Source organism: Herpailurus yagouaroundi, unplaced genomic scaffold (assembly GCF_014898765.1).
Source record: "Herpailurus yagouaroundi ecotype Mexico unplaced genomic scaffold, PumYag 160, whole genome shotgun sequence".
Lineage (NCBI taxonomy): Eukaryota > Metazoa > Chordata > Mammalia > Carnivora > Felidae > Herpailurus > Herpailurus yagouaroundi.
Window position 1 is genome coordinate 35,736,523 of NW_024412401.1, and position 72,089 is coordinate 35,808,611.

Here is a 72,089-nt window from a genome sequence, read left to right on the forward strand (position 1 = left end):
CTGTCTTATCTGTGCTTCTCTGACTGTGCTTCTCTGACTCAGCATAATACCTTCCAGTTCCATCCACATTGCTGTGAATGGCATGATTTCATTCTTTCTCATTGCCAAGTAGTATTCTATTGTATATATAAACCACATCTTCTTTATCTATTCATCAGTTGATGGACATGTAGTCTCTTTCCATAATTTGGCTATTGGTGAAAGTGCTGCTATAAACATTGCGGTACATGTGCCCCTATGCATCAGCACTCCTGTATCCCTTGGGCAAATTCCTAGCAGTGCTATTGCTGGGTCATAGGGTAGATCTATTTCTAATTTTTTGAGACACTGTTTTCCAGAGTGGCTGCATCAGTTTGCCTTCCTACCAAAAGTGCAAGAGGGTTCCCATTTCTCCACATCCTCGCCAGCATCTATAGTTTCCTGATTTGTTCACTTTAGCCACTCTGACCAGTGTGAGATGGTATCTCAGTGTAGTTTTGATTTGTATTTCCCTGATGATGAGTGACGTTGAACATCTTTTCATGTGTCTGTCGGCCATCTGGATGTCTTCTTTGAAAAAGTGTCTATTCATGTCTTGTGACCATTTCTTCACTGGATTATTTGTTTTTTGGGTGTTGAGTTGTGTAAGTTATAGATTTTGGATACTAGCCCTTTTTCCGATATGTCATTTGCAAATATCTTTTCCCATTCTGTCAGTTGCCTTTTAGTTTTGTGATTGTTTCCTTTGCAGTGCAGAAGCATTTTATCTTGAACATCCCAGTAGTTCATTTTTGCTTTTAATTCCCTTGCCTTTGGAGATGTGTCGAGTAAGAAATTGCTGTGGCTGAGGTCAAAGAGGTTGTTGCCTGCTTTCTCCTCTAGAGTTTTGATGGTTTCCTGTCTCATATTTAGGTCTTTCATCCATTATGAGTTTAATTTTGTGTATAGTATAAGAAGGTGGTCTAGTTTCATTCTTCTGCCTGTTGCTGTCCAGTTCTCCCAGCACCATTTGCAAAGAGACTGTATTTTTTCCACTGGATGCTCTTTCCTGCTTTGTCAAACATTAGTTGGCCATACATTTGTGAATCCAGTTCTGGGTTCTGTATTCTATTTCATTGGTCTATGTGTCTGTTTTTGTGCCAATACCATACTGTCTTGATGATTACAGCTTTGTAGTAGAGGCTAAAGTCCAGGATTGTGGTGCCTCCTGCTTTGGTTTTCTTTTTCAATATTACTTTGGCTATTTGGGGTCTTTGGTGGTTCCATACAAATTTTAGGATTGTTTTTTCTAGCTTTGAGAAGAATGCTGGTGCAATTTTGATTGGGATTGCATTGAATGTGTTGATTGCTTTGGCTAGTATTGACATTTTTTTTAAAATTTTTTTTTTTAACATTTATTTACTTTTGAGACAGAGAGAGACAGAGCATGAACGGGGGAGGGTCAGAGAGAGAGGGAGACACAGAATCGGAAACAGGCTCCAGGCTCTGAGCAGTCAGCACAGAGCCCGACGCAGGGCTCGAACTCACAGACTGCGAGATCATGACCTGAGCCGAAGTCAGCCGCTTAACCCACTGAGCCACCCAGGCGCCCCTAGTATTGACATTTTAACAATATTCTTTCTTCCAATCCATAAGCATGGAATTGTTTTCCATTTCTTTGTGTCTTCTTCAATTTCCTTCATAAGCTTTCTATAGTTTTCAGCATACAGATCTTTTCCATCTTTGGTTAAGTTTATTCCTAGGTATTTAATGGTTCTTGGTGCAATTGTAAATGGGATCGGTTTCTTTATTTCTTTCTGTTGCTTCATATTGGTGTATAAAAATGCAACCGATTTCTGTACATTGATTTTGTACCCTGAGACTTTGCTGGATTCATGTATCAGTTCTAGGAGTCTTTTCATGGAGTCTTTTGGGTTTTCCATGTAGAGTATCATGTCTGTGAAAAGTGAAAGTTTGACTTCTTTGCCAATTTTGATGCCTTTTATTTCATTTTGTTGTCTGATTGCTGATGCTAGAACTTCCAACACTATGTTAAACAACAGTAGTGAGAGTGGACATCCCTGTCGTGTTCCTGATCTCAGGGGGAAAGCTGTCCGTTTTTCCCCATTGAGGATGATATTAGCTGTGGGCTTTTCATATATGGCTTTTATGATGTTCAAGTATGTTCCTTCTATCCCGACTTTCTTGAAGGTTTTTATTAAGAAGGAATGTTGTATTTTGTCAAATGCTTTTTCTGCATCTATTGACAGGATCATATGGTTCTTATCCTTTCTTTTATTAATGTGATGTATCATGTTGATTGATTTGCAAATACTGAACCAGCCCTGCAGCTCAGGAATGAATCCCACTTGATCATGGTGAATAATTATTTTTACATGTTGTTGAATTAGATTTGCTAGTAACTTGTTGAGAATTTTTGCATCTGTGTTCATCCAGGATATTGGTCTGTAGTTCTCCTTTTTTGTGGGGTCTCTATCTGGTTGAAGAATCAAGGTAATGGTGGCTTCACAGAATGCGTCTGGAAGTTTTCCTTCCATTTCTATTTTTTGGAACAGGTTGAGAAGGATAGATATTAACTCTGCTTTAAATGTCTGGTAGAATTCCCCAGGGAAGCCATCCAGTCCAGGACTCTTTTTTATTGGGAGATTTTTGATAACTGATTCAATTTTTCCACTAGTTATGGGTCTGTTCAAATTTTCTATTTCTTCCCATTTGAGTTTTGGTAGTGTGTGGGTGTCTAGGAATTTGTCCATTTGTTCCAAGTTGTCCTGTTTGTGGCGTATAATTTTTCACAGTATTCTCTGATAATTGCTTATATTTCTGAGGGATTGGTTGTGATAAATCCATTTTCACTCGTGATTTTATCTATTTGTGTCTTCTCTCTTCTTTTTGAGAAGTCTGGTTAAGGGTTTATCAATTTTGTGTATTTTTTCAAAAAACAAACTCAGTTTCATTGATCTGTTCTACTGGGGTTTTTTCTTATTCTATATTGTTTATTTCTGCTCTAATGTTTATTATTTCTCTTCTTCTGCTGGGTTTGGGGTTTCTTTGTTGTTCTGCTTCTAGTTCCTTTAGGTGTGCTGTTAGATTTTCTATTTGGGATTTTTCTTGTTTCTTGAGATAGGCCTGGATTGCAATGTATTGTCCTCTTAGGACTACCTTTGCTGTATCACAAAGGATTTGGATTGTTGTGTTTTCATTTTCGTGTGTTTCCATATATTTTTTAATTTTTTCTTTAATTACCTGGTTGACCCATTCGTTCTTTAGTAAGATGTTCTTTAACCTCCATGCATTTGGAGGGTTTCTAAACTTTTTCCTGTAGTTGATTTCAAGTTTCATAGCATTTTGACCTGAACATGTGCATGTTGTTTTATATTTATTGCGGGCTGTTTTGTGAACCAGTATGTGTTCTATCTTGGAGAATGTTCCATGTGCATTTGAGAAGAATGTGTATTCTGCTGCTTTTGGATGAAAAGTTCTAAATATATCTGTCAAGTCCATCTGGTCCATTGTATCATTCAGGGCCCTTGTTTCTTTAGTGATCCTATGTCTAGATGATCTATCCATTGTTGTAAGTGGGGTATTAAAGTCCCCAGACTTTAATAAGTCTCACAGACCATAAGATCATGACCTGAGCTGAAGTCGGACGTTCAGCCAACTGAGCCACCCAGGCACCCCATCAAGTTAATATTTCAAAAACTTTCTGGCATATAACTTATGTTGTGTTCAAAAAATTAGAGTCTCAGCCTGTCTTTGTCTCTTTCTTTCAATAAACTACCAAGTTTGTTTACACACACACATGCACACACGCACACAGCCTAGGTGAATGTTTTAACATTATAAACTTTAATACATAAATTGACTTGAGTCTATCTAAAAAGAAAGCAACTTTAGGGGCACCTGGCTGGCTCAGCTGGTGGAGCATGCAACTCTTTATCTCAGGGTCATGAGTTTAAGACCCACTTTGGGAGTAGAGATTACTTAAAAAAAAACAAAGTCTAAAGAGTATAAATAAAAAAAACATTTTAATTAAAAGAATAAAAGGAAAGCAATTTTAAAAATATTTTGAAAAAGAAAATAGTTGACATTTACATGAGACATATTTGGAAATCTTTTATTTAGCTTCCTTTAAGAATAAACATTAGTGCTTCAACCTAGCACAGTAGCACACTATGGACTAAAACAAAACCAAATATGAGTTTTGAAAAGAAAAATTAGTATAAGTAAATCATTTTAATCATTTGAATAAGTTAGCAAAACAGCTGAGAATGAAATAATGAACTCTAGTGAACTCCAGGCACTCCCCTGGACCACACCCAGACATACAAACACACTATACGTGTGGACTGTCAGGATCAGGCCCTGAACTGAGAATTTACCTAGAACCTTTGTGCGTTTGAAGGCTATTCACAGCAATATAGTATCTTAGGATTTGTTCCTACCCATTTCATGGGTAACAAAACCAATGTAAGTTAAGCACCTGAGTTAAATAAGTAGATAAGGCATTTTTCTAACTAATTGCAAAACATGCTGAGGGGGAGAAAAAAACAAATGAATTAAATTACTTCTTTTGGCACTAGCACCACAAATTCCAGATCAATTGATTTTAACTTTGTTTTTGAAACTTCAAATTTACCCAGTTTCTGGAGGATCACCTTTTTTTTTTTTAATGTTATTTTTAAAAAGTTTTTTATAGGGCTGAAAATTCACAGTATACCTGTCTTTTAAAAATAACAACACATTAACTGTAGGGAACTGAATTGTGATTTTTTAAATGTTTATATGAAAGATTCTTTATAATAATGACAAAGATGGAAAATAACGTCCCATGCTGACATAAAAGTCATGCATTGACTCTGTCAAGGAGAATATAGGGGTTGGAGCAGGTCTTCAGGTTGTAATTAGGCAAACTAACCTGTAGTTACTCTCTGCAATTCTGTGATCTAATTATGTAATATGAAGGAGGGGTTATGTTAAATAATGTGTATTTTTTTCCACAAAGAAAAAATATTTTTAAAGTATTTAAAAAGTTGAAAGGAGAGAAGGAGAAAGTTTAACAATTTTTCCGGTGACTTCTCTCAACATAGATTATTTATTCATTCGTTCAACAAATATTTGAGTGCCTAGAAGGAGCAAAGCCCTGGGATCTGATGACAAACTAGATTATCTCACTCATTCAGACACTTACAATATGTACATATACATATGGTGGAGTACTCATTAGTTTTTAAAAGATAGATTTTATTTTCTGGAGCAGTTTTAGGTTTACAGCCAAACTGAGCAGAAATTATAGACAGTTCTCATATGCACTCTGCCTCAACACATGCACAGCACCCCTACCCCCAACAACATCCTCACCAGAGTGGTGCCTTTGTTACAGTTGATGAACTTCCACTGACAATGTCACTACCCAAAGTCCACAGCTTATATTAGAATTCACTCTTGGTGTTGTAAATTCTATGGGTTTTGACAAATGTATAATACATGTACCCACCATTTTAGTATTAGTGTTTCTTTATTTATGTTGAGGGAGAGTGCAAGTGGGAGAGGGGCAGAGGGAGAGGGAGAGAGAGAGAATCCCAAGCAGGATCTGCATTGCCGGTGCAGAGCCCTACATGGAGCTCAATCACACAAACAATGAGACCATGACCTGAGCCAAAATCCAGAGTCAGACGCTTAACCAACTGAGCCACCCAGGCACCCCAACAAAGTATTGTACAGATTAGTTTCATTGCCCTTAAAATCCTCTGTGATCACCTATTCATGTCTCTCTCCCATGACAACCACAACCACTGATCTTTTTACTGTCTCTAGGTTTGCCTTTCCTAGAATGCCATATAAGTGAAAAGATTGTCTTCTTTCACTTAGTAATATACATTTAATCTTCCTTCCTGTCTTTCATGAAGGCTTGATAGCACATTTCTTCTTGGTGCTGAGTAATATTCCATTGTTTGGGTGTACCACATTGTATCCACTCATCTGCTGAATAACATGGTTGCTTCCAAGTTTTGTTAGTTATGATTAAGTTGTTAGAAACATCTGTGTGCAGGTTTTTGTGTGTACATGTTTTCAACTCATTTGGATAAATATCAAGGATGCTATTGCTGGATCATATGGTTAGGAGTATGTTTAGTTCTGTAAGTAACTGCCAAACTGTCTTCCAAAGTGACTGTACCACTCATAATTTTAAAAGAATAAATAACAAAAATTTTCTACTTGGTTCTCATCAACCCCTTTGTAAAATAGAAAAATGGCCATATTTTTCACCATAAAAACAATAATGCTCATTATAGGAAATCAACAATATAAAAAGGCAGGTAAAAAAAATCAACACATTTCATTCTTCAAAGATAAATAATTGTCTGGTATTTCTTTCAGTGTTTTTTCTGTGCATAGCCTTTCAAGTGTCACATTTTATTTATTTTTTAAAAATTTTTTTTCAACGTTTTTAATTTATTTTCGGGACAGAGAGAGACAGAGCATGAACGGGGGAGGGGCAGAGAGAGAGGGAGACACAGAATCGGAAACAGGCTCCAGGCTCCGAGCCATCAGCCCAGAGCCCGACGCGGGGCTCGAACTCATGGACCGCGAGATCGTGACCTGGCTGAAGTCGGACGCTTAACCGACTGCGCCACCCAGGCGCCCCTCAAGTGTCACATTTTAAACTTGATTTATCTAGAATCTCACCAAAGATGATGTTTCTTAGACACAACCCAAATTAGGTATCCTGATTGTTGAAAATGTAACTTTAAAAAATGTAACATGAAGCTTTATATATAGGCATATAGGGCATTATGTAACTAAGAGTATTAACTTACCAAAGATAAATTTTGTTTCTATGAAGTAATTTTATGTATGTACCTGTATTCTCCCAGCCTTCTGCCCTATCTTTTCGGGGACATGGGGCCAGAATTAATACAATTTTATTTAAGTTTCAGTTTAGAGTCAGCTATAAATATTTTGGTTTGGGTTTGGCTCAAGCCAAAAATGTGTTGTAACTACTTGGTTTGAACCAGATATTTGGAATTATTTTCTTGTTAAGGTTTTATAAACTAAAGTTTCTAGGGCCATTAAATGATAGTTAATTTTGGATTTTGTTTGCCTCTGAAAACACTGCTCCTCAAAACACTGCTCCTCAAAATTTATTAGTGTGAATTCTAATATATACAAATGGTACTCGATTATCTCTGGAGAGAATCAGAAGCCCTGGCCTTCATGAAATCGGTTTTCTAAAAGAGAAGAGTGCCCATTAGATAACCAAAAAAAGTGTTAACTGCTAAAAGTGAGATCAGTGGACAGGGTCTTTGCTAGACTCCTATGCTGCTGTGCTACATGGAAGAAATGCACACTTTTATAGTATCTATAGAATGTTAGGATTATATATTCTAACTTTAGGGTTACATATTCATGCATATTCATTTTGGAATATGTGGTCCTAACAGATACTGTAGAATGGTTTGTACAAGACCAACCGAAACTAGGCTCAAGTACAATATTGCTGCTTCTGGCTCTGCACTCAAAGTGTGGGGCCTGCTTGGGATTCTCTCTCCCTCTCTCTCTGCCCCTCCCCTGCTTGCACACGCGCACACGTGTGCACATACACTCTCTCTCTGTAAATAAACTTAAAATTTTTTTCCATTTGTAGTTATTTTGCTAGTAGTGTACCATCCCACTATAACTTTAATTCATCAACCAATAACTCTGAACAATAGAAGTTTCCTGTGTAAGCATTGTTCTTTCTCACCGACTTTACCCCAGTAAAACACAAAGTATAGTAAATGCAGATTGGTTCTCAGTACAGACATTAATTTAAACTCTTCTCTGATTGTAATTTATCACTTAATTGTAGATTAAGGTAGTTCATTTACTCAATATCAGCTATAATAAATAGCAATGATAAAATAACCAACTTCTTTTCAAAATTGAATGCAATTCTGAAATCTCAAGGGAGGTCATGGATTATTTTAAAGGAAATCACTTGAAATAATAAACACTGTCTAAACATAAAACAATCAAGAAACAATATAAACTCATCTAGGCTAAAGAAACAAACAGGAACATTTAATACTAGATTAAAACATCTCCCTGGACAGATTTAAAATGAAGATAAATGCTAAATTGCCTTACAATCCATAGTGCCACTGTTTAACATTTTAGAGCAGTGCTATCCACATGCGTAATTTAAAATTTTCTGGTAACTAGCTATATTTTAAAAGTAAAACAACAAAAACAGTAAAATCAATAATTTTTAATTTAACCCAATATATCAAAATATAGCTTCACGATGTAATCAATAATTGTAACCAAAATTGGTTAATGAGGTGGTCTTCGACATCGGCGTATGGTTTAGACGCACAGCACGTCTCAATTTCTACCAACCACATTTTAAGCGCTCAATAGCCACATATGGCTACCGTATTGGACAGTAGTCTTAGGGGACTTCCATACTAACTGATTCCTTATATTTGTGAATGTGAGAATTTCTTTTACGTTACATTCTCTACGGTGCTTAGAGATATGTGAGGCGTACGATTATTTTGCTCTCCGGTCGGTTGTGATCCAAGACAACACAGCATTAAAAGCATTGAGAAAGAAAGGCAATGGGACACCCGTGCGTCCAGGAGCATGGCCTGGAGGAGGGCCTAAGCCTCTCTGAGCGGTGCCCGGCGGAGAAGCTGCAGATACAGCGTTGGAAACTGGATTTCGAGACAACCCGAGCGGCTGCCTGGAACTCCGTGTCTTTCTCTGGGGCGCCCCCGAACACTGCAGCCGGACAGAGGGCAAGCAGCCTCTGAGCCGGACACACGGTCACGCGCCGCCACCGCCGGGGGAGGCCGGCCCCGGGGCTGCAGGGCTGGCCGCCCGGGGCGCCGCCGCCCGACGCCGAGGGGTAGGCGCCGGCGGAGACAGGAGCCCGGGGAGAGAAGGCGGGCTCGCGTCCAGCAGAAGCCTCGCGGGGGCGCGCTCTCGAAGGTGACGGTGACGCAGCGGGCGCGAGGGCGGCAAGGTGGGCGGGGAGCAGCGGCGCGCACCGCCCCTCGGAGAGGCGGGCGCCACGGTTCCGGAGGGCGGGGGCGAGGCGGGGCGCGCCGGGGAGTCGGATCGCTGGCCGCCGGTTTCGATTAGTGCACGGAGCTGCGGCGGCGGAGCAGGGTGCGGAGCTGCGCGGCCCGGGGTCCCGCGGCGAGGCGGCGGGGCGTTGGCATCTGGGGCGCAGGCGCTCAAGGACCGGCCGGCGGCCGTGAGGGTGTGGAGAGGCGAGCCGGAGCGTGGGGGCCACTGCCGCTCTGACCACGGAGCCCGGCCACCGCAGCGCCCGCAGCCGCGAGCGCGCCCAGGGCAGCGAGGGAACGAGTGCGCGCGGGCGGGGCGCGCAGGCCCTGCCCGCCCCTTCCGTCCCCACCCCCCTCCGCCCCTTCCTCTCCCCACCTTCCTCTCCCCTCCAGCGCCCCCGCGCCGGGCGCCCACCCTGTCCTCCGGCGGGAGCGCGGTCCGCGCCGGCGGCCGGAGCGGGCCGGGCCGGGCCGGGGGATGGCGCTGCTGGACCTGGCCCTGGAGGGAATGGCCGTCTTCGGGTTCGTCCTCTTCTTGGTGCTGTGGCTGATGCATTTCATGGCCATCATCTACACGTGAGTGAGGGGCAGCAGGAGAAGCCCTTGGCGCGGGGGTCAGGGCCTCCGGGTGGGAGAGTGGGAGGCATTGCGCTTTGGAGAGGATTGGGCTCGGGTGGGAGTGGAGAAAGCTAATTCTCAGACTGTTACTCCATTCCCTCTCACCTTGGACCAGCTGGGGCGGGGGTCCTTGAGGGGGGAAAGTGGTGAGTGAGGGGGTTTGCTGGGCTGCGGGCGACTGCACGGCCTGGGGAAAGGAGACTATGATCTTTCTATGTGTCGGCGGAACGTTGCTTGCTTGGTTTCATTGTGTTGGGGCTTCGTTTGATTTTTCATCTGGGCCAAATATAGTGTGTTGTTGTGCTGTAGTTGTTTTTTCGACCTGGACGACATTTCTGTTATGATGATGATCATTTTCACTCTTCTGGGAGCTGTACACAGCTACCCGGAGACCTCCCTGTGGATTTTTCTTCTTCCTGGATGCCTTTAGATAGGTGTGGAGCACCTGTCCACCTTGAAAAATATCCACCAAACCTCCTGGCTGACGTTACAGCCTAGAGTCACGTCAGCTTGTGTATTTCATTGTAGTTTTCTTTCCTTTTTTCCATTTCCTTACATATAGTCTTATTTAAATTTATCTCCCCCCTCCCGACCTTTTTCATTATTAATTTAACAACTACATCTTGAGTCCTTACTAGATGCCATTCACTGGGGACACAGTGGTGAGCAGGACAACATTCCTGTCCTCATAGAGCTTACATTCTGGAAAGGAGAGGCAGATAATAATTCAAATAGGGTTATTTCACATAGTGATAAAGTCTGAATGATATAAAATAGGGTAGTGGGATGAATAATGATAGAATAATGAGTAATGAATAATGATAGAATAATAATAAACATTCACTTGTTTAAATGTCTTTAAAATGAAATCTGCCTTCCTAAAGAAAGGAAAGCATTACAGAGAGCACATTGCTGATACAGATTCACTGGCATTTTAGCCTGAAAAAAACATGATTATGCATAGTAATCTTTATCACCAACTAGAAGAGGGCGTGTGTCAATAGAGGAGATGGGAAGACTTTTTTCTTTAATGTTTATTTATTTATTTTTGAGAGAGCACAAGCGGGGGAGGGGCAGAGAGAGAGAGAGAGAGGGAGAGAGAGAATCCCAATCAGGTTCTGGGCTGTCAGTGCAGAGCTGGATGCAGGGCTCTATCCCGAGAGCTGTGAGATCATGACCTGAGCTGAAATCAAGAGTCAGATCCTTAACCTACTGAGCCACCCTGAGATGGGAGGACTTTTAAGAAATTTGTTACTCACCACCCCCCCCCCACCCCGCTTTTTACTCTAGAAAAAAATGTGCTTTTCCTTTTGGAAATTTTGCATTTTATCAGGATAGGGTGGCATTTCCTGGTACTGGAAAAAGGTGGTACATTGTAGAAAACATACTCCAAAGATATTTATTTGGAGGTGAAAAAAACATGCCGCTTGGATACTGCTGATCTCAGTTTTTGTAGTTTGTAGCTGATGTCACTGAACACTTTCTGGAGTTCATTTTAAATATATATGAGTTCTTAAAAAGCAATGTTGTTACTATTTTCCAATCATAAAAATTTTAAAAATGCTAACTATGTAAGAAATTTAGACAGTACAGAGAGGAATAAAGAAAAGTTACACACACCAGAACTTCACCTTGTCAGCCTTTTGTGGCTGTCCTTCCAATTGTGTGTGTGTGTAGAGAGAAAGAAAGAAGGAACGGGGTGGGGATTGACATTATAATTATTGTTCTGTAGCCTGCTTTTAAAATTTATCTATTTAGTAAAATGCTTTCTGGGAGCTCCTTTTTTACAAGGCACTTTTCTAGGTGCTGGAAATAAGGTTGAAGAACAAGACATCCAGGCTTTGCCCAACCTGCTCACATGGGGTTTCCATGTAAAATGTCATGACCACTTTTTTCCTATTTTAATAAATATCATCTCTGCATCCTTTTAAATAGATTTATGGCATTTTCGTTTATGAGGTACTAATATGTATTCATTGATGGGCATTTAGGTTTCCGATTATCAACATTACAAACAACCCTGTGATGAATTCATATGTGTACATCTTTGAGAGGATTTCCTTAGTTTAGGTTCCTGAAAGGAATTATTGGGCCAGGAGCACATTTTAAACTTTGCTACATATTGCCCTATAGGAAGGTTGTATCTATTCGGAGTCCTGGTAACATTGTATTTTGGTCCTCATTTCCCCCTTGCATTTTATCGTGCTCCTCACTGTTTTCTGTTTTTTATTTTCATTCCTTTAATTACTAGTTCTATTGAACATTTTTCATATATTGGTATGCTAGTTACATTTAGTTGTAAATTACATACTCATAATCCTTTGTGCTGCAATCTATTGCTGTATTCTTTTTTTTTTAATTTAAAAAAATTTTTTTTAACGTTTATTTATTTTTGAGACAGAGAGAGACAGAGCATGAAGGGGGGAGGGGCAGAGAGAGAAGGAGACACAGAATCGGAAGCAGGCTCCAGGCTCTGAGCCATCAGCCCAGAGCCCGACGCGGGGCTCGAACTCACGGACCACCAGATGGTGACCTGACTGAAGTCGGACGCTTAACCGACTGCGCCACCCAGGCGCCCCTGTATTAATCTTTTTGATACGAAGATTGTTTTTCTGTGATAGGTTGCATTTTTTTTCCCCCCATCTTTTTTTTTTTTTTTTTTTTGGTCTTTCAACTTTGTACATACGTTTATTTTATTTTTTTTGTGTGTGTGTTTTTTTTTTGTGTGTTTTTTTTTTGTGTGTTTTTTTTGTGTGTGTGTGTTTTTTTTTTGTGTGTGTGTTTTTTTTGTGTTTTTTTTTTTTTTTTGTACATACGTTTAACGTGGAGGAAAGTATGTGCACCTGTGTTTTGGATTGTCAGGGCCTTTTTTTTCTTTTTTTAATGTTTCTGACTTGTGTAATTTTATAGCTATTCCTCCAATTATTATATGGTTAATATCCGTTTTCTTTTAGTAATTTGAATTCTTTCCTTTTTTTTTTTTTTTTTTACATTTTATCATGTAATGTACTCATTATTTTAGTTTGTGATATGATGAGATCTAGAGACTTAATTTTAGGTTCACCTAAATATTTAGCCACTTGTCCCAAAATCACTAATTGAATTATTATTTGATTATACCACAGTTTTGAAATACTGTCTTTATTATAGACTAAAATTCTTCTGTATTCTTGCATGTTTCAAGATTCCCAGTGCTGTTTCATCGATCTATTCTTGTACTAGTATCTGCTATTTTTTTAAGATTTTTTTAATTTTTATTTTTATTTTATTTTATTTATTAAAAAAAAATTTTTTTTTTCAACGTTTTTATTTATTTTTGGGACAGAGAGAGACAGAGCATGAATGGGGGAGGGGCAGAGAGAGAGGGAGACACAGAATCGGAAACAGGCTCCAGGCTCCGAGCCATCAGGCCAGAGCCCGACGTGGGGCTCGAACTCACGGAGCGCGAGATCGTGACCTGGCTGAAGTCGGACGCTTAACCGACTGCGCCACCCAGGCGCCCCTAATTTTTATTTTTAAGTAATCTCTACACCCAGTGAGGGGCTCGAACTCACAGCCCCAAGATCGAGAGTGAAATGCTCCACTCGCTGAGCCAGCCAGGCACCCCTCCACTGTTTTAATTAATGAAGTTTTATTACCTCATTACTGGTGAGGAAAGCCCCTTATTCTTTTGCAAACTTTATTGGATTTTATGCATTTTTACTTAAAGATATACTTTAAGATTTTTTTCCCAAGCCCTAAGTAACCTTGTTATTCAATTGGAATGATTAAAATATTATTTTTAATTGGAAGTATTAAATTTGCAGCTCAATTTGGAGAAAATTGACTTCTTTCAAGATAGGAGTATGATATATCCCCTTCCCTCTATAATATATACATAATGATAAAATCGCACTTTTTTAATTAAAACAAACATGAGAAATGTAGCTTAATATTCCAAGTAACCCATGGTGTTAGACTTAAGACAAGTCTACAATTGTTGTAAGTTATTTATTTTGTGCTTAATGATACACAGTAAAGTTTTCTTTAAATACTTTCAGTTAGTGCATTTAGCTTCATTAAAATACCATAGAGAGGCTTTGTATTTATTTTCTCATGCCCTACATAGTTACCTTTGTGACTTCCAGTAACAGGATCCTGAAAATAGAATGAAAAAAATGCAATTAGTTTATAACATTATAATGAATAGTTCATTCATTAAAGGAATTTTAAGAATACCTTTTTGAAATGAGTAACTCAACATAGAGCAAATAGTCAACAGCTTAATTTCTTTTTTTTAAACAGTTCTTTTTTTTAAAGTTTATTTATTAATTTTGAGAGAGAGAGAGAATCCCAAGCAGGCTCCATGCTGTCAGAGCAGAGCCAGAAGTGGGGCTCAAATTCACAAACTGAGATCATCATCTGAGTCAGAATCCAGAATCTTAATCCAGATGCTTAACCGACTGAGCCACCCAGGCAACTGCTTAATTTCTGTATAAATTAAATCTTACCTCCCCCCCTTTTTTTTTTTTTTGCTAAGTTCTTTCTTCTGGTGCCACCTTCAGAATTACTTACTGATTTGATTTGATCCCTTTCTTATTGTAATAAGGATACTTCCTGGTTTGAATTGTTTTCAAGCAAAGCACTAAGGTTTGTTCCCCTACCCCTTTTTCTACCGTACTTAGTAAAATTGCAAACTTAATATCAACATTTTGACAAGGAAAGCTAAAGAACATTGGCAACAATATTTTGGTTAAGATGTGCTAATATTCTGTATTTTATTGAATAATATGTTTTCTGAATGCATGTTCTGTGTCCTCTAGAATCCTTTTTGAAACAAGGTAAAGTATACATATTAAAATAAGCAGATATTGAGACTCTTCTAAAATGTGTGTGCTCATTGGGGCGCCTGGGTGGCTCAGTCGGTTGTGCGTCCGACTTCAGCTCAGGTCATGATCCCATGGTTCGTGGGTTCGCGCCCTGCATTGAGCTTTGTGCAGACAGCTCAAAGCCTGGAACCTGCTTCTGATTCTGTGTCTCCCTCTCTCTCTGCCCCTCCCCTGCTCACGCACTGTCTCTGTCTCTCAAAAATAAATAAATGTAAAAAAAAAAATTTACAAAATTTGTGTGCTAGCAACTGATGGAAATGGATCCTATTTCAAAAACTTATATGGCTCTGCTTGTCACATTAAAGAGGTTAATTATGGACACCTAATTGTCAAAAACATTTAAGTCATACAGATACTATAGGAAAATGGCTGAGAAAAGCTATAAAACTTTTAAAAAACCAACTGTTTCTTTTTTTAAATCAAATACAATGTGCAATGGTATCTAGTTAATTTAGATTCAGTGTTCTATTGAATTGTGTCTTCTTAGAGACAGAGCGAAGTATTAAAAAAATGGAGCTCAGGCTGGCTCAGTCTGTAGAGCCTGTGATTCTTGATGTGAGGGCCATGAGTTCAAACCCCACATTGGGTGTAAGATTACTAAAAAAAGGGTAAATAAACAACAACAAAAAAATAGAGATCAGTGTGATTAATACAGTGAGCAATTCTTGCTCAGATTATTTAAGATTTCACAGATGTCTTACAATTCTTATAAGCCTGCAATTTAACATAATTGAGATAATTTGTAAACTAGAGAGCCATTCTTTTTAATATTTCAAAATGATCTCTGTTCACTGGTGTCTCTATCAGTATACTACTGCTTTGCTCTTTTCCAATTTTAATATTGAACTGATACTTAGTCATTTCATGATATATTCTAGATGGCACACGTTTCCGGGATTACTGCCTATAATGCTCAAGATAAAATTCAGATTAGAGCACTGAAAATCAGGGCTCTTATTCCCAAGACTTTTTTTTTCCCTAAGTGATCTTTATGAGTTTTTCCTTTTTTGAGATCTAATGTGGTTTGATAGCTTGGGGGCTGCGATGAAATCTTTTAAAAAGTCTTGGGGCGCCTGGGTGGCGCAGTCGGTTAGGCTTCCGACTTCAGCCAGGTCACGGTCTCGCGGTCCGTGAGTTCGAGCCCCGCGTCGGGCTCTGGGCTGATGGCTCGGAGCCTGGAGCCTGCTTCCGATTCTGTGTCTCCCTCTCTCTCTGCCCCTCCCCCGTTCATGCTCTGTCTCTCTCTGTCCCAAAAATAAATAAACGTGGAAAAAAAAAATTAAAAAAAAAGAAAAGAAATCTTTTAAAAAGTCTGGAAGCAGCCATTTTCTTCTCTTTTTAGCCCTTGGGAGCCATATTGCTGGATGACAAGGGTATCTGAGCGAGGCACCTTGCCTTTTTTCCTCTATCTCCCTTCTTTTTCTCTTCTCTCCCCCCTGCATTCCCATTTTCCCTCTGCTTGGATTATCTTTTTTTTTTTTTTTTTTTTTTTTTTTTGTCCTCTGTATGTAATGTCCTAATGATTAGTGCTAGGCTTTATCGTTTAATTGACTGGAGGTGCCAGGCTAGTGTAGAAATACTCCTTGTATCTGTAAATATTAACTGCCCTCTAGTAAAGCAGAGGTCTTTTCCCTGGAGGTTTCCTTCCAGTTCATTCTACTTTTTTCTAACCTATTTAGCACAACAACTTCTATACCTGCTGCGTAGTTTTTGAATGGAATTTAAATACTCGTTGTATCAGGATGTCTGTGGTAAACCACCTGTCAGAAATGAATTGTTTTTAATGTAAATTTTAGCACTTTAAATGTTATTTTTAGATAGTATGGCCTTTGCCTTAAATTCATTAATACGTTGGCGTTCTGAGCCTTAGTGAAATGTGAATTGAGAGCTTCTTGTTTGGGTTCAGTTCTGAGATACACTTGGACTTTGGCCACATGTTGATCAGGTAGGGTCATTGCTGCCAGGACCACTTTGGGTGCCCCTTTAACCTGAGCCTGGGAAGATACCAAATTGGACTATAGTGTGATAGCTTTAAAAAGCAAAATGACCATTGTAATTCAGTGTTAATATTCAGTGATGGTTCTGTTGATTCATCAACCCTCCCTCTTCCTACATGATTAGTGCAGTACCCCTTATCTCTATTCTAGATTACTGTAACTATCTCTATTCACTGGTATCGCGTCCAACAGCCTTGCTCCCTTTTTACTTTACTTTTCTTACTGTTGCCTTATCCTCCTGGAGCACTAATCTTAGATCATGTGCTTAAAATTTTACTATGATTCCCTATTGCCTTCACGTTAAAATTCAGGCTCTTTAACAAGACATGCATAGTTCTTTAGGAGCTGAGCCCTGTACTTGTTTCTTCAGCAACATTGAATTACTGACATTCCCCTGATTATGCAATGTGTTTTCTTTAGAATTCTCCTTCCTTATGCCCCCTTTTTTCCCCTCCTTTTTTGTTTAACTAACTTCTACTTATTCAAGTCTATTTAGACTTTAGCTTTTTACTGGGTTACGCGCCCCCCTTCTATCCTTCTTTAGTACCTAGCTTTTACCCATCTGAATTGTAAATGTGTGTTCAGTTGTCTCTTTTCCCAATTAGATTGTAAGCTTTTGAGGGTAGGGATAGTGTCTTATTTACTGTTCCGTCTCCAGTGTGTACTAGGCACTCAATTATTGCTGGTTGAATGAATGATCTTTGAATTTTTTCCAGTGGTGATGGTGGATTTACATTCATTAGTTCAGTATCATTTGGCCATTGTGATCTGAGGTAGATGGTCAGATTTGGGGATGCTTTCAGTGGCCATGGACTCTGATGAAATGTATTGGACCGAACGGAATCTTTATTTCCCTATTTCTAATTAATTGCACATTAAAATAGAAACAAGACTCTATTAATAACATGTTTACTTACAGATCTGAGTCTCCTCCCCAAGGTTTTCCTATGGGAATGCCTGTCTTGTCATAAATAATCTTTACCCTTAGATCTGGCCTTCAGGGGATGCCGAACCCAGTGCTTTCCTGAGTTGGTTGACATGCAGATCATTAAGTGTCCCCCACTTTTCCTCCATCCACAGAATTTTATTTTATAAACAGAACAGTTTAATTTAAACATCACATTCTGCTTTAGGGAATTTTCTGGAAGACCATTGAGACAGTTTTGATTTGAAAACAGCTTGAGTGGATGCCATATTTGAGGGTCTCCTGTATTTTTGAGCACTGTGTGCTGGGCTCATAGTCTCTTGGGTGCCTGTCTTACTTAGTTGTTATTAGCAAAATACCATGCCCTGTCCATCTCCCATACACTAGGGCTAACTTGTCACCAAAGGATTAGTGAGTTGGGGTTTTTTGGGGGGAGGGAATGGTAAAATTAATAAAGATCTTACTTGTTTTCAATGGTAATGGAATTTTTCGTATTCTCTAATATGTAATTAAAGTCTACTGTCCAGTGGAAATAGTTTGTGTTTTCCCATAAATCTAACTCACTATTGGTTATTTTGTGTCCTCTGGGGAATCTTCTGTCTGCAGAGTTCAGGTTGCACCAGAAGGTGTGCTTTGTGTTGCTGAAGAAGCCCATTTTGATGCAGTGCAATTTTTTAAAAGTTAAGTGGTATCTAGAAGTAACATTAGTCATGACACCTAGTGATCATAAACACACAGTAACAGCCTTCCAGGGCACAGGCAGAAGTAACAACAACAGAAGCCTTTAATCATTGGAAATTGCAGGCATGGACTATGTGAAGTAGGGGACCTGCTGATATAGCAGTCAGCCTAATTTTACATGAAATATTAACAGGCTTGGTGGCATGGAACAGAGGAGATGAATTCCGAGAGTCAGATAAATCGGTTCAACTGAGCCACCCAGCAGAACTATTAAAAAAAGCGCTGTTGGGGGCACCTGGGTGGCTCAGTCGGTTGAGCGTCCGACTTCGGCTCAGGTCATGATCTCACAGCTCGTGAGTTCGAGCACCGTGACGGCTCTGTGCTGACAGCTCAGAGCCTGGAGCACGCTTCGGATTCTGTGTCTCCCCATCTCTCTGCCCCTCCCCTGCTCATGCTCTGTCTCTGTCTCAAAAATAAATAAAAACATAAAAAAAAAAAAAAGCGCTGTTGGGGTGGGGGTGGGGGGCTGTTAAGCAAGGTGAACTTTGCCCTCGAGGAATCCTTACTCCCTTTGAAGCCTTGTGTGAGATTCTTGCTTCACTTCTGGGAGGTGTAGTTCTCTGCATTAAGGTTGCTGCAGAGGCTGCTACCAGCCGACTGAAGGGGAAGAGCAGAGCCTGCCCTCTCTCCAGGGAGTGTCCCTTCATACCAGGCTTCCCTCCTGCTCAAAATGCAATCAGAATATGAAACTGTAAAATAAGCCATTTAAAGTGGTACACACTAGGGGCGCCTGGGTGGCTCAACTCTTGATCTCGGCTCAGGTCATGATCTTGCAATTCGCAGTTTGTGAGATTGAGCCCCGCCTTGGGTTCTGTGCCGACAGTGTGGAGCCTGCTTGGGATTCTCCTTCTCCCCCTGCCCCAAATAAACAAACATTTTTTAAAGTGGTATGCACTATTAAATAAAAAAAATTTATGAGAAAGGGAAAGCAGGGAGGGGAATTAAAAGATTAGAAGGCTTGGGGCGCCTGGGTGGCTCAGTCGGTTAAGCGGCCGACTTCGGCTCAGGTCATGATCTCACGGTCTGTGAGTTTGAGCCCCGCGTCGGGCTCTGTGCTGCCAGCTCAGAGCCTGGAGCCTGTTTCAGGTTCTGTGTCTCCCTCTATCTGACCCTCCCCCGTTCATGCTCTGTCTCTTTCTGTCTCAAAAATAAATAAACGTTAAAAAAAAAAAAAAATTAAAAAAAAAAAAAAGATTAGAAGGCTCAAATGATAAGCCAAAATGGCAAAAAAGAGTAACAGTTTTAGAGATGAGCTGTTAGGAAACACAAATCATCCAAGATAAAATAAGGCCATCCCATCAGCTTAGAGGTTGAAAACCCTTCTGCAGAGCGGCAGTTAGGATTCATCGAGGTAAAGCTGCTATAAAGTCCACCAGAAACCCTGAATATTTCTTACAGTCACTTGGAGATCTTTGAAGTGTTCTGTGACTAGATGTCCTTCTAGCTCACAGTGGAGGGCAGGACCTGAAGGCCTCTCTCTTTTGACTGTGATTCACCCCTCACGACTTTTTGGACTTGACTTACTCTGAGGAAGCAGCCCAGCCCATGTACCCATACTCCTGTCCCCTGTGTTCTGTCCCTTGTCCCGCTGCTGGCAGGTACAGCCCTGCAGCAGCTGGCCATGAGCACCTCCTCCTCCCTGCCCTTGAGAGTGACGTGCCTTAATTACATGAATGCGAGTTTTGTGACAGAGGGTGACTCCAGCTCCTGACTGAACATTTAATTTAGAAATAATTCCTCGGGAAAATGACACATTGAAGTTTTCCCGTGCTTTCTGTCTCTCCAAAATGGCTCAGTCACGTTCCAGGATGATTTTATTCTTTTAAACATGAAACCAGTCAAAACCATTGACCGGACATAGAGGAGGTCCATTTCCTTTTGTAACCCAGTGTGTTCCTGAAAATGTAATAAAATCAAATTTCTGAAACTCAGATGGGCATATATATTAGGAGGGGTGGTTCTGTTTCCATAAAGAACTAAGATTATTATTAAAATCCCAAATTATGGCTCTGCTGGAGCCCGATGCCTGGGACACGCTGCCACTGATTGAGGGCTTTCCAGGTGTTCAGGGCTGTGTGGAGGGGCCTCCCTCTGGCCTGGACTGGAGTGCTTAGAAGGCTGCCTTGCAGTGTTTGCTCTGGGGACTGCGCCAGGCGTGGTGATTTAATAGTCTACAGAACAGTCTCTTCTGGACTCCCTCAAAATGTCTCCATTCTAGGAGGCAGTGTGCTTGGATTACATAGTCACTGGGGGTTCCTTTGCTCATGGTGTCTGGCCTTCCCCGCTCCACTCTGAGCGTGGCCAGCTCTCCCTCTAGCAGAGAGAGCCAAGTGAAGGGTTCTGTGGCAGCAGAATCCCACATTTTGAGTCAGGCTCTGAGGGTAGAGGAATTCAGAGAAGCCAGGACTGATGCAGCTCCGCTGACCCACTGAGAACCCATCTAATGGTTTAAAGGAAGAGATCAGGCCACTTCAGGGGATAATTGCTGTTAATGTTCCTTAGTTGCATTGCCTTTACACTTTTGGATGATCTCCGCAGAACTTCAGATTTGTTCCTAAATATTGGGTGTAATTTTAACTTGGGATATAATTTTAGCCTAAGAACTGCATATCATTTAAACTTTGTATTAAATGTGTTTTATGCCATGTTTTGACTGTCTCTTTTAACTGTGATTTGGGAATTCTGATGATCCCTTTTTCCCCCTTTAATCTTTCTTAATACACCAGAGTTGTTTTATGTTTTAAAAAAAAATTGTTTTTTAACATTTATTTATTTCTGAGACAGAGAGAGAGGCAGAGCATGAACGGGGGAGGGGCAGAGAGAGAGGGAGACACAGAATCGGAAGCAGGCTCCAGGCTCTGAGCCATCAGCCCAGAGCCCGACGCGGGGCTCGAACTCACGGACCGCGAGATCGGGACCTGGCTGAAGTCGGACGCTTAACCGACTGCGCCACCCAGGCGCCCCTGTTTTATGTTTTAAAAAAGCGCCTTATAGGGGTGCCTGGCTGGCACTCTCGGTCGGTGGAGTGTGCGAATCTTTGCTCTTGGGGTTGTGAGTTCGAGCCCCACATTGGTGTAGAGACTAGTTAAAAATAAAAGCCTTTAAAAAATAAAAAAAAATTTTTAAACCCAACGTAATAGCTTAATATTTAAGTACCTATCAAAGAATCTTTAAATATGTGAATTTCCAGTTCTTCCATTCTGGTGTATAAGCCTCATCAATGTTTGTCATCTCTAAATCTCCTACTAGAACTATGGTAATTCAGAGAAGTTACATTTGGTGGAAAACGTCCTTAAAATTAGCAGCTTTAAAAAATGATCAATATTAGCTATCATTGAATGTTTACTTGTGGCTTAATTGCCTCTGTTTCTTACAACTACTTTGAGGTACGTACTAATTAATTATACACACTTTAAAAAAATTTGAGATAAAGAAGTGATTTACCCAAGGATTACTCAGCTAATTATCTGTGAAGCTGGTATAGAAATCCAGGAGAACCTCCTCCACCCCAGGCTCTTAAACCAGTATGCTGTCTGTACGGCTGTGGATAACCTAAAAATAACCCCGGAAGTAATCTGCAAGGATAGAGTGTTAGTATGGGAATTTCTTCAGTTGCTGTGAATCTTGCTTCTGATAACTGGCAACATTGAGACTCGTGTGGAGAGAGCCCCTACTGCTTTCCTGCAGCTCTTCCCCATTCTCACACTGTTTGAGCTACTTCGTGGGCTACTTGTTTTCAGCCCATCCTGTAACTAGCTGCTGATCTTCCTGATTTTCCTGAGCTTTCTTCTCTCCTTACAGGAAATCTAGTCTTCCTAGGTCCATAGTTCTCAGCTTTGACTGCACTTGGGAGTCACCAGGGGAGGCCTAAAAAAAAAAAAAAAAAAAAAAAAAATTACAGTCAGTTAAGCCTCTCACTCTAAATTTCGGTTCAGGTCATGATCTCACGGCTCATGGGATCAAGCCCTGCCTTGGGCTCTGTGCTGACAGTGTAGAGCCAGCTTGGGGCTCCTTCTCTCTCTCTCTCTCTCTCTCAAAAATAAATAAATAAACTTTTTTTTTTTTTTTTTTTTTTTTTTTAAGTAGTGCTTGCCTAGGTCTCAGCCCTAGACATTCTGATCTAACTGGTCTGGGCATCAGGATTTTTTTTAACTCCCCAGGTGATTTTCATGTGCAGTTAAGGTTGAGAACAGGTGCCCTAGGCTGTTGATCCACAGTTGTGGCCCTCACCTGTTATCTCTTGGTTTCATTGAATCCTCCATGTAGCCAGAACTCAAGTTCATCACTTCATCATCTTGCCCCTTGCCTTCCCTCCTATCAGTCTGCCTTGTTATCCTGAACCCATCTCATAATTTATAGCTTCTCAACTTTCAAAATCCTGCAGAGGGTAATCTCACAGCCATGTGGGTTAGTACTACTACACATTCATGGTCTCAGATCTCAGCTAAGCCTTCAGTGCTCTCTGGCACTGCCTTGTTTCTTTATTTAGCCTAGGTCACCCATTACTGGCGGAATCTCTTCTAAATCTTCACTATCCTGCCTTCCGTCTTGTCAGCTTTTCTTCACTCCTGCTCCACACTGTGGAGCCTGTCGTGCTATGCCATTTTCTCTCTCTTTACCTTTGACTAGCTCTTCCCCTTACTCTGTATACTCAAGTATTTAAAAATATTTTCCCCCAAATTAAACTGAAAAACCTTTTTCCATCTAGTTACTCTTGCCCTTTTACTCACTGTCAGGTTTCATGAGAAATTAGTGTTTATTCCGTTACCACATTGCACTTTTCATTCCTTTGCATCCATTCCTTTGCTTCATTCCTTTGCTTCCTTTTCATTCCATGCTCCCCCCTCCCCATGCACAGTGCTCCAGAGGCAGCAGATCCACACAGTGAGGTGGACATTTCAGTTCTTGCCTTCACCTCTCAGCTGCATTCAATGTTGCTCTTCCTTGAACCCTTTCAGAAAGAAAACAGCCAAATAAAGCCGTCTTTAATAAATCCTTTCTTCCTGCCTTTCTGCGTCTTGGCTTACTCCCTCCTGGTCTCCTGCATGTATTATTGGCTCTATGTCAGTTACATTGATTTGTGGCCACCTGCTAATGGCATGCTTTACCCGAGAGAGCCTATGTAGTCAACAAACTCTGGATGGCTCCATATTTCTATCTCTAGACTAACCTGACCTTCTGAGCTCTGTATATATATTTCTTTATTCTTATCTAGTCAATGTTTTTTAAACTTGAGAACATACTGTTGTTTATCCTTATTTTGCCGGAGCCTGGAGAATTTATAGTCTACAGCAGTGTGGTTCACTGCTGGCCTGCATCAGAATCATTTGGATGCTTATAAAAATACAGATTCTGGGGCGCCTGGGTGGCGCAGTCGGTTAAGCGTCCGACTTCAGCCAGGTCACGATCTCGCGGTCTGTGAGTTCGAGCCCCGCGTCAGGCTCTGGGCTGATGGCTCGGAGCCTGGAGCCTGTTTCCGATTCTGTGTCTCCCTCTCTCTCTGCCCCTCCCCCATTCATGCTCTGTCTCTCTCTGTCCCCAAAATAAATAAACGTTGAAAAAAAAATTTTAAAAATACAGATTCTTAGGCTCTGCAACCAGTCCATTAAGTTGTGATTCTCACCTGTGGGCATTATGTATACAAATATTGAGAAACGCTGGTCTCCTGGTCTGGAAATTGTATCAAAGCAGTAACTGGAGCAGTTGGAGGGCTTAACTTCTTTGTTTTCCGTGTTGCAGGAGTCACTAAGCTTCTTTTTTTTTTTTTTTTTTTTTTTAATTTTTTTTTTTCAACGTTTATTTATTTTTGGGACAGAGAGAGACAGAGCATGAACGGGGGAGGGGCAGAGAGAGAGGGAGACACAGAATCAGAAACAGGCTCCAGGCTCTGAGCCATCAGCCCAGAGCCTGACGCGGGGCTCGAACTCACGGACCGCGAGATCGTGACCTGGTTGAAGTCGGACGCCTAACCGACTGCGCCACCCAGGCGCCCCTAAGCTTCTTTACCTGATGTCTAGTATGTTAAAAACCATGGTTTCCTATATTTTCTCTGATTTTTTTATGCTTATTTATTTATTTTGAGAGAAAAAGTAGGGGAGGGACAGAGAGAGAGACGGAGGGAAGGGAAGGAGGGAGCGAATTCCAAGCAGGCTCCATGTTCAGTGCAGAGCCCAACATAGGACTTATCTCATGACTGTGAGATCTTGAACTGAGCCAAAATTAAGAGTCGGAGGCTTAACCGACTGAGCCACCCAGGCACTCTGATTTTGTCTGATTTTTAAAAAGTTGTTTCAGGTGGGCAAGCAAATTGGGTCCCTGTTTCTTCATCTTGCCCAAAAGTTTAAGTGTAGGGGGTGGGGTGGGGTTTAGGTCAAGTTTTTTGATACTTTTGTAAGGACAGAGACAAGGCTGTAGTAGCCCCAAATTGGAAATAACCCAAATGCCCATCAACGGAAAGTAGCTAAATAAAGTGTGGTATGTTAATATAAGGAATACATGCTGTAATGAAAATGCATGAACTATAACTAAATGTAACAACAAGGATGAATCTCACAAACATATGAAGTCAAAGAGGCCAGACACAAATGAGTACATCCTATGGGATTCCATTTAGATAACATTTTAATACTGGCAAAATTAGCCTATGGTGTTGGAAGTGAGGACAGTGGTTACCCTTGAGGGCGAAGGTAGTTAGTAGATGGGGACATGCAAAGCCTTCTGGGGTTCTGGTAATCCTGTTTCCTGATCTGGGTACTGGTTACATGGGTGTTTCGCTCTGAGAAAATTCATTGAGCTGTATACTTATTTATATGTGACTTCACTGTATGTGTGTCATGCATCAATAAAAAGTACTCTCCTCCACCCTCTAAAAGAAGGACAAGGTCGCAAACAAAATGCGTGATGGGAAGGTAGAACTGGATTCCCAGTGTAGAACCTGAAAGTGAGAAAGAACTGTGCAAAGGATCCTGACAGAAGGCAGGTCACCTGCTCCAGGCCACAGGTGGAAATGCATACCCGTGATCGATCCTGTGCAATGTGTGGATGCAGTAGGCTCAAGTTCAATTCTAAGTGATACAGAAACCCTGCCCCGAGATACCAAAGTAAAAACTGGTTTGAAACCAGGAAACCTTGTAGACCCTGTCAGAGCCACCCCACTTGGAAGACTCTACCACTTGGGCCACTTTTGAGACTCCAGGCAAATTGGCTGTTGATCATGTTTTGAAAGCTACAGATTGGTTTACAATACACTGGCCAAGGCCAAGGCACCCGCCAGCATCATTTCTCTGTGTGGCAGGCAAAGTTAATAGATTTCTTGCTTTAGGACATAGCTTGGTTGACCGTAAGAGTTTTATATGAAGAAGAACTTCCATATATGTGCAATTCCCCCATTAGACTGCAGTTCCTTGACAGTAGGGAATTTGCCTGTCCATCACTGTATCTCCAGCACACAGGATAATGCATAGTATACATTTGGGGTTCAAAAATGATTGTTTAAAAAGGGATTAGGGGCGCCTGGGTGGCTCAGTCGGTTGGGCGGCCAACTTCAGCTCAGGTCATGATCTCGCGGTCTGTGAGTTCGAGCCCCGCGTCGGGCTCTGTGCTGACAGCTCAGAGCCTGGAGCCTGTTTCAGATTCTGTGTCTCCCTCTCTCTGACCCTCCCCTGTTCATTCTCTGTCTCTCTCTGTCTAAAAATAAATAAACGTTAAAAAAAATTTTTTTAATAAAAAAATAAAATTAAATTTAAAAAAGGGATTATTTGGTAAGGGGACGCTAAGTAGTTGTAGAGCACCACTGTGTGCTCATCATAGTGCTGTGTGATTTTGTGTGTGACTTCATGGATATTCTTTTATTGTTTTTGCTAAACATTTCAAGCAATTTGTAACAAGGGGCTTTGTCAGTTGTGTTACATAAATTGAAACTGTATTCTCCAGAGTAGGATTCTTGTATCCTAGGGTATGCTCCACAAGAGGACTCAGTGGGATATGGAAAGAAAATATTGGGGGATGGAGGGAGGAGAGATGGATGTGGGGGAAAACACAAAAGACCTTTTTTTAAAGGTCCTGTGATATAGTTGGGAGTTCGAGTTATTTTTGAGTAGAAATTTCAGATCTAGTATTTACCAGTTGTCTTCATCATAAGCCTGGAGAGGACTTCATTGTTGTTTGGTGAGTCAGAATGAGTCTGATAAAATACTGCATTCTTGATATGAAAAGCTCTTCAAAGGATAGGAGGTATATCTATGTTAGTGTTTAAACCAAAATATCTTAATGAAGGAGAATGGGTGGGGGGAATAGGATCAGTACTAGACTGTTTACCACTGTTTAAGTTATCCTTGTTCTTAATCTAAAGACTTTCTAAATGCAATGAGATAGTGGGCTGGGTTTCTCTGAATTGGTCATGACCTTGTGCGTGTTTTGATAAGCTTAATAGCACTTGAATGATCTTGCAGTGGGAAGAGAATAAAAAATTTCTGGGATTTTAGTCCGCGTTATTTTATCCTCCGTGTCTCAAACTGTTTCATGATTTCAGTGTTTTTGCTTCTCATTCTCTCTGTGCCACATTCTGGATAATTTCCTCAAATCTAGGTTCCGTTTGTCCAGTCCTCTCTTAAACTGTATATGCAGTCTTCTGTTTTACCTATCTATTGAGTTTTTATGCCAACAATCATAATTTTTATTTCTAGACATTGCATATTGTCTTTTTTTTTTTAATTTTTTTTTCAACGTTTATTTATTTTTGGGACAGAGAGAGACAGCATGAACGGGGGAGGGGCAGAGAGAGAGGAAGACACAGAATCGGAAACAGGCTCCAGGCTCCGAGCCATCAGCCCAGAGCCTGACGCGGGGCTCGAACTCACGGACCGCGAGATCGTGACCTGGCTGAAGTCGGACGCTTAACCGACTGCGCCACCCAGGCGCCCCTGCATGTTGTCTTTATATATATGATGGTCTCTCTCAATCTTTCTCTTGGGTTTTGTTCAGCAACACAGGTAGTTTGCGTTACGGGTTCCAAACCTGTGTGGTCAGGTGTTCTCCTGGAAGACTTTCCTTCTTTGAGGGGTGGATCCAAGAAGGCAACATCCCCATCTTCCCTCTGTGGGCCAGCATTTTTCTACTTTGCCTTTCAGGGATTCCATATTATACAAGGTTGTCAGAACAGAGTTCCCATCATTCTTACCTCAGGCTTGTCTCCATCTCTACATCACCTGGGACTAACAGGTGGCCCTGGGGCAAAAGCATCCAACACTCACTCACTCAGAGATTTCTCCTCATTTCTGACCTGAGAGGTTTCCCTTATTTTCTTAACAGTTCAGTCATGTGTTTAAAAACATGCTTTGAGTGCAGTAGTATCAAATATTATAACCATTCTGTAAGAATGTGTGTGTGTGTGTGTGCGCGCGCGCCTGTGTGCATGTGTGTTGGCTTGTATATGCATTTTTTAAAAGTCTGGAAAGATGAACAAGAAACTAATATTGCTGAGAATGTGGTGGTAAGAACGTGGCAGATGGGGGACAGGGGCGACAGGGAGACTTCTTTACGTGAATATTTTAATATCTTCAGTGATTTGAACCATGTGGATACAACTGGTTCAGTCAATTAAATATATAAGTTTTTTTTTTGTCTCCAGCAGTCTATATGTTCTCTATTGGCTGGGTTTCCTCAGACATCTAATCTGCCATTTTGTTAGATATGGAATAGTGGTCATTTTTGTGGTTATATAAATTTTAGATTATGGTTTTACCTCTGTCCAACCTCTCAATGAACTTGGTAGATGAATATTTTCCAAACTATCTATGGCAAAGGATCAGCTCTTTAAAATTTTTCCAGTCTGGCATGGACTAATACTCTGGTAAACTATAATAAAAATAAATACTGGGGGCGCCTGGGTAGCTCAGTCAGTTGACTGACTCTTGATCGCTGCTCAGGCCCTGATCTCAGGGTTGTCAGTTCAAGCCCTGTTTTGGGAGGCTACTAACTACATACATACATACATACATATACATACATACATACATACTGATCATGTGCTTGGATGGCATGGAAAGGTCAAAGTGCTATAAACATTTCTAAATGCTTCTCTCAATTTTTTCTCATCACAGACCAGTAAAAAGCCACTTTATTCACTGACCATACTGAGCAGCACTGCTGGAAATGGTGCCCCATTATTATCCAGCATTTGGGGACTGTGGATCAGAAATTGGTATCACTTTGTTCTTTAAGAAATCTTTTGTTGGTTTAAATTTTTTTCCATTGTAGGTAACCTGTTTTCTTTCTGTAAAATCTTTTATGGCTTTATCTGAAACATTAGATGTTCACTGTGGCACATCCCTGTCTTTAATTAGCTGAGAGTGAGCCCATGGCTAACTGTTCTGGATGATGGTAGTGATGTACTTCCAGAAGTCATTCCTAGATTAATTGCGTATTTCATCAAATCCAGGATGCTAGTGTTTTCTTGATCTTCTAGAAGGTTTCATTGGTTGGGTTTCATGCTATTAATTTAGGACTTCCATCTGACTGCTACCAATCATAAGATGCCATTGATTTCGGAGATGTTAAAATGTGGAAGAACGTGTGTCTTAAAATATCTTGCACGTGGCCCCCTGATTGTTCTAACCTGTAATTACTGTTGAGTGCTTAGAGACGTGCTTATGAGAAGGAGGAGGGAAGACTTTGGTGACCTCCTTTAGAAACATCATCACTCTGCTGAAAGGCATCTCTTCTCTTTGTTGTGACACCGTGAACATTAACTGGGGCAAATTCTCTCTTTAATTGGCATGGCTTCCCTCCTCAAGAGCCATGGGATGGGCCAGCACTGAGAACCTTGGCCAGCTTATCTGTGAATTGGTGGCAATGGTGTATCTTCCAGTGTCATTACCAGACATTTTTCTCATTATTGAGATTTCAAATTCCCTCTGTTCCATCCCAGCCATTCTGAGCTTGTGAATATTGGGAGTGCTGCTAGTTATCCCATTTTCTTGCTTGCCCTGCTGGTAGCCTAGTGCTTCTTTCAATCATGTGTTATGTGGACTGCTTACTATAGAAATATCTCAGATTTTTCTGGTTACACTTCTCTATTTTTCTGGGGAAGATAGGGATTTCCCTCCCCCCGCCCCCTACAGTTTTTATAGTTTTTGGTCTCTTTTGATGGCTCTTTGGGAGGAAGGGCAGTTAATGTGTAGGCTAACACTATAATTCATTTCTTCACCATGTCTTTATTGAATGGCTACTCTTTGCCAAGCATAGTTCTCTAAGCACTGTACGTACAGCAATAAACAACACTCTTCAGCTCCAGCCTCCATTGGAACATTCATTCTGCTTAGATCTGGTTTTCCTAAACTGGATGCTTACCTGATTACTTTCCTTCATTTTCAGATAACCCTTTAAAAAGATGTCAATTAAAAAAAAATTTAACTTGGTAGTTTCTTGATAGCTTGACGCATACTTTATATAGCACTATTATGTTCTCCAGAAATAACGTATATATTATTTGCTTTTCAGCCGATTACACCTCAACAAGAAGGCAACGGACAAACAGCCATATAGCAAGCTCCCAGGTGTGTCTCTTCTGAAACCTTTGAAAGGAGTAGATCCTAACCTAATCAACAACTTGGAGACATTCTTCGAATTGGATTATCCCAAAGTAAGTACAGTCATGTACTCATTAGAAATGGGTGGGATCATGTTTGTTTGGTTTTTGGTGTGTGTGTGCGTGCACACGCTTCTCCCTCATGGTAAACACTTAAAGAGGCATTCTGATACTGTAAAAGGTGAAGGTATTAAACATTCATGGTCATCTCGGCCTCATACAACTTATGCTCTAGTAGCAGCAGTCACAGGACAGAAATGGGGTTGAGGAAGGGAGGGGTGCAGATTCCTTTTTGTAACCGCTTGTCCATCTGAATTTGAAATCTGTGAGTAAACCTCCTGGAACTCGGACATGGTTAAGTGCCTGGCATTGTGAATATAAAAATCTTGTTCCATGAGAGTTGTACGTGAATGACAGGAAGAAGAGGCAGTGAGAAAGAAAAAGCCGCGTTTAATGGTCTGAAATGGGATTCAGGATAGCTAGAAGTAAACATAACCCCCCTGTAAAATGTGGCTTTTGAGCCAAGAATAGGTTGCAGTTAGTGATAACATGGGTCTTCCTCATACCTAATTTCTAACTTCTGTATCTTTCTGAGTTTTAATGCCCAATTGTTTTGTTCCTATCATTTATCTATACAAGTTGTAGATCTATGAACTCAACCTAATCCTTCATTGGAGAACTCCTGGTTTTGTTGAGATGAGAGTATTCTTTTTATCTCTTCCTTTTAATATTCCACCTGTAGTTTCTTTTTTTTTTTAAGTTCATTTATTTATTTTGAGAGTGAGAGAGCGTATGAGCGGGGGAAGGGCAAAGAGAGAGGGAGAGAGAGAATCCCAAGCAGGCTCCACACTGTCAGTGTGGACCTTGAGGAGCTCTGTGCGGGTCTCGATCCCACAAACCATGAGGTTAAGGCCTAAGCCCAAATCAAGAGTCAGATGCTTAACCGACTGAGCCGCCCAGGTGCCCCTCTGCTTATAGTTTCTTACGAGAACTTAACTATTCCTCGATTTATGTATTTAGCTTCATCTCAGCTTTTTAAATTGCCTGTTTGAAACACTGCTTTTGGATGTCTCTTTACATGTCTGCATGCTTGATTTTAAGTCCATTTGAATTTTCCCTCCATGGTCTCTATTCACTTGCCTCAGTTTTTACCCTCACTGTCTCAGCGTTTCTATAGTTTTTGCCACTTGGAGACTCCTTCCTATTTCTTTAGGACAGTGTAACCCAAGTAATGAGAAGGAAGATAAAATACACACCACACTTCTCGTAGTAACTGGTTTTCATGCTCTTATTTTCTTTCTTTTTGCTCTTATTTTTCTCAGTAGCATCAATGAAAAGAATAGAGAAGACACAGACGTGATAGCCTTAATGCAGCTCTTATTAAGTATGTAGACACGAGTATAATTCAGTTATTTTGTAGTGTTTTTATATTACTGCTTTTAAAGTTTGGAAGTTGAGGTATTTGAATCTAATTTTAAGCAAAACCATTATGTGTTTTTCTTACAGTTTGTGTGTGTTGTGTATTATATATGTATTTAATAATTTTAGAGATCTGAATCACGCATGTATTATCTATCCCATAAATTGACTATGTAATTAAAAAAAAAAAAAATAAGATCTGGGGCGCCTGGGTGGCGCAGTCAGTTAAGCGTCCGACTTCACCCAGGTCACGATCTCGCGGTCCATGAGTTCGAGCCCCGCGTCAGGCTCTGGGCTGATGGCTCAGAGCCTGGAGCCTGTTTCCGATTCTGTGTCTCCCTCTCTCTCTGCCCCTCCCCCGTTCATGCTCTGTCTCTCTCTGTCCCAAAAATAAATAAACGTTGAAAAAAAAAATTAAAAAAAAAAAAATAAGATCTGTACTTGATTTTTTTCCCAACTAGAAGTGCAAAAAGTGGCCTTTAATAAAATTAATTGTAAACTAAGCTTTGCAATAAGGAATATGGAAGGTTTTTTCAGGAATGCCTAGGTGGTTCAGTCAGTTGAGCATCTGACTTCGGCTCAGGTCATGATCTCACATCTTGTGAGTTTGAGCCCCACATCTGGCTTGCTGATGTCAGCGCAGAGCCCACTTCTAATTCTGTGTCCCCCTTTCTCTGTCCCTCCCCCTTTTGCGCTCTCTCAAAAATAAACGTAAAAATAAAATAAAAATGGAAGGTTTTCAAGCCTCACATTGTATAAATACATGCAGAGAGATTTTTTTTTTTAATGTTTTTTAAGTTTGTTTATTTAGAGAGAGTACAAGCAAGGTAGGAACAGAGAGAGAGAGAGAGAGAGAGAATCCCAGGCAGGCTCCGCACTGGCAGTGCAGAGCCTGACGTGGGGCTTGAACCCACGAACTGTGAGATTATGACCCAAGCTGAGACCCAGAGTCTGTCGCCTAACCAACTGAGCCACCCAGGTGCAAGAGATTTTTTTAATAAATGAAAGAATATCTTCATTGATTATTACTAAATCTCAGAACAGCTTAGAATCATACCTTTATCCTTGTGAAACTTAATGTCACATTTCAATTTTTTAATCCTCATCCTACCCTTTCCCCATTCAACCACTCTCAACTAAGTTATGGAACTTCTGTGTGGCAGCCCTTGTGAGATGATAGTCACAGAATTTAATTGGTTGAGGAAGTTAGTGTGGGCTTTAGTTGTAGAAAGAGTTTCTAAAAATAATCCAGGAACATATGTATCCATTAATTCTGAACATTTGGGGTAAGTCGATAACTGATTTCTTCTGAATGATTTTTCTTTTATTACAATGTGGGATTATCTCAAGAGCTCTTGTTTTTGCTTTTTTCACAAATTATGCCTTTGAGGTATTTAAATTCATCAAGGAGAAAACTATTTTGATTCTTACTATAAAATGAGGAACTCCAAATGTAAGAGATTGTTTTTTATTACTTTTTCAAAATTTTATTTACTAATTATAAAAGTACTGTTAGCTGTGTAAATCGAAAATTTGTAAAAGTGGACGAAAAGTGTTAAGCACCTGCAGTCTAAAGGAAAATTTGGATCTCATGGCATTTCATTTGCTTTTTATTTTTTAAAGTTTTAAATATTTATTTATTTTTGAGAGACAGAGTGTGAGTGGGGGAGGGGCAGAGAACGAGGGAGACCCAGAACTCCGAGCAGATTCCAGGCTCCAAGTTGTCAGTACAGAGCCCAATGCGGGGCTCAAACCCACGGACCATGAGATCATGACCTAAGCTGAAGTCGGATGCTTAACTGACTGAGCCACCAGGCGCCCCAATTTCGTTTGATTTTTAAAAGACCAAGAGCAATGGCCCATGTTCCACAAGAAACTAAAGTGAAACCACTGACCTCCCACCAATCTGAGTGTGAACAGACAAGTCGCTTGTGTGCCCAAGGAGGCCTGTAGTCCTGAAACGAACATTTGTGTGACTGCCAGGCCCAGCAAACTTTACTATTTGCTTTTTGTCGAGTGTGAACACTGTTTTAGAGAAGTATGTCTGGTTTCATCCTGGACCTAAACTTTTCCTCCTGATTTGATTTGGAACATTATAGGTGATTCTAGAAAAAAAAAAGAACATGGTCAGAAATTTAATTTTGGACACGTGCAAGAAAATTTCTTGTTCTGGTACTTGTTCTAAATTTCTAGGTTTAAATTTTGGTGAGACTGTTACTATGTTAATTGTCCTGAAAGATTTTTGTGCTTTACGTGTCTTATCAATTCACTTATTTTGATATTTATTCTTGGGGGGGGGGGGGGGGGGATGGAAAAGCCATGTAATTCATTTTCCGCAAATTGAGCACTCGGTGGCAGCAAAGAAGGCATTTAGGGAGAGATTTAGCTGTAGCAGGAAGATTCAGCAAAATAGCTTTACTTTAGTAAATCCTTGCCATATGAAGAGTTTTTTAGTTAAATGATCAGAATTCTGACCAGAGTGAGGCTGTGGTCATTGTGGTGGGTTTTTTGCTTCTTTTGCAAATACACAATTGGTTTAAAATGTTACAAGTCCAGTGGCCTTACCAGTGGTGTAGCTCTCCTTAAGAAGAATTATTTTCTAACTGGATAGTCTTCTAAACAAAGAATTAGAAGACAGAAAATCGAATCCATTATCGAAAGACCAAGCACAACATATGTTAGTGAAACTTCCAAATCTGCAAGATTAGGAATTTACCAAGTAAATTTGGAAAACAGTATAAACAAACTGTTTCTTGAAAATAGAGATGCATATAACTCAACTTGTCCAGTCTTTGAATTCAGAGCTGTGTTCTTACGAAACATTTCCTTCCTGGCATCTGTCTTTTACTCAGAAGTTACCCTAAAGACACATGCATTAACTTATAAGTGTATTATTAATCGTTCCATGCCAGAGACTGTTCTAGGCATTTGGGGTCTAATTCTCTTCTTGTCATAGAATATTTATATTCTGTAATCCAAATACCCTCATAAAATTTTTCTTTAAAAATGATATGTAGTTATTTATAGACAATTCAAGATATTCCTACTTGATATGCAATGTAATTGATTAATATCATTAAAAAGTTTTCTATTTTGGGGTGCCTGGGTGGCTCAGTCGGTTAGGCGGCCGACTTCGGCTCAGGTCACGATCTCGCGGTCTGTGAGTTCGAGCCCCGCATCGGGCTCTGTGCTGACAGCTCAGAGCCTGGAGCCTGTTTCGGATTCTGGAGGGTCATGCTCTGTCTCTCTCTGTCTCAAAAATAAACGTTAAAAAAAATTAAAAAAAAAAAGTTTTCTATTTTAAGAAGATGTTTTGTCTTGTTTGCTATAGTTCAAAATTTATATTCCTAATGTCTACAGGGCTGAATCAGTGAGCCCTTTTTTCTTATGTCATTTATATACCTAAATTTAATGCTATATATGCATCTGAACGTAGCATACGTGATTATTGCCATTTCAGACATTCACTTCTTGAATATCAAAGGGCTGGATCCCAGGTTGTGGATTTCCTACACCTCTCTTGTTCTCAGCCTTTTAGTCATTGTACTGTTTGAAAAGGAAATTACTAAGGAGTTGTTGGAGACTAATCTTCTCATCTAAATTACTCTGGGTTTTAGGTGTGCCTGGTTGTTTCAACTGAGTGTCCGTCTCAGGTCATGATCCTAGGGTTGTGGGATCGAGCCCTGTGTTGGGATTTGCGCTGAGTGTGGAACGTGCTTAGGATTCTCTATTTCTGTCTTTCTCTGTCTGCCCCTCTCCCCCGTTCGCACTCTCAATAAAATAAAATAAGATAAAATAAAGAGATATGAAAAGTTTATTAAAAATAAATATATAAATTGCTCCGGTGTATATTTCTAGATTCATACTGCCCATTTATACTGGAATTCACTGTATTGTATAGCTGTTTCAGATTTATAAAGTAAGCGTTTTCTTGAAATATTTTTAAAGTGTAATATTTTTAATAAATGCTATATTTTTGAACATATATACTTACATTTGATCCTTTAGATAGTGTAAAAATATACAAAAAAATTTTTTGTTTATTTTTGAGAGAGAGAGAGAGAGAGAGAGAGAGAGCACGAACGGGGGAGGGGCAGAGAGAGAGAGGGAGACACAGGATCGGAAGCAGGCTCCAAGGCTCCGAGCTGTCAGCATAGGGCCCGACATGGGATTCAAATCCCCCAAACCGTGAGATCATGACCTGAGCCAAAGTCAGACGCTTAACCTGCCGAGCCATCCAGGCACCCCTAAAAAAACTTTTTTTGTATTAGCTAAGAAAGCTTTCAACCAACTTACTATGCTGTGTTTTGCCGGTTACAGTGTAGTTGGAGTGATTTAATTATTCCAATACAGAGATTCCTAGCAAATAAAATGTTTGATTAAACTGAAGACACAGAGGTGGTTATCAGAGCTGAAAAATCAAGATTCCTGGTTAACATTTAATACCTTAGAACATAGTTGGAATGCTACCTCCTATTTGGTATAATTTTCAATATCAGAAACAAGCGAAAGCATAAGTCGTGTGTTTAAATAAAGTCTGAACATTTTTTAGATAATATGAATTGAGTTTTATTTGCACTCTGGCTAATCAGGAGGTGTTTGGTTTTCATTTGAAATTAAAAGGCATAATCAATAAAAATGGAAACTTTAAATCTTACATTTGAATAAAGGTAAACTCTGTCTCCTTTGAATACTTTTCTAGAGCTGTATTTTGCAAAGTTTTCTCTTGCTAGGGAAGAAAGCAAAGACTAACGTTTTTTATTATATTTTATGGAATTGTATCATTCAAAAAATTTTTTTTTCAACGTTTATTTATTTTTGGGACAGAGAGAGACAGAGCATGAACGGGGGAGGGGCAGAGAGAGAGGGAGACACAGAATCGGAAACAGGCTCCAGGCTCCGAGCCATCAGACCAGAGCCCGACGCGGGGCTCGAACTCACGGACCGCAAGATCGTGACCTGGCTGAAGTCGGACGCTCAACCGACTGCGCCACCCAGGCGCCCCTGGAATTGTATCATTTACGAACATTTCCTTTCACTTGTATTTGCTCATACCTGCAAAACAGCATAAATTATAAAAGCATTAAAGAAACTGAGGTGTTGGGAAAAACTAGGCATTCTTACAGCAAGGGTGGCTGAGCAGCTCACTCTAAGAGGGAAGCTAATTGTAACTTTTACCCTTTGGAAAGTCACTTAATCTTTCTGATCTTCATTGTTAAGGTCGATGCCTTTTGGCTAGTTCAGCGGAACATTGTTTTGAGAGTCAGGTTGGGAAGAGGACTGATGCTTTACAGGATTTAGGAGTCAACCCTTTGGAAAATTCAAGGGCGTGGGCAGGAGTGGTGTCCTTCCCATTCTCAGATTTTTATCTGGTCCCTGAAGACTAGGTAGCTATAAAGTTGGCTTCGATACCTCCTGAGTGGCAATTTTGGTCAGTCATCATTAAAGGCAGCTAGTTGATAGAATGTATAATAATAATAGGTACAAAGTATGAGAAAAGTATACATTGTTTTCCCAGAATCGACTTAACTATTGAGAAAACTTTTTTTTTTTTCCACTTGAAAAAAAAAAACTTATTACCTTCTTCATTGACCTTAGTTAGTCCTGGCCCTTCTCATACTCAGCCCTTAATTTCCATATTGCCAGTTTTTGCTGAGTTTCCCTTTACCTGAGCTGGTTCCTGTATGTTAGATACTTAAAAAGCTATGTCCTTAGCTCTTTGTATTTTTTTTTTTTAAAACACATAGCTTTGTTTTTTCGGGGACACAACTAACCTCCCTCCTTTGCTTAAAAATGTCCATCCCATTTTAGAAAGAGAATTGGTAGGATATTTGTCACTGAGTCAGCATGAATTTAGCAGCACTTAAAAAAAAAGTTACTACTAAGAATACTTATCCCACAAAATAATAAAGTAGCATCTTTGTATGTGAAAGCAAACACTTTTTTTTTTAAAAAAAATGTAGTAGTTTATTAAATGGTAATTTAAAGGTTTAGCTCCAGATTTTTTAAACCTAGTTACATGTCCGAACTGCCCCCAGAGATTCTAATTCAAAAGTAAGAGTGGGGCCCAGTATTCTCTTTAAATAAATGTCCCAGGGTAACCGACACAGCCAGTCAAATGTGAAGAAATGACTTCCCTAATGTCCTATCAAAGAGTAAACATCCTATCAAAGAGTAAACGTAGCACTGAGCAAAATAAAACCCTGGATATTTTCATTGTTAGAAGGCTAATCATGCTTCTCAGGATGATAGACTTTCAACCAAATTCTATTTTATTTCAAAAAATTATTATACAGCAAAAATCTAATAGCACTTTGTCCTTTTCATGGGAAGAGTTTGGAAAAACTCTTTACGTTGATCATTCTGGGTTTTGATACATACTTTATGGCACCTTCATGAAATAGTAACTTCAGAGACAGAGCTTCTAGAGAACAGGGAGATGTTTCATGATGAAGGCCACAGAGAAGCTTGAGATCCAGTTTAATTCAGGCCATGCCTGTCTGGGAATGGCAAGACTTCCAACTGTGGGGGTTGCCAGTCTCTTCATTATCTCTGCTGCTTGCAAATCACCCCTGTTCTGGAGAAGCTGCTCTCAATTAAAGCAACACTTGATGTCATAAGTATTTGCATCGTTATGAGTACTCTCTTAACTTTTAAATGCTGTGTGTACAACGGCTTCTTTTTCCTAATGCTTTTTATCAATCAGTAAATACCAATAATGTGCTTATTTTTGTAAAAGAGGTTTAATCTCCGTAAAATGTGTTCTTTGACTAGTATGAAGTACTCCTTTGTGTACAAGATCACGATGATCCAGCCATTGATGTATGTAAGAAGCTTCTTGGAAAATACCCAAATGTTGATGCTAGATTGTTTATTGGTAGGTAACAAATAAATTCTACCATAACCCTTTTGCTTTAATAGTATTAAGTATCAGTAATCCTTGCATTGAACTATAGATTAAGCTGTTAGCCACCCACTGATGTTATTGGGATGTTTGCTTTCTGAGTGTTTGTTAGAGTAGGGAAAGGTGTTTCTAGCCTTTCGAGAGAACTTAAGTTATAAAAACACAGGGTGGTGGTGGTGGTCATCGTTGTTTTTCCATATCTGGGATTAACAAAATAACCAAAAAAAAAAAAAAAACCACCCCAAGTTATGTTTTTCTCAGACACGAGAATCTGTTATTTTTGTTTCTTTACTATTTTCAACCTGTGGGCCTTCTTATATCTCATTCACTGTAGTTGGGAGTGAGCAATAGAATTTACTTTTATTATATTACAAAAAGAATATTTTTCAAAAGCCTGCAGGCTTATTCTAAAGACTTGTAGAGAGATATTCGCCATTAAACATTGATTCATACTTAACTATTGATGCAATAATTTAAGAATCAAACTGAAACTTAATATATTTTCAAAGACAAATTAATTCTCTTTTTGAGAACGAACAATTTTTTCTAAATATGAATAATAAGGAATGCAAAACACATTAAAGTATGTTTGTTTCTGTTATTACGTATGAAGGTACTTTTCACTTCTCCCTACCATGTATCTGTATAATAGAATATATTTTCAACGTTGGATGAATGTTTCATAGTTGTATCTTTAAATTTTTAGGTGGCAAAAAGGTTGGCATTAACCCTAAAATTAATAATTTAATGCCAGGATATGAAGTTGCAAAGTATGATCTGATATGGATCTGTGATAGTGGAATAAGAGGTGAGCTGCTTTTTATTTGTTTTACAGACCTATTCATTTGATGATAAAATGCCAAAAGCATTCTAAAAATACATGCATCAATCCTTTTTGTTTGCCTAATAAAGTAATTCATTTCATCATTATTTCATGGTAAAATGTCAAGTTATACTTATTTGGAATTTTTTTTAATGCTACTCTAGAATGTTACATCTGTAGAATTGTTTTTGTTTTGAAGAGAAAATTCCAACTATTAAAAAAAGAATAGTCACGGTCTACCATACAATCCTTTACACAAGATTTTTCATAGTTGTAAGTTTTCCTGAGTTCATGTAATAACTTGTCTTTTACTTTAATCTGTTTATGGCACCAATACTGTCTCACACAAAGGGACAGAAATTAATAAGTGAGTATTTTACCGAAATGCAAACATGGCTTTTAATTGGTTTTAGGAGGAAAATATACTGAAATCATAATTTGCGTGTTTGCATTTTTAAACATTTATATTCTAATTACCGTAAGTTTCTCAAGCTCAGTATTTGGGGTTGGGTGATTGTTGTTGAGGCTGCCCTATGGGATGGTTAGCAAGCATCCCTGGCCTCTCCACACTAGATGCCAGTAGCACCTCTTTCTCAGTAGTGACAACCAAAAATGTCCCTAGACGTTGCTAAGTGTCCCCTGCAGGGCAGCAGTTGGGAACCACTGTTGTAGAATATGTGTATTTAAGGCCCAAATACACTTTTATACAATAGGTTTGTTCATAGCTTTTGTATTTTTGAAGGAAATAAAAATACAAAGTCATGGAAAAAGGTAGGAGGTGTTTGCTATTTGAAGAGGGGACAGTGATTTAAATTTTTTTTATTAGCTTGAAACACAGATGTGAAAATTAATAGAAGTGTGACATGCCTAATTAATCAGGCTCATTGTGAGTCTTGTCAATTCATGGACAGAGAGACTACGTTCATTCTTCGTGTTTGCTACCTTAAATTATTTTCTATCATACATTTGTTTTCATGATATATGTTCATCTCTTGGTCAAGTATAATCTCATTCAATTCCCATTAGCAGTTTTATGACATAGGATATCTCGTATCCTCCAAGAAAGTGGAGGCTCATATTCTGTAGTTAGAGAGTGCAGGAAACCAGCATAAGAACTGAGGTCCTTTCAGCTCTGCTCCTGTAACTTTTCCATTAGGAACACATTGTCCACATTCTAGTTTGGAGGTTCTGAAATAGGGGGAGTACCATTTTCAAGGTATATCCTGGCTCTGGTACATAGTAGCCTGAAAGTGTAGAGAGTAAATTAGCTTATCATAAAGTATGCCTTTTTGAAATTTTGTATTCTACCTAGAAAAGTGATTGAGAATGATTTTATTAGATCCAGATGTAAAAAAGAACTTTATAACAGCTCACAAAATACATTTCACATTGGTGGGCATTTTACTAAAAAGGATTGTTTTTTTCTTTTTCCCTCACCACCTGTTTGTCTTTTTTTATTGTAGTAATTCCAGACACACTTACTGACATGGTTAACCAAATGACAGAGAAAGTGGGCCTGGTTCATGGGCTGCCCTATGTAGCAGACAGACAGGGCTTTGCTGCTACATTAGAACAGGTAAGTATGGTTGTCATAGATAATATTGTCGCATCCCTGATCTTCCAGAAACTTGAGATTATTCTGAGAGTTGGGATGGACTCCGTGGAGTTAACTGTAATTAAGTCTGTTTTAACCTGCTAAGTACTGGCATCCTCAAGATGAGAGTAGCTGTTTTAGTAGTGAAGAAATTCTTGGGCCCCTGGAATCACTCACAGCCGCACTCTGGCAGTGAATGGATGTGCACAGGAAATATCTTGTGGTCTCATTACCAGCTGAACACAATATATTGTTTCCTTCTGGTCCTTTCTTTCAGTTCCAGAGTTTGGTTCTAGGCTTACATAAAAGCACATGACATATAGTTCTTTCAGAAATCTAATCTGAAAATAATTTTTTTTTTTAAGATTTTAAGTATTAATCTCTACACCCAAAGTGGGGCTCAGACTCACAACCCTGAGATCAAGAGTCACATGCTTTTCCAACTGAGCCAGCTGGGCACCCCAAGAATCTTTTTTAAATATCAGAGTATTTGAAATACACACAACAAAGGAAAATTGTTGTTATAAAATTATAAGTTATTACAATTATAAGTTATTATAAAATCCATTTGATTTCCTTTTAAAATGGATTTCTAAAAATTACTGGAGAGGGGTGCCTGGGTGGTTCAGTTGGTTAAGCGTCCGACTTCGGCTCAGGTCATGATCTTGCAGTTTGTGGGTTCGAGCCCTGCGTCAGGCTCTGGGCTGACAGCTCATAGCCTGGAGCCTGCTTTGGATTCTGTGTCTCCCTCTCTCTGTCCCTTCCCTACTCACACTCTCTCTCTGTCTCAAAAATAAATAAACATTGAAAAAAAATTTTTTTAATTACTGGACAAACTTATTTTGTGGTTTCCATTTTTTTCTCTTCACCCTATAATAGAATTATATAAACTATAAATTGTGGGAAAATGTAAGAAGCAAAAAAACAAGCCATAATCCTACCAACTAGAGGAAGTTTCTATTTTTTTTCCTATATTGAGGTGGTACTCTAAAAACAATTCATATATGATTTTTGTCACTTCATCAGCTTTTCTCCCTATCCTTAATAATTTTTAACATTTAATTAAAAAAAATTTTTTTTTAACATTTATTTATTTTTGAGACAGAGAGAGACAGAGCATGAACGGGGGAGGGGCAGAGAGAGAGGGAGACACAGAATCGGAAACAGGCTCCAGGCTCTGAGCCGTCAGCACAGAGCCCGACGTGGGGCTCGAACTCACAAACTGCGAGATCATGACCTGAGCCAAAGTCGGCCGCTTAACCGACGGAGCCACCCTGGTGCTGCAACATTTAATTTTTTTTAAGTTTATTTATTTTGAGAGAGACAGAGACAGCACATGAGCAGGGAAGAGTCAGAGAGGGAGAGAGAGACAGAGCTCATCCCAAGCAGGCTCCATACTGTCAGTGCAGAGCCCAACGCAGGGCTTGAACCTACAAACCATGAGATCATGACCTGATGAAACCAAGAGTCAGACACTTAACTGACTGAGCCATCTAGGCGCCTCATGAGTAATTTTTTATAAAAGTGATTTTTGTTGACTGTATCATAGTCTATCATACTATCCTAGACCTGACTTAACCATTCCTGTGCTGCTAAACATTTAGGAAGAATGTTTTCACGTCATAAGGGAAGGACATATGGCTGCAGTCTTTTAAACACGTCAACTTGCTTTTAAGTGTATCTGCACTTGTATGATTTTGAATTGCAGTCTTGTGATTACTACAGATCTTAGGGGTAAAGGTACATTGTGTGTGGAATTTAACCTTTGGCACTTTGAGCCATGACCTCTTAATACTGCCCATGAATAGATTTGTCCTATTGCAAGTCTTTAAATATCAGAGTTTTTGTTTAGTAAGAGAAACTCTGAGTAGTTACTTTAAAATAAAATACTTAAAAATTTTTTTTTAGTATTTATTTTTGAGAGTCTGAGAGAGCGTGCGAGTGGGGGAGGGGCAAAGAGAGAGGGACAGAGGATCCAAAGTAGGCTCTGTACTGACAGCAGAGAGCCCGATGCCAGGGCCTGAACTCAGGAACCGTGAGACCGTGACCTGATCGGAAGTTGGACACTTAACCGACTAAGCCACCCAAGCACCCCAAAAATAAAATACTTTTTATTCTTATATGCCACATCATACTTTTGTTTTACAAATATCCAAGTTGATTTATAATGGCAGTGGTAAGCATCCCCCAGATCACACAAATCAGTGACTTAGGTTAAATGTAATCCTTAAAGGCCCCTTTGCCATACTTAGAGTGAATGGAAATAGAGGGATTGTTCCAGTCTGTAAAGAAATCCTGGGAGCCTTTGATGGAGTCCCTATTTCCACCTCATTCCTAAAGCCTCACTTAATAACTGCTTAAGAAATTAAGATGTGCGCTTCTGGTCTTCAGCGTTTGGTTCAGTTCAGCCCCATAAACCACAACTTCACTACAGTCTGGATGTTGAGCAGGCAGCAAGAATCCTGTTACTTGTCACCACCCCTGCCAGTTCTCTTGTTCCATGCTGTGTGTATGTAACTGCTGCCATTGGGAAAAATCACCGTTCTCTATTTCAAGCTAGTTAGGAAAGGCAGCATATCTAAGATGTACACAAAAGGGTTTTATGTCTAATAATTAGGATGATGACCATTTTATTCTACCACTAATTTAGCAACTTGCATAGCTCATGACTTCAAAGCATATCTAGGGAAAGGGGGAGTAAAATGGAAGACAGAATTTCAGTATCTTCCCTGTTTGTGAAAGATACATTGAAAGATAACATTGGGCAAATCAGGAAGAAGCTCAGTGACTCAGGGGCAGGAAGCAGCCAGCTATGCAAAAAAAGGGTGCAAAAAAGGAATTTAGAAACAGGATTGTCCTGTAGGTTGATAAACCTACAGGTGAATATTTGAGTATTTGTGTGTTATGTATGCATGTGTGAGTACACACATAAACACACGTGCATACGCATACACATATATGCATATACATACACCTTTATGTGTAGGGGTGTGTGTGTGCAGTTACACATATTTAAAGTACAATATATATTATATATTATAAAATATAATATATTAATGAATATTTTATATGTGTTTGAGTCCTATTTTTACCTGACTTATATCCAAATTAGGTTTTATTTGGATGAATCTTTAGGGAAGACAGTATTTATTTGGGAATACAATATATACTTTTCCCTCCTAGAAGTATATTTTTCTTCGTAATGGTAATAACAAGAATAGGCAACCAAACAAGAAATTACTGATTGCCTGCTACATGAAAACACTGTTTTATAAAAATTTTTATTCAGGTAGTTTATGTAAGAATAATAAGATACTCAGTCATACCTAAAGGATATTCTTTCGGAAAAAAAAAAGGTTTATACATACCATACTTTTTTTTTTTAATTTTTTTTTTTTAATGTTTATTTATTTTTGAGAGACAGAGAGACAGAGTGTGAGCGGGGGAGGGGCAGAGAGAGAGGGAGACACAGAATCCGAAACAGGCTCCAGGCTCTGAGCCATCAGCCCAGAGCCTGACGCGGGGCTCGAACTCACGGACCGCGAGATCGTGACCTGGCTGAAGTCGGACGCTTAACCGACTGCGCCACCCAGGCGCCCCATATACATACCATACTTTTAACATAACATCCTAATTACACACATATGTTTTTGCTTTTGTTTCGGCAGGTGTATTTTGGAACTTCTCATCCAAGGTCCTATATCTCTGCCAACGTAACTGGCTTCAAATGTGTGACAGGAATGTCTTGTTTAATGAGAAAGGATGTGTTAGATCAAGCAGGAGGGCTTATAGCTTTTGCTCAATACATTGCTGAGGATTACTTTATGGCCAAAGCCATAGCTGACCGGTAAGCAAACTAAATCACATTAGGCTGTAGTATTTTTAGTAACTGACTTCTGTTGGTTTATTGTATTTGTTAAAGTCTTGGATTAAGGGGCTATTTTATTTTAGTTTTTGCTAGTGAGTACAGAATAGGTCAATATTTTTTAAGAAAGTAATTCCTGTTCATAGATATTGTTATGAAAGAAATATGTGAATAAATGATTGTTCTACATTCTTTAAATTAATGTGATTTGACATAATGAAAAGGAAGCTTCTCTGTGATTATAAATTTTCATTATTATGGATGTAAATTTCTATGTGTTTTAGAAGAATTAAAAATGTTAGTGCAGTCATAAGCTAGCAGGTGATTTAAATTTAAAGATTTACAAAATTTAAAGAATATGATTCCACATTTTGGAATTTCTCAGATTATTTGATGCTCTGCTAAAAAGCCACTTTAACGATTCATATGAATGGCTTAACATTTTCTCTGTCACAAAATTGTTTGCTTTTAAAGGGGTTCATTGCCTCATGTGATAATTTACTAAAGATAGGATTTTAAAAATTGGTATGTTTTAAAAATTCATGATGCTATTCATGTGGCTCATAGTTTCATAGTGTTTCCAATGAGATGTATATATAATACCACTTTTGTTTGCATTTCATGTTGAATATCCACACACACATCACACATATTCCCCATCCCATCCCACCCCACTCCACCCCCCACTGCCCGCCATTTGATTTGGTGGGTTTTTTTTGGTTTTGGTTTTGGTTAGTAGTGATCAGAGACTAAACTATTAATTTTTTTTAACGTTTATTTATTTTTGAGACAGAGAGAGACAGAGCATGAACAGGGGAGGGTCAGAGAGAGAGGGAGACACAATCTGAAACAGGCTCCAGGCTCTGAGCTGTCAGCACAGAGCCCAATGTGGGGCTCTGACTCACGGACCGCGGGATCATGACCTGAGCCGAAGTCAGACGCTTAACCGACTGACCCACCTAGGTGACGCGAGACTAAACTATTAAATACGAACCCACTCCACTTGGTACTTTGAGAACATCTGTATTTTAAGTTTTTTAAACTGTAAACTGAGAGGTTGTAGCTCCTTCCAGTTCTAGATGGTACTGTCATAGTCCTGTGTATTTGCTAAAACATCCAGGAGTACGATACACCCTAAGTAGGGTGCTGATCCTGAGAACTAGGCTCACCCTGAACACCAACAGTTCTTAACTCCTTACAGTGATGAGTAAGTAAATGCATAACCAGTCATGCCTGCAGGTGTTCATCATCACAGTTCACTTTATAATTGTCTTAATTTTCAGAGGTTGGAGGTTTGCGATGTCCACTCAGGTTGCAATGCAAAACTCTGGCTCTTATTCAATTTCCCAATTTCAATCCAGAATGATCAGGTAAATCAGTTGGCTTTCTTCTTTTTATACATGGTTAAAAGAAAAAGGGGGGAGAGAGTAATTTTTACATGGTCTAACTTGATATTTAAAATATCTAAAAGTCAAATTTTTTAGTTCCAGAAAAGAGAGGTTAGCATCTTTGTTAAAATAAATTTAATGTCTAAATATATTTTCTTGCTGTGTAATCCTGAATGCATTCAGTAAAGAGATGTTGAGACTTTGCTATCTTTAATGTGCTGTTCTCTATTTTCTTTCTACACTTTGAATTTTATAATCTTTACTCATTAGAGTGTAGGCCATACAAATGAATTTATAGATTTTTTTCTTTAATGTACTAAATAAAAATAGAAAAGTGATTCTTAAATACTCTTTAAAGAGACAAGGGCTTTTATGTAACAGGCTAAAGAGCTGATCATTTGGGGGGCAGGGAATTGATTGGTCTTGTAACCAGGCTGTTTTAAAGAAAAGGTTTTTTTTTTTGTTTTTTTTTTTTAGGTGGACCAAATTGCGAATTAACATGCTTCCCGCTACAATAATTTGTGAGCCAATTTCAGAGTGCTTTGTTGCCAGTTTAATTATTGGATGGGCAGCCCACCATGTATTCAGATGGGATATTATGGTATTTTTCATGTGTCATTGCCTGGCATGGTTTATATTTGACTACATTCAACTCAGGGGTGTCCAGGTATGTGGACAGGCATGAAAAGGTTGGCAGTCATTTGGTGGAACTAAAACTGGTTTAATTTAGAAAAGCTTGAAATTTATCCAACCCATTCTTCAGCTTCCCATTGAAGGTTAACATCGGGTTTAAACATTACCTTCTTTAGTGGAATGTGGACAGAAAACTTAACTTGATTTTCAACTTTCAGGTGATAGTTATACTACCGCTTTTATTAAGCCTCCAAAAAAAATGATGTTAAGCAGTTCAGTTATCTAAAGAAGCAGGCTTGATTTCATATGGTATATTTTAAAAGAGTGAAATTGAAGAATTCCATTTTTTAACTGTGTATAGTTCGACAGTAAATTTTTGTTTTTTTAATTCCTAGGGTGGCACACTGTGTTTTTCAAAACTTGATTATGCAGTAGCCTGGTTCATCCGTGAATCCATGACAATATACATTTTTTTGTCGGCATTATGGGACCCTACTATAAGCTGGAGAACTGGTCGCTACAGATTGCGCTGTGGGGGCACAGCGGAGGAAATTCTAGATGTATAGCTACAGCTTTGTGACTGTACATAAAGGAAAAAAGAGAAGTATTATAAATTATGTTTATATAAATGCTTTTAAAGATCTACCTTCAGTAGTTTTATCACATGTATGTTTGATATCTGTTCTTTAATTTATTTTGCATGGCACTTGCATCTGTGGAAAAAAAAAAAAAAACCCACATCTGTAGTCTTGGCCAAATGGTACCCTTTGTTTTGTGGAAGTAGAGAATCAAGAGAATTGGTTCTAGGAACCTGGCTTTGGTTTTTGTTGTTGTTTGTTTATTTTTTAAAATAAATAAATATATATATATATATAAAATATATGAATGCTCTGCAGCAAACACTATGACAGTATCCTTCAGTAGAGAAAGTTTCTTACTTGTCAGTACACTCTTTTAGAACATTTATGGGATGGCAGCAGCTTTGTTTTGGGGTTTAGAAAAGACTAGAAAGTAATCACTTTACGGATCTAAAGTGAATGGTGTCACGTGGTGAACAGTCCACGGTGAGGTACTAAGAAACTTTTTCATGCTCTATGCCTACCTCTTGTAGTTGTTGCAGAGCAAATATAAATTGTAATAAGGTAGCTAGGCCTTGCAAAAACAAATGGAAAAACTTTAAAAATAATAATAAAAGAGCTGGAGTCTAGTATTTATATGAATCTGTGAGAGATATTTTTTTTTTTTTTTTTTGGTCTCACTGCAATGAACCAAAAGTGGTTGAGTTTGGTTTTTAATTGTAGCCATGTATTGAAGGCATCCTTTTGACCAACTCTTGTTGGTTCTGTCTTGAACCATTGTTAATCACTGTGCTGGTAGACCTTTCCTTCCCTGCTCCTCACCTGCCCAAGTCCCTTCTTCCCTTTTTTTTTCGGGGTGGGGGGGGTTGTTTTAGTGTGAGTGGATGTTTTGATAGTTGTGAGGAAAAATGCATTTCAGACACATTTCACACATGAGCTATTTTCTTACACAGTATGTCTTGTTAAAAAGAATGTAATTTCATGATACAGGTATTTAATATCTTTTTTAAGTAAATATTCTAGCCATCAAATAAATTGCAGTAGAGTATTAAGTGGGGACAGGATGAGTTTTACTCTTAAAATTAATCAGTATCAAACTAAGTCTACTGTGTGTGTGTGTGTTTTTTTTTTTTTTACTCTTACAGTTAGTCTAGTCTTATTTAAATTGGATTTTTGTATTCCAGTTTGTATGACAGAATAGATCAGTGCTAGTTGTAAATGCATGCTGTATGTCACTTTTCTCTCCCCATCATGCCGCTGAACTTGCTTGTCAGGTCGTGCTTAACTTGTGGTGAACTGGACTTGTTTTTGTTTAAAAAAAAATAGGCAAAAATGTAAGGGATAGTGCATAAGCCTTTTTTTTTTTTTTAACCTTTGGTAGTGGAATTTTTGCTTTTTTTTCGGGATTAGATGGCATGTTGTCCATATGAACGCCTGCTGCAGGGCTGATGCTGGCAATATGGCAGCTTTAAATTCTGTTACTAGTTTCCATGTCAAAGCATAGTGTGTAGCATATCAGCAATGATTACATATTTAAAGAAAATGAACACGTTTTCACCTCACTGAGCCAACTCATTTAATTGTCTAATGACTAATATACATGGTTTAAATTGTAATATATCAATGTGTATACACTATGTATATACATTATGTATAAGCTTTTCTCTGGGCCAAACTGCTTCATTTAAAAAAAAATTTTTTTTTTTTGGCGCCTTATGACAAATTTGTTTGAAGGGCATTTTCTTCATGAACAAAGGCTTTGATGCATATTCCTTTCTATGTGAAATGGGTAGTAGTGTTCCCTGAGGAAAGTTGCACAGTGAAAACCAGTCTAGTTGTGACCCACTCTGTGTTTTTCTTTTAAATCTCTATTACACAAGTTGAATTTTGCTGAATATGTTTGTAATTTGTCGGTTTGTTTAATGAAGTTTGGTTGATGCCATCCTTTGCACTGCTGAAGTGAAATCTTGCTTATTACTTGGCTTTTTGCTGATCTCAGTATGGGCAATGTAACAACACATCCAAATGGCTGGACAGACTTCTTGTGTTTTGTAAATAGAAACAATGACTGTTCTGTGTGTGTGTTTTATGTGGTCGTGGAGTATTTCCTTGAAGTGAAGCTTCACTTAAGCAGGACAGAGTGATTCTTTGTTTAGCAAGTTTAGGAGTGATGGTAAAATGGTAAGAAATAATATAAATGTTGAAGAAAGCACCACAACAGAACTGTAGGAGTCCAAATTTAATAAACCGTTAAAAAAAATGTCTAGAATATACCACGTTTTATTTAAAATCATTGTATGAAGTTTTTTGTTTAAAATAAAAATTTGAATACAATCAAAACATTAATAATGTATTCTTTGCTGTGTTGTATTTTTATAAACAACATATTCCACCATTCATATCAGAATTACTAAAAGAATTGTCGTTAAATTTTTTTTTCCCAACATTTATTTATTTTGGGGACAGAGAGAGACAGAGCATGAACGGGGGAGGGGCAGAGAGGGAGACACAGAATCGGAAACAGGCTCCAGGCTCCAAGCCATCAGCCCAGAGCCTGACGCGGGGCTCGAACTCACGGACCGCGAGATCGTGACCTGGCTGAAGTCGGACGCTCAACCGACTGCGCCACCCAGGCGCCTCTGTCAAGTGTTAATTTGAAATCTTCCTTTTTACCTGGACTACAAAGTCAGGCTTATGGCTTGACGTTCGGCTTATCTGCGTTGGTTGCACGTTATAACCACCTGGAAAACTTAAAAAAAAAAAAAAAATACAGATGCCTGGGCCCTGCCCACAGAGATTCTGGTTTAATTAGTGTGGGGTGAGGGCTGAGCTCCGCTTGTTCTGTTTGTGCAGGCAGGCCTGAGAAGCGCTGGCCCACAATCACCTGTAGAAGAGACCCATTCGCGCCCGTGACCCCCTCGCCTAGGCTCAGAGCCTGACTCAGCCTCTTAGATGGTACAACGCCAGTGGTGGGGAAAGGCGGAACCAAGGAAAGGAACCGGCTCTGCTGCTGGAGACCTACATGGGAGCTAGACTAGGCCGTCCCCCACGCTCTCCAGTGCCAGGCCCCTCCCGGCCTAGAGGCGTTTCTGGGCTCATTTCACCACCAGCCTGTGAGGGAAGAGTACTTTTAACTGAGGAGCACATCCCAGGAGAGGAAGAGTCGAAAAGGAATTTGAAGGGATGAGAATGTTTTGCCATTAAATAGTAGCGATGGTTGCACAACTTTGTGACTATACCCAAAAAACCCATTGAATTGTCTGCCTTTAAAGGCAAATTTTATGGTCTGGTTGATTCCATTCCATTTTTTTTTTTTTAATAAATGAAGGAAAATTAAAACCACTGTAAACGTACGATTTCCTTCCAGTCTTCTGGTACCGTTTGCTGAAACGGCTTCAAGAGAGTGCGTAGGACTGCTCTTTATGTGGCATCCTTGCTCAGACTAAGAATTGCCATTTTCACAATCTTTCTAAATTTGACAGATGAAAATATTGTACCTCGTTGTTTAAACATAGGGATTTTGTTTTTGAGAGAGAGAGGGTGCAAGTGAGCGAGGGGCGGAGAGAGAGAAGGAGAGGGAAGCAGGCTCCCCTGAAGCAGGGCTCGAGTTCACCCAACGTGGGACTCAAACTCACAAACCCTGAGATCATGACCTGAGCTGAAGTCAGATGCTTCATGACTGAGCCACCCAGGCGCCCTAAACATACGGAATTTTTTACGACTGGCAAGATTATCTCTGCACGTAAGATTTACAACCGCTGGAATGTCTTCCATTTCTTGGTCTTATTTAAATGAGGGTCTTAATGCTTTTTTATTGTGTATTCCACATCTCTTTTCTTTTTAACCATAAAAAACAGTTTACATTACCAGACAAAACACTGCTAAAATCTTTGCATTTAAGATAATGTCTTCCCAAGGCAAGATGGGGTAGGCATGGAAATAACTGATTAACATTCGTGTAACTAAATGGCCCACACAAGTGTCCTGATCAAAGATCAGTCTTCCCAAATGTGATTTCCCTGCCTTAGAACACACCATTTTCAGCTTTGAAGTAACAATATACTGACATAAAGCTTACGTGGCATGTACTATTTTTTTTCAATACATTTCTGAACTTCATTGGCTAGTATTTAGTGGAATATTTCCTGGGCTTTAGAGTGAGGTTACGCTAACAGTGCAGTCATTTGGGCTTTCCCTCCCCACCCCACTCCCCCACCCCCATGCTTCAGAAATTATTTAGCCAGGAATTATCTGTTCCTTGAAAGTTCGAAAGAATCTATCCATAAGACTTTACGGGCCTAGCACTTCAAAAACCTTTTCAGTTTATTTCATTGGTAATAATCAGTTCACATTTCCAACCTCTATTCTAAAGTCACTTTTAGTCATTTACACCATAGAGATGCATATGGCATTCTCATAATTTTCTTCCAACTCTCACTAGCTACGTATGCTGCAGGGCAGGAGGTCTGCAGCCCCCCGTGCGGGTTGAACTTGGACCTCTGATCTGAGAGTAGAGTTGGCTGGCAAGGCCATCCCTCCCGAGGCTACCAATACCCTCTTTCTACAAAGAAACCCTGACCCTGTGACTCCTCTTGATATGCTTTAATGGCTTGATGTTACCTTCAGGGTAAAGCCCAAGCTTTACTATGGCAGAAAGGCTGTTTTATGGGGTGCCTCGGTGGTTCAGTCGGTTAAGCTTCCAACCTTGGCTCAGGTCATGGTCTCACAGTTTGTGGGTTCAAGCCCTGCGTCGGGCTCCGTGCTGACAGCTCAGAGCTCATTCCCTGGAGCCTGCTTCCGATTCTGTGTCTCCCTCTCACTCTGCCCCTCCCCTGCTGGTGCTCTCTCTCTCTCTCTCTCTCTCTCTCTCTCTCAAAAATAAAAACATGAAAAAGTGCGCCATTTTAGGTTGTATCCTCGCCAGCACCTCCAGATCCACTTGTTACCATTTTGCCAAACTCACTCACATAAACTCTCATTGTAAACTTCCTGCATTCCTTGACGTCTGCCTTTCCCTGCTCTGGGCTTTGTGCCTGTTGCTTACTCAAACTCCAGTTCCTCTGACCTCTGCCCCGCTCTCGGGACTCTGCTCAGGGTGCCAACCCTTCCATGACTATCTTCTCTGGTTATATGCCCGGTGTCTGTGCCTCCCCAGCCTCACCCTGCACTTCTGTCCTAGCACTTAATACTAGTTCTTGTAATTGCTCCTATAGTTGTTTGTGTTCATCATTAAATTCGAAATGTCAAGGGCAGGGAGGGTCAGTCTCTTACTTGACTTTGTGTTCCAAGCGCCTAGCTTAGGACCTGACACAAAGTCCGTTTTATTGAATGAATTAACGAACAAATAAAGATAAGCATGCCTGCAGCACTAATCTTATGCCTACAGCCAATCACGTCATAGTTAGGAGCGCAGACTGTGGAGCCAGACCGGTTGGGCCCACTTTCCAGCGTCACCATATGCTTCCTGTATACACTCCCTGCGCCTCAGTGGATTCCAGTGTGATCTACTTCTCAGGGTCGATGTGAGAATTAAAGGAAATACTGCATATGAAAAGCCACATTCTTGGTAAAAGCTTGTGTTACAATAAGGATCTCCAGTCACTAAGTGAAAATGAAAGCTTAGTTGCACAGTCGGACAAAGTAGCTCTTCTTCCTCCAAGGCTTGAGGAAAAGAATCGTTCAGAATCTGATGGAGAGAGTTGCTTGATCTTTTGTAGGGCAACTGACCCCTCCGCCCTTGGTGGTTCACAGTAAATATTCTATCTAGCGTTCAAGACAAAAAACCAATCTGATTTATTTAAACTATTATAAATAGTGCTACTGTAGCCCATATAATACTGGCCAGAATGCTGGCTGATGGCCTGAACTGCAAGGCCTGGCAGAAAATTGCAAGGCCTCACTGCACAGGCCTGCATTCCCATAAGAACAGTCCACAAAATCTGAAGACTGAGCACGTGGTGTTCACAGCAGAGCGTTGCAACACGCTATGTGCAATGAGGTGCACCCGTGACATGGGCAACATTCAAGGAATTTTACCTGACTGGAATGTTTCCTGCTATTATTCTTTAAAAGGACAACTGGTTCTGTGTAACTAAAAGACATTTCCTGGGTGTTCTCTGACCCTGAGCACTGAGAGCAGTGAGTGTGGAGGCTGAGGTCTCTAGACCTGGCTTTGCAGCTTTCATGGTTCCTAAGCTGTAGGATAAGAATTATTTTATTTTTAATTTTTTTAATGTTTTTTTTTTTTTCTTTGAGAGAGAGCGAGCAACCGCAAGGGCAAGCGGGGGAGGGGCGGAGAGCCAGGGAGATACAGAATCCTCAGCAAGCTCCAGGCTCTGAGCTATGAGCACAGAGCCTGATGCAGGGCTTGAACTCATGAGCCCACTTAACCAACTGAGGCACCCAGGCGCCCCGGATAAGAATTATTTTACATGCCAACTGTAGTGCCCCACTCCCCTATCATAAGGCCCCAAACTCTAAACCTTTATAAGCTTTCCTGAGATTCTGATGCAGGCACTTTCCAGGACACTGTGAGAAACATTTCAGTGGAGTTGTATCACCATGGGGATGCATTTTACTCAAGTTGACAGTGGAGTGAAGGTGGTGGCCTTGTGGGCAGGAGGGTTGAGGCTCAGCCCCTAGGATATAATTTTTTTGATCTCTAGGTGAAGTGGTTGCAATATTGTGATTTACAGTAAGATATGTGTGTGTGTGTGTGTGTGTGTGTGTGTGTGTGTGTGTGTGTGTGTTTGTATTTTAATGTTTATTTTGAGAGAGCACGAGCAGGGAAGGGGCAGAGAGAGCGAGAAATAGAGAGTCCCAAGCAGGCTCCCTACTTAAAGTGCAGAGCCCAAAGTGGGGCTTAATCCCATGAAGCATGAGATCATGACCTGAGCCTAAATCAAGAACCAGATATTCAACTGACTGAGCCACCCAGGCACCCCTTTAATAAGAAACATATATTTCATCTTCAGCGCCCTTTCTGGCACAGAGTTCCTAAAACCCTTATAATTTCCTATGTGAAGAGAGGTCTTTTGTTATGTTAATGAGTCGACTCTAGGACCTGCATCTAGAGTTGGGGTTGATTGCCCGGAGAACAAAACTTGGGATTGGAGGTTTGGAACTTTCAGTCCCACCCTCCTGACCTGCAGGGAGGGGAGAGGGATTGGAGGTTGAATCAATCACCAATGGGCAATGATTTAAATCATGCCGATGTAATGAAGCCTCCATAAAAACCCAAAGGATGGAGTTCAGAGAACTTCCAGGATGGTGAACACAGGGAGATTTGAGGAGATTCACGTGCCTGGAGAGGGCATGGGATCTCCAAGCCTTTCCTCATGCCTTGGCTTCTGCATCGTTCCCATCTGGCTGTTCCTGAGTTATTTGCCTTAGTAAATTGGTAATCTGGTAAGTAAAATGTTTCTCTGAGTTCTTTGAGCCACTCTAGCAAATTAATGGAACCCAAGGCAGGGGTGGTTGGAAACTCCAATCCATAGCCAGTTGGTCAGAAGCACAGGTGACAACCTGGACAGGTGTCTGAAGGGGCAGGGGGCCAGTTGGGGGACAGTCCTGTAGGACTGAAACCTTAACCTGTGGGATCTAATGCTATCTCTGGGTAGATAGTGTCACAACTGAGTTAAACTCCTGGACACCTAGCTGGTGTCCTGTGCATTGCTAGGTAACATGGGAAGAACCTCTCCCGCCACACACTGGAATCCTGATCGGGAACCCAGTGGTGGCCGGGTGGAAGTGTAATCACCAGTGGTTGCCACAACACACAGGAATCTATCTACAAGGCAGACCATACGGAACAGTAGGTGTTGATCGGCAATCCAGAGGTCTGGTAACAGGAACCTCGAGGCACAGGAAAACATATTTGAAAAGTTAACAGAAAGTTTTCAATATTTTTTTCTTAGAACCTGTAATTTTGAACTTTATAACCAGGGTAACTGGAACTTTAAATTTTTACTTTGTTTGCATGGATTAGCACAAGGGGGAAAGTGTGTGGAGGAGTACCATGGCTGTGTCTAAAGACACTGAACCAAAGCTGCTGAGCAGAGGTAGGAAGCAGCCTCTGTCCTTCAGAGTCCCACTGATTTGGACCAGCAGTGCCACACCTGTCCGGCCAGGGAAGTCTGGGAAAATGACAAGCTGCCATCTCACTTCTGATCACAGCCCCTCCCAGCTAGGACCACTCAGGCTGCCATACGTCCTGCTGTGACCTTGTCTGGGGGAAACCGGTGTGATTCCATAGACAGCAGTAGCGCTAGAAAGAAAACTGAGCTCTCTTGCATCTGAGAACAGAGACCCCAAAGTCTCAATCCCCAAAGCCTCAACAGAAATGTCGGGCTTCCTGTCCCTGTTACAGCCGGCCTGTATTACAGTGGCCATCAGTCCACACTGCCTGAAGGATTCCAACAGCTGACTTGCCAAATTATCAGGCAAAAGAGATTGCAAGTGAAGAGAACGTGTCATTTGTGGTAGAGACCAAGCTGGCCAGAAGATGAGCGTAAGTGGAGGCAGAATAATGGGAGAAACAGGGGCGCCTGGGTGGCTCAGTCGGTTAAGCGTCCGACTTCAGCCAGGTCACGATCTCGCGGTCCGTGAGTTCGAGCCCCGCGTCAGGCTCTGGGCTGATGGCTCAGAGCCTGGAGCCTGTTTCCGATTCTGTGTCTCCCTCTCTCTCTGCCCCTCCCCCGTTCATGCTCTGTCTCTCTGTCTCAAAGATAAATAAAAACGGTAAAATATAAAAAATAAAAAAAATAATAATGGGAGAAACAGAGGGGGAAATTCAATCAAAACACAAGGAGGGGGGGAAACATAATGACAACTTTTAAGAAGACAGAGCATAAAAAAAATGAAATTCTGGAACTAAAAAGCAAGATCTCTAAATTTAAATTTTCAACGTATAAATGGAGCAATTACTTGTAAAAACCAAATTCATGTTGGGTGGGAGGGTGTCTCAATAACCCAGAGCCAAAGACAACAAAACAAAACATACTAAATGCAAAAATTCACAGATACAAGACATAAAGGACTCGACAGGTGGAGACTTAATAGACTAACAGTAGGAGTCCTGGGAGAAAGGGGACATGGAAGAAAACTAAAGGCCTGATTTCCATTGAAGGGGCCCAGGTGGGTTTATTGAAAAGACACACTCCCAAAGAAGTGTCCTGGTGAAATTTCTGAGCTTCAAGGATAAATTTCACCCTCATCAGCTTGAAAGAACAAGTTACTGACAAAGGAAACAGAGTGAGGCCATCATCGGACTATCAGCACTACCTAGGCTCTTGGGAGGCACAGGAATGATGTGGATAGTCCAGGGGGTGCAAAGTGGATTATGATTGGAAAGGCTTATGTCCAGTCAAAACATTAGTATAGGAGGGCAAAAAGAAGGCATTTCTGGACCTGTAGGGCTACAGAAGGCACACCAACCATGTACTCTATCTGAAGTCAAGAAAGTACTCAAGAAAACAACCCCAATCAGAAATCTCTGCATGGGAGAGTTGAAAGAATTCAAGGAAACAGTGGTGAATAATGAACCTTGTGTTAGTCACGGTCTGAAAGGATGATGCTAGTGTAGCATGGAATAATGAGAATTTTTGAATCAGATAAGACTTTTTATAGGGGAAATTTCAAATGGCCTTGGCTAAAATTCTAATTTCTCTCAAAACCTAAGAGTAGGGACGTGAAAGAAATTAGGGCTTCAAGCTTTGTGGAGCTCTACAAGTCTCAAGGGAAGGGCTGCCGTGCCATTTCCACGGCGTGCAACAAACAACTCAAAATTGCTCCTTAGACATGAAACATCCTTTGTCTGTTCTTCCACTGAGGATTTCTTCACTGTAGTAGTAGTATCTCTTCGAGCTCTTTCTCTCCCCGACCCCCCACCCCTTTCTGTCTGCTGTCTCTCTTTCTGTCTCTCCCACCTGGTGGTGTCTTTTCTTTACCGCCTCAGCTCTCCAACCTTTTTGTTTGTTTTTTTTCTACCCACATTCGTCTTACCCTTTGCACAGGGCAGGTTAGCTACAGATTGCAAACTTAGCTCCAGGCCCACCTGTTCAGATCCAAAACCCATCAAGATGTTCAGTGGGACAAAAGGAACAACTTCTCCCTTAGAAATAAAAAAAGGACTAGCAGAAACCTTGTGATTATGGTCTGTCTTTTTACAGAATACACTTTCATTAGAAGGCTGTGCACTTTGGGGCGCCTGGGTGGCTCAGTCAGATAGATAAGTGTCTGACTTCAGTTGCGGTTATGATCTCGCAGTTCGTGAGTTCGAGCCCTGCGTCAGACTCTGTGCAGACAGCTCAGAGCCTGAAGCCTGCTTCAGATTCTGTGTCTCCCTCTCTCTCTGCCCCTTCCCCGCTCACACTCTGTCTCTCTCTCAAAAATAAACAAACGTAAAAAAAAAAAAAGAAGGTCCTGTATGAAGTTCAAGGTCATTGGGAAGCAATAGGGTTGAGAATAGGGATAGGGATGGAGGTAGGGACCATGAGATGAAGATGGATGGGGTGACAGGGCAGGAGCATGCTAAGCCTTGAAATCCTAGATAAAGAATGTAGGCTTTATCCTGAAGGCAGTGGGGGAGGGAGGGCATTGAAGGGTTTGTGTTTTAGAAAGATTTCTCTGGTTGCTACATGGAGATAGAGTTTTCAGTGATAATGACCTTGAAGGCAGAGACCAGAAGGAAATTTTTTGTTCTAATTTAAGAGGAATTCTATTTATTTATGGAAATCACCCCCACCTTTATGACCTCAGGGTGGCTAGAAACTTTTCTTTTTTCCATTTGTGCAGGTCGGATGGGAATGTGCCACTTACAACCTGGCACTTTCTACAGTGGGAATCCTTTCATGTCCCATACCGACCCTATATCTGTCTTTATGAGGGTCTGACCTCACAAAATCCCGGGAGGCTGACACCTAAGAAAAATCCTGTCAGAGTGACATCCCACTTCATCTAACTTCCTACCTTCATCTGACTTCTCCAGGACATCACTCTCCAATTTGTTCCTGCATATGACAGGCTCTCAGTGCTAACTTTATTTCCCTTTTCCAGTGTCCCACTCACAGTTTGGCTTTCCCTACTGCTACCTAATATTCAAAATTTAATTCTGAAGAATGTTAAATTAAAACCTTAGGTAGGGGTGCCTGGCTGGCTCAGTCGGATAAGCGTCTGACTCTTGGTTTCGGCTCAGGTCATGATCTCATGGTTCATGAGGTCCAGCCCCATGTCGGGCTCCACGCTGACAGTGTAGAGCCTGCTTGGGATTGTCTCCCTCCCTCTCTTTCTGCCCCTCGAACCTATCGTGTGGTTGAGTGTAGCTGGAATAAATAAATTTAGCAATTGGTATAATTTCCAAGTTTGCTTCCTGACCCCCGTTATGAGGGCTATTGTGGTAAAAAAAAGCAAATTAAGCCTTCAAGGAGTACTGTCCAATAGAAACATAATGTGAGCACACATTTAATTTTAAATTTTCTAGTGGCCATATTTTAAAAAGGTAAAATGAAACAGGTAAAATTAATTTTGGTAGTATACCTAATTTAACTCACTATATCCACCATAGTATCATTTCAACACTAAATCAACATACAACATATTAGTAAACTTATTTTTGTCCTATGCTACACTTACAGAACAACTTATTATGGACTACAGGTACTCAGTAACCACATGTGGCCACTGGCTACAGGACTGGATAGCCCCACTCTAGACCTTCTCCTGCCTACCATGAGAGTTAGCCAGAAGCAATGATACATTCCTCGAAGATTCTCAGAAATGCATATGTAATTAAAAAGATTTGATTGTGGTTATGGTTATTTGGTAATGTTTCTTTCATATCCCTTTCTAACATACCTGTTTTATCTCTGCAGCTGTCAGATAAACTCAAAGAAATATACAGTATTCTTACAGATTTAATTAGGTAGTGATTCAAATTGTATCTGCTGTTCTAGATGTGCTGTCTTTACTCGAGCAAAGCATAGTTCCTAACATCTGGTGTGCAACTATGGGTGTGATAACTGTTTTTATGCATTCAAATAAGGAGAAAGCATTAGTTGCAATTTGCTTTTACCTGGCAAGCATAGCTGTCCACCTTGGCTGTCTTGCCTTGGGATTACATCAACTCTGCCTCTGTGCCACAATTTAGTCCGTGCTTGACTATCTCCTTGTTCCATAGGACATGATGCTGGCCCATTATATTGATGACATCAAGCTAATAGACCCTGGAGGCCCGGATGCAGCAGATGCTTTAGGGACCTGAGTAAGATACAGATGTGATTGAAGCGAGAGAAGCATGCCATGAAAATATGGGGGCTGCTGCCTCGTTAAGTGTAAGTCTCTCATACGTGCAAACATTGGGAAAAATTAAACTGGCAACAATAGGGAAGCTTTATTAAGGAGGAACTTGAGACAATTTCCAAGGAAAGCCACGACAAGGCTCATGAAGAGACCATTGCACTAGTGTATGTGAGACACTAGGCTTGGACCAGATGGGGGTCTAGATCAGGGAGAGTGGAGGCGGGTAACAGTCTCATTCCTGGTTTGGCTGTTGTCAAAGAACTCACATGGCTTTCCAATCACAACTTTTAATATATTAAAAGTCACTACTAACCATTTTTTCTGGGAGTTGACTGAAAAAATTATCAACTCAAATCTGTCCAGATGTCATATGACAGTTCTGTGTGGATTCAAGTTTCAATTTGACATTCCCTGAACTTTCTTTGTTGGGAGGTCCTCAAAAATCACGTTTCTGCAAAGCAAATTAATTCTATAAGAAATATTTCTTTTTTAAATTTTTTTTTTCAACGTTTATTTATTTTTGGGACAGAGAGAGACAGAGCATGAATGGGCGAGGGGCAGAGAGAGAGGAAGACACAGAATCGGAAACAGGCTCCAGGCTCTGAGCCATCAGCCCAGAGCCTGACGCGGGGCTCGAACTCACGGACCGCAAGATCGTGACCTGGCTGAAGTCGGACGCTTAACCGACTGCGCCACCCAGGCGCCCCTATAAGAAATATTTCTAAGGAGTAGCATCTTACTCAGTGCTTAATGGGAAGAAGAGAAGTAACATTCGACTATCTAATCATGCACCAAAGGAGAGAGAGAATCTTAAGCAGGCTCTATGCCCAGTGCACAGCCCTACTCGGGGCTCCATCTCACAACCATGAAATCATGACCTGAGCCAAAATCAAGAGTTGCATGCTTAACCAACTGAGTCACCCAGGTGCCCCTGATTACATTCATTTTATAGATGATAAGAGTAATCAGGGATTCTGACAAGTGAGTTCCCCACTGTTTTCAGAATTCCCACCTGCCAGGCTAACTTAGCCCCAGTTGATCTGGCTGAGGCCCCACTTCTCCTTTTGCTCCATACAAAAGGGCTCACAGAAAACTTAGCAATGCTACGGTCATCGGAAAACTACTGTCTTTTTCACTTCCAGCCTGGGACCACCAGAACCCAATAGGAAAAGCAGAGGGGTGGTAGGGGAGTGGGGAGCAAGAGCTCAGTGTGCTCATTCTCAGCAGGGTTGATGGCAACCACTCCCATCTGTAGAGTTACAAACATGTTCCCACTTGTTTCTCTATTGAATAAGATCTTCACAAGAACTCTCTGAGTAGGTATCATGAGGTCCATTTTAAAGATAGAGAAACTGAGGGGGCGCCTGGGTGGCTCGGTCGGTGAAGTGCCCAACTTTGGCTCAGGTCATGACTTCTCAGTTCTTGAGTTTGAGCCTTGTTTCTGCTGTCAGCACAGAGCCTGCTTTGGATCCTCTGTCCCCCTCTCTCTCTGCACCTTCCCCATTCTCTCTCTCTCTCAAAAATAAACAATTAAAAAAAATTTTTTTTCAACGTTTATTTATTTTTTGGGAGAGAGAGAGACAGAGCATGAACGGGGGAGGGGCAGAGAGAGAGGGAGACACAGAATCGGAAACAGGCTCCAGGCTCTGAGCCATCAGCCCAGAGCCCGATGCGTGTCTCGAACTCACGGACCGCGAGATCGTGACCTGGCTGAAGTCGGACGCTTAACCGACTGCGCCACCCAGGCGCCCCAAAAATAAACAATTTTAGAAAAAAAAGATGGAGAAACTGAGACTCAGAAGTAGACTTACATGTGTACAGTTATGTAACTCGTAACCGGCAGAGCCAAGGTTTGAGTTCAAATCATCTGACTCCAAAGCCAGAACATTTTCCACTGTATCAGGCCACAGAGGAGAATGAAGCATGGAGCATCTTTCTGGATAGAGTCAGGGGCCTGAGATTCCCTGGTAGGGGGCCAGTATCCCTGCAGGGTGTCCTTCTTTCCTCAGGTTGCTTTGGGACTTTAAGGCAAATCACTGTGTATTGTAGTCAAAGGCTGGTGTGGCATGCTTTCTCAAGCATCCAAGCCCAAGGATTGTTATATATTAGGAAACAAGGTGGTGTTCATTCACCATACTCCTCCCTCCTAAGCCAGCTTCCAAAGTGACTGAGGCATAATCATAAGATCTCACAAAAACAAAGCTCAAAATACTAGCTTTATGGCTGAAAAGGAGACCATGGGTTCACCTCCCCAGACTTTCTATTATTTATCCCCAGAATGGCAGTCTTTTCTCTCTGAGGGGCAGAATATATCCCAGTAAGTTCATGGCATGGAGGAGCAGAGAACCCGAGTTTTCAGAGAGCAAGCTGCTCCAAAAGAGAATTTTCTGGTTAGTCACTTCTCCCTTGGGGAGCACTGTGTGAAGGAGAGAGGGGCTGAACGTGTCTGCCCATGCTTTCACCTCTTCTCTATGACAGTGTGAGGAAGGGGGAACAAGCATTCCTTCCTCTCAACACTGTGCTTCCCACATTGCAACATCCTGAGTCTACCAGGGATCATCAGCAGATGCAATATGTAATTCATTCTGACGAGGAAAGAAAGACAATGGTCTTGATGTCTTATCTAGAATGGTAGGTAAATGAGACAATCGTGTAAGAGGAAGGACTAGTAACCAGGAAGAGCAGATGTGTTATTTGCAGACCGGTGGAACGACCAAATTAGACTTTCAGGGCTGTAATGAACTTAGAGATCACGTACAACAAATCCCTGCTTACCTGACAGGCTTGTTTGGCAAGGTCATGTGGGAATGCATGGGGCTGGGATGTGAGTCCAGCATTTAGTTTGGTTGTCCTAAAGAAGTCTAATGACCTCAGCCCCATACCCATGACCCCCCTCTAAGGCTTTCTCACCTTAGGGCCCATGCTGCTACTGTTGAGCCCTCCAGCATGGCCATAGCTGAAGGGGGGAAGGGTAGCCAGCCTAGATGCTGGTCTATAAACTGAGCAGGAGGGACTCCAGTGACTAATTGAACCCGCTAGATTCTGTCTTTTGAGGATTTTTGAATATGAGACATTGGGCTCTGAGCAATTGATAGGAAGGACAAAAGACACAGAGAACAGGCAGTAAGAAGACATGAGCTGAAGCTATGAGTGAGCAGGGTGTGAGGTCAGATGAAGAGCAAAAAGCGTTTCATAGGTGGAGATGTGAACAGCAAAGAAAGGATGGAGGAGCTGGGTTCAAACGATGGGGAAGCTCTGGAGTAGCGATTGGCTCCTCCTGCTGCGGAGGGAGGTGTAGAGATCACCCAGCTGCCAGACCATGTTGGATCCTGCACTACCTTCCAATTACCAAACTATGTTCTAGGCCCTGGGGAGGTTAGCTGTTGAGCTACTAATTGGGTCACCAGGGACCTGGTTATATGGCCAAGATGTCACCCTTTCTTAAAACATGTAGCTTCATAAAACACCAACACTCAGGGTAAAATGGGTAAGCCTTTTTGTACATTACAACCCAAACAGGCTAACACATTGGCTTTTCCACTAGCAACTGCACCTGTACAAACCACATAAATCAGTATTAAAAGTTTTGATCCCATAGTTGTATCCCCTCTGGCAGCAACACCTACAGTTTTTTGATTGGCCCAGAATTCACTTATGATCCTTTCCTCCATCCCAAATAATCACTATCAGAGCCTTAGAAACCTCCTGGTACAGCCTATACTACTCCTTTTTCCCTAAGCAGGCACTCCTTGGGCACTGGGTGCCTCTGTGTTTAGTATCTGTCCTAAGGTCCAAGAATAGCATGAGCAGTCGTGATGATTAAGTGCCCAGAGCATGACTCCCTATTCACAAAACGTGGAGCAGCTGGGTGGGAATGCACGTGTTGGATGAAGGGAGGTAAGTCAGGTGGGAAGATAAGAAGAATGCCCGGCTAGCTAGGAACTGTAATCTCTAGCTTTGCTTGGATGTGCCCTAACCTACTGCAACTTGACCTCCTCACCTTCTTCACCCCATTTTTGCTCTCTGCCACTCTTCTCTCCTCCCCCTCCCCCCCTTCCCTGGCCTCTCTATGGGACTCTGGGGTGATATGAGTAAACCCCAACAAAGCTTCTACCAAATCCAGGTCTCCTCCTAGAGAGTCTCCAGTGATAAGAGCATGGATTTTTCACAGTTGGTTACAAACTTGACTTTATTTTCTCACCTATAAAATTGGCAAAGTTCAGTCTCTCCAGCAAACGGTGTTGGGAAAGTGACATGTGGAAAAATGAAACTGGACCACTTTCTTACACCATACACAAAAATAAATTCAAAATGGATGAAAGACCTAAACATAAGACAGGAAGCCATCAAAATCCTTGAGGAGAAAGCAGGCAAAAACTTCTTTCACCTCAGCCACAGCAGCTTCTTACTCAACACCTCTCCAGAGGCAAGGGAAATAAAAGCAAAAATGAACTATTGGGACCTCATCAAGATAAAATGCTTCCACACAGCGAAGGAAACGATCAGCAAAACTAAAAGGCAACCGACAGAATGGGAGAAGATATTTGCAAATGACATATCAGATAAAGGGTTAGTATCCAAAATCTATAAAGAACTTATCAACACCCAAAAAGCAAATAATCCAGGGAAGAAATGGGCAGAGTTTAAAAGCCCATTTTATTTACAAAGGTGTAGGAAAACAAGTACTCTCATACATTGCTGGTGGACATATAAATTGGCACAATTTTCAGGCTGAAAATTACAAATCACATGCCTTTTGACTTAATTAGCTCCACGTCTAAGAATGTATTCTAAAGATATACACGTAGCAAACTTCACTCGCTTTCTTTCAGGAAGCATCCATTAAGGATGGCTCCAGTGAAGAAGCAGCAGTCTTTGGAATTCTCTGCAGCCCATGATATGGGATAACCGGTGTTGTATGTAGCCAACAGCCTGTCTGGGTTGAGAATAGATACAGATAGGTGGCCTTTCTCTTTCCATCAAGCCTTCCTCGATTTTTCCAATAGAACGACATACAGAGCACCTCACTACATCCCTTACAGAGTGCAACTGAAGAACTCAAACTATTCACCAACTATTCTGCCTTTCTGATGAATGAAAGAATAGAAGAGTGTTGTGACCATGTAATAGGGGATATTGGGCAAAAAGCGACAGTACTGTTGCATAGGAAATGCCAGAGTACGGTGTAAATGGGAAGTCATTTTCAGTTCTGACCTCAAGCAGGAAGGGGCTCCTCTAGCCAGACAGCCTTTAAAACTCCTTTTTGCCACCACAATCTGTAATGAATTCAGCCACTCGAAGAGCGCACAGAGTCCTTGGTTAGAGATTCAGAGCGCCAGGCTCACTCAGCTATTCCCAGACTCAGCATCCAAATACCGGTACCTTGAACCATGTGCAGAAAGATGACCTATAGCAAATGGATCCTATAGAAAGAGGCAGACCTCCCAGTGCAGGGCACACTGTGTGAGACGGGGAGACATGGGCTACCTACAGAGAATTAGACTCAACCTGCCCCTTTGCTTTAGGGTCATTGCCAGAATCACCTAAAGAGGATCCAGAGCTGGGGTTCAGAAGCCATCACGGGCTGTTACCAGGGTGTATTATATAGCCTTGCTTCAATCCTTCTCAACATTTCACTTTGCCATTTCCATAAAGTTCTGAGCTTGGCGAATTCCAAGGCAATATTAGAGTCCTCTAGAAAAATAAAGATAGGTACTGCCTTTTACTAATTTTTTCCCCACCATTCCTGCCATACATTACAACAGTTCTTCATTTCAGGGGGTAATTGGATGGAAAGATCATTTCATTTGTCTATTTTATGTAGGACGAGGCTTCCTGTGCCTTCTTTTCTTATCTGCAGTATCAACTTTTATGATTCTGTGGTAAATTTACTAACATGGAAAGAATAGGGGAGAAGGGGAGGGGGTTGAATAGAATAATGGTGGGGTCTGGAGTGCCTGGGTGGCCGAGAGATACTTCAAAGAGAAGCATGAATAGCAAGGCCCTAAATAAGTTGTACTCTGAGTTTAGTAATGTTAGCTGTGTTCATTGTGAGGACAGGTGTTTGCCCTCTGATAATAAGTAGACTTTAATCCTAGGTGTGAGTACAAGTCATGTCAACAGGGGTGGTTCCAGAGAAATTCACAGTAATTGCCCAAGACACAACATTAGCCCACAACCAAATTCTCACACTGAAAAGTCACTGGCAAGTAGGAATGCCAGTCTTGATACAGCTCATTAGGTAACAGAAAAGGAACTGATCCTCCAAGTCAACAAACATCTTCGGATGTTTCAAGGGCTAGCCAGGCAAGCCATTCCAGCAAGGGAGAGGTGTGGCTCTGGTGTGTGGTGACACACGGTGAACACCCAAGCTCCGTAGTGCTGATTAGTTGTGTAATGGGTGGATGAGTCAAAGATCATGCTTCCTAGCTTGTCAGATACTTGGTAGCTCCCAGGAACTTGCTCCAGACTTCCAGTGGCTCCATGCAAGCAATCCTGGGGCTGATTACGAGACCACATCAAGACTCAAATTTCAGTGTCATAAGCACTGAAGCAAAATCCTCCTGACTCACATCCTTTAATCCAAAGAGGAAGATTTCAGTCAGAGATTGTGTTTCTGTGAGCATCTTCATTTTCACCAGGGCCTTGTGAATTTATGTGGACAGCACAGGAGGAGCAGCAAATTAAGAGTCTGGTCCAGCAAAATCAGCTCTGGCAAGGTATGAAATCTTACCCACAAGACATGGTCGTGCTGCCCAGTCCATAGCACCAACAGCTATGGTACCATGCTCCCTGCAGGGAGCTTCCTCTTCCAAGTCCCCTGTAATGTTGTATCGACACTTATCACCCTGCTACCTTATAGTTTGGGAATGGACGGAATGGTTAGCTTTCCTTCTCATCCCCAGGGCTCCAGGAAGAACAAGTAGTCATATACTCCTAGGTTTAATCCCTGGCTAAGCTACTTAATAATTGGATGACCATGGGCAAATAATCTGAGTCTCGATTTCTTCATCTGTTTATTAAAAATAATAATACCCACTCTGTAGGGTGTTTTTTGAAGATTAAATTAAATCAGCTCTATAAAGTGCCTAACACAGTGCCTAGCACAAAAAAAAATGGTAGTTTTCATCTCTGGAATTAGTGAGTCTCAGAACTGGAAAAAATGTTAAAGGTTATCCAATAAGACCCTCCTTCTGTTATTCTGTTTTCAGAATCCCCTATTGCACCTCCAAGACATGTGGCCATCCAGCCTCTACTTTGAGTGTATCAAGGCAAGAGACAATACTCCTAGGAGTTCTGAGGTTCTTGCTGAAATTGAGCTGAAATATAGCTCTAAGGGGCTTCGACTATTTGGAATTGTAACCCCTTACCCACGTACAAGAGTAGCACTCTGACTGTGCAGACTTGTACCACACATCTCTGGGCGATGCTGTTCACACAGACCACAATGTAAATGGTGCCTCCTGGAGTTGGGCATTGTGATGGCCCTGTCTATGTATAAGTCATCCAAATATTTAGTGTCAACCTCACATTCCTTTGAGTCTTTTCTTCTCCAGTGAAAACCTCCAAATTGCTTCTATCATGTCTCACATGACAAGTTTTGCATCTCTCATCACTCAAGTCACTCAGTGCTCAACTATGTAGTGCCTGGATCTGGGCACAATGCTTTAGTCATCATCTGACCAGTCTGGAGAAATGAGACCCACTTTTCACATTTCACACCACTAAGCTATGTCCTCTCACCCCAATTCCATCCTGAACTTGTATGGTTCTTTTTATTATTTCAGTTCTCATTTAATCCTTACACTTGCCCCTATGAAATTTCATCCAGCTGGGTACAGCTCATCATTCCAGATGGTGAAGACATCTTTGTATCATGCAACATACTCATTCTCTCATGTTGGTACAGAGATTACTCAAGACTCACAGGACAAAGGGCAGAGTTCTTTCTCCCACTCTTAGAAAATTCCCCCTAACTGACATAGATTCTTTTTTCTTTCCTTCCTTCTTTTTTCCCTTCCTCCCTCCCTTCCTTCCTTCCTTCCTTCCTTCCTTCCTTCCTTCCTTCCTTCCTTCCTTCCGATACTTGTTTCACTAACATACAGTTAAGATGTCTCTTTATTGACCACAACTGTACTATGGGAGACTGTTGAGTTTCTTGTTCAAATGATTTATTCCTTCAGACAACAGTGTTGGGCACCTGCTGTGTCTTGATACTGTAGTAGATACCTATAGTACGGGCAATGTGCTGGAAAACATTTAACACTGACTTCCCAGAAAAAAAATCTTTGATCTGTAGCATTTGCTGATTTCCATGACATAAGTACTTCCAAAATGGCAGACTTCAAACTATCAATGTGATGTCACTGAACATGGAGTTGGGAGGAGATGTGCACAATTAGCTCTTGTGAACTAGCATGAGCCAACTCCAGCACACTACTGATGATGTACACATGAATCATAGGTGGTTTCTGCCTTAGAAAAACTCCAAGAGGTTTTTAGAATCTATGATGCACAATGCCCTTCTTCTCTCTAGACCTACTATGCAGAAACAATGTCAGTGAAGGATATAAGATTTGTCAGGTATAAGTTGTTCTCAGTGAACCATTGTGTTTCATACTGGCAGTGGACCTTTTAAGTGGTTGTGAACCTAAATGTTTCATTCAAAATTATTTCCAGAAGCAAGGTTAAACTCATTCACCTATAGTTTAAGGAATCCTATCTCCTCCTTTAAAAAAAAATTAGTACAGGGGTCCCTGGGTGGTTCAGTTGGTTAAGCGTGTGACTTCAGCTCAGGTTGTGATCTCATGGTTGGTGGGTTCGAGCCCTGCGTCAGGCTCTGTGCTGTCAGCTGGAGCCTAGACCCTGCTTCAGATTCTGTGCCTCCCTCTCTCTGTACCCCTTCCCTGCTCACACTGTCTCTCTCCCTCTCAAAAATAAATAAACATTAAAAAAATTTAGGGGTGCCTGGGTGTCTCAGTTAAGCATCTGACTTCAGCTCAGGCCATGATCTCACAGTTCATGAGTTCGAGCCCCGCCTCAGGCTCTGTGCTGACAGTTTAGAGCCTGGAGCCTGCTTTGGATTCTGTGTCTCCCTCTCTGTCTCTCCCCGACTCACACTCTGTCTCTCTCTCAAAAATAAATAAACATTAAAAAATTAAAAAAAAAATTAGTACAGGGCACCTAGATGGCTCAGTTGGTTGAGTGTCCCACTCTTGATTTTGGCTCAGGTCATGATCTTACAGTCGTAAGATTGAGCCCCATGTGGAGCTCCATGCTGGGCATGGAGACTGCTTAAGATTCTCTCTCCCTCTCCCTCTGCCCCTCCCCCATTCGTTCTCTCTCTCTCTCTCTCTCTCTCTCTCTCTCAAAACAAAAATAATTAGTACATTTCTAATCTTCTAGCATGTTTACTATTCTCCATAAGTCCTTAAAACTCTCCAAGCACATTTTAGAAATCCCATTCCTAAATTCTCAGTAACTTGGGGTGAATCCCATTCCAATTTGGGAACCCAGAGTACATACTGCCTCTTCACCTACCTTGAGCTTTGGTTCCAACCAATATTTATTCTTCTCTTTTGGATCCAAAGATCTTTCTACTTGATGAGAATGATAAAAGGAAAATAAAGGAAAGGATCCTTTCTCCATGTTTTCATGACAGATAATCTTGGCTAACTGATGGGCAGAATAAGTTCCCCATCCCCAAGATGTCCACATCCTATCCTTGGATTAGGAAGGACGTTATCTTACATGTAAACATGTTATATTTTTTGGCAAAGAGGAATTAAGGTTGCACAAGGAATTAAACTTGCTAAACAGATCTTAAAATAAGGAGAATATCCTGGATTATCCAGATGACCCCAGTGTAATCCCAGTTTTTTAAATGTAGAAGAGAGAGGCAGAAAAGATTTAGAGATGCTGTATTGCTGGCTTTAAAGATGGAGGAAGAGACCATGAGGCAAGGAATGCAGGTGACCCCTCAAACTGCAAAAGGCAAGGAAATGGATTCTCCTTTAGAGCCTCCGGAAGGAAAAAAGCCCTCCTTACTCTTTGATTTTAACCCTGTGAGACCCATTTTGGGCTCTGACCTCCAGAATTGTAAGACAGTAACTTGGTGTTTTTAAACTCCAACTTTGTGGTAAAACGTCCTACAGCAGCCATAGAAAACTCATACATCAACCCACTCCAGGCCTTCTTCCTTGCCATCTTCCATTATCAAGGCTGGAAAGTCCAGTACAGATAGTCCCCAACTTACAATGTTTTGACAAGTAGGATGGTGCAAAAGTGATACACACTCAGTAGAAACCATGCTTCTAATTTTGAATTTCGATCTTTTTCCAGGCTAGTGACATACGGTAGAATCATCTCTCATGATGCTGGGTGGTAGTGGGTTCAGCTCCCAGTCAGCCACGTGCTCACAGGGGCAAACAACTGATACACATGCACCACAATTCTGTACCCACACAACCACTCTGTTTATCACTCTCAGTACAGTAGTCAATAAATTACATGAGATATTCAACACTTTAGTATTAAATAGGCTTGCTATTAGATGATTTTGCCCAACCATAGGCTAAAGTGTCCTGAGCACATTTAAAGCAGGCTAGGCTAATTAAAGTATTTTCAACTTAAGATAGACTTATCAGGACGTAACCTCATTGTAAGTTAAGGAAGATCTGCACTTGCTAAGTCAGTGGTTCTGTGCTTTTATAATCCATTACCAAAACCATGATGGTGACTTAGATACCAGTGTCACCAAAATATGGTGATGTGGAGATCCAGAGGACCTTGACCACTGAAGAAAGTGCTTTGGCTATCAAGACATGTTCTATCACTAGGGGCGCTGGGGCGGCTTAGTCGGTAGAGCATCAGACTTTGGCTCAGGTCATGATCTCATGGTTTGTGAGTTCGAGCCCTGCGTTGGGTTCTGTGCTGACAGCTCAGAGCCTGGAGCCTGCTTCGGATTCTGTGTCTCCCTCTTTCTCTGCTCCTCCCCCGCTCACACTCTGTCTCTGTCTCTCAAAAATAAACATTAAACAAAATTAAAAAAAAAAAAAAAAAAGACATGCTCTATCACTATAGCCAGACAGTATTTTCTCCAGAGGTAGAAGGGAAGATAATGCTTCCTCTCTATGGTGTATGTTCACCTGTAGTCACATCTGATGTGCGAGCTCTCCAGCTACACAGCACTATCTTTACATAACACATACCCACACAAACTCTTTTCTCAAGGTGTCTTCATAGCACTAGAGTGCTACATCCAGATGACTTTCCAAACTTGGCCATCCATTCTACCTGGAACCAATTTCCCCTACAACCTCAGTGTCCCGGCTCCTGAGAGCAGAAGTCTCACATCACCCCAATCCCAAGACACACAACATTTTCCTAGTCAAAATGGGTGTTATTTTTTCCAGAGGATAAAAACCTTATCTTAATACAGTAAAAGTGTATCTTTGCTTCCTAATCCCCCTGAGGAAATTACCCGACTTGCACATGATCTTGTGATTCTCATAAATTTAACGTCACTTTTTGGTCAGTACTGCTTCTCCACCCTTGCTTCTCTAACTGATTCCTCTCCCCACCCTACCCCCCACTTTCCCTCCACCACAAAACCATCAGGAAAGCAAAGCAAGAACTTTGCCACATATTTGATGTAGGGGCCACTTTTAGGCAGCAGGCTTGAGCAATGGAAACATGAACAAAGCAAAAGGGCCCACAGACACTTTAAGCGACATAGCCATAGGCCCCAACTGACCAATACAATCAGACACAGTTCCTAAGATGACTAAAAAAGGAAAAATTCCATATGTTCCTATACTCCGCCTCTCTATGGTATAACTGTGGCCCCCACCACTGCCTCAAGGCAGACAGTCTCTCCTTTGCTATCCTGCCTGCCTCCTCTCTCTTTCAGTGTACTTAATAAACTTCTCTTCTGTTCTGCCTTGGGTGAATTCTTTCACTGCCCACACCACTGGCCCCCCACCCATTAGAATGTCTCACATTTGGTGACCCCCCCATCCAATCAGGTCACCCCACATTTGGGTCTTACATGAATGAGATTTTCAGGAAAGGGTGGAGAGCTTATGTACTGCCATTATCTTGCCCTGTACTTCCCTTTCAGCTTGGTGGGCAGGCTGCAATCCTTTCCCACAACCAAGGTATTTATTTCCTTCTCCCTTTTTATCCTTACCTATGTGCCCTCCATGGAGTTTCTAGCCTAAGGTAATTGATTTCCATACCACCATAAATGTTCCCTTGAGTAACTCTGTTCTCTTTCATCTCTGTGTTCCAATCTTATGTTTCATGCCCCAGAGTCTCTGGAACAGCGTTCACAGAGTTTATTACTCATGCTTTGTACTCTCGTACCCTGAGTTCATCAATCATTAATATGTCCTAGGTGCTGCGGGACATGAAAGATGCTCCATGTGACTTGAATCCTTGTAGTTTACCCGTCTAGTTGGGACATTACCAGATAACGATGCTGTGAGATAGGAGTGGCATGCACTTTAATAAAAGAATTGATAAGTTCCAATGAGAGCTCTGAAGTGGGCAACATGTCACTTCCAATTTGAAGACAGGGTTCAAGGAGGAGGGGTTTCCAAGCTGGGCCTTGAAGAATGAGAACAATTTAGAAATGTGAAGATGGGGAGGGTGGCAATTTGGGCCAAGGAGGCTATCCTGTGAGCAAAAAGTTCAGACTTGTGATAATGCTGGGCGTCTGTCTCCATGGAGAAGAATGAAGCTTGGCTTGGACAAGCACAGCATGGTGGGTGAACAGTGTGAGATAAGACTAGAAATGTAGATGGGGTCAGACCTCAGA

General features: G+C 40.9%; 1 protein-coding gene across 1 annotated transcript; it reads left to right on the forward strand.

The window, feature by feature from the left end:
* The first annotated feature begins 9,084 nt into the window (after positions 1–9,084).
* UGCG (UDP-glucose ceramide glucosyltransferase) lies at positions 9,085–48,295 on the forward strand. The gene is made up of 9 exons (XM_040481960.1): positions 9,085–9,608; positions 29,681–29,822; positions 37,962–38,064; positions 38,798–38,899; positions 40,378–40,490; positions 44,177–44,355; positions 45,657–45,743; positions 46,239–46,428; positions 46,790–48,295. Exons 1-9 carry the CDS (start codon positions 9,511–9,513, stop codon positions 46,958–46,960), a joined length of 1,185 nt encoding a protein of 394 aa, XP_040337894.1. The 5' UTR covers positions 9,085–9,510; the 3' UTR covers positions 46,961–48,295.
* The last annotated feature ends 23,794 nt before the right edge of the window (positions 48,296–72,089 follow it).

Coding starts and splice junctions, on each gene's coding strand:
- UGCG (XM_040481960.1), top strand. CDS start 9,511: ATGGCGCTGCTGGACCTGGCCCTGGAGGGAATGGCCGTCTTCGGGTTC. Junction 9,609..29,680: donor TTCATGGCCATCATCTACAC/GTGAGTGAGGGG, acceptor TTTGCTTTTCAG/CCGATTACACCTCAACAAGA. Junction 40,491..44,176: donor TTGCTGCTACATTAGAACAG/GTAAGTATGGTT, acceptor TTGTTTCGGCAG/GTGTATTTTGGAACTTCTCA.